This window comes from Callithrix jacchus, chromosome 13 (genome assembly GCF_049354715.1).
Source record: "Callithrix jacchus isolate 240 chromosome 13, calJac240_pri, whole genome shotgun sequence".
Lineage (NCBI taxonomy): Eukaryota > Metazoa > Chordata > Mammalia > Primates > Cebidae > Callithrix > Callithrix jacchus.
Window position 1 is genome coordinate 121,272,593 of NC_133514.1, and position 70,695 is coordinate 121,343,287.

The 70,695-nt window shown below is 49.8% G+C and overlaps 2 protein-coding genes and 1 long non-coding RNA gene across 5 annotated transcripts; 1 reads left to right on the plus strand and 2 right to left on the minus strand.

The window, feature by feature from the left end:
- Positions 1 to 6,253: 6,253 nt before the first annotated feature.
- On the minus strand, positions 6,254 to 9,508 carry LOC118146941 (uncharacterized). Of its 2 annotated transcripts, none has more exons than XR_004733117.3 (2): positions 8,954 to 9,508; positions 6,254 to 8,079 (listed from the first exon to the last, which is right to left on the minus strand). It is a non-coding gene; the product is annotated as an uncharacterized LOC118146941 (long non-coding RNA). The 2 variants fall into 2 exon arrangements; XR_008476127.2 differs by having other exon boundaries at positions 8,438 to 9,508.
- Positions 9,509 to 10,476: 968 nt separating this feature from the next.
- SALL3 (spalt like transcription factor 3) lies at positions 10,477 to 32,527 on the plus strand. 2 transcript variants are annotated; one of them, XM_035271394.3, is made up of 4 exons: positions 10,923 to 11,016; positions 22,299 to 25,142; positions 25,359 to 25,699; positions 27,553 to 32,527. In XM_035271394.3, the coding sequence occupies exons 1-4, from the start codon at positions 10,935 to 10,937 to the stop codon at positions 27,982 to 27,984; spliced, it is 3,699 nt and encodes a 1,232-aa protein (XP_035127285.3). In that variant the 5' UTR covers positions 10,923 to 10,934; the 3' UTR covers positions 27,985 to 32,527. The 2 variants fall into 2 exon arrangements, with proteins under 2 accessions (XP_035127284.3, XP_035127285.3); XM_035271393.3 differs by having other exon boundaries at positions 10,477 to 11,016; positions 22,299 to 25,699.
- Positions 32,528 to 35,774: 3,247 nt separating this feature from the next.
- LOC144578848 (uncharacterized) lies at positions 35,775 to 42,815 on the minus strand. Its single transcript, XM_078346888.1, has 7 exons — positions 42,740 to 42,815; positions 41,981 to 42,130; positions 39,137 to 39,319; positions 38,942 to 39,048; positions 38,488 to 38,591; positions 37,092 to 37,302; positions 35,775 to 36,961 (listed from the first exon to the last, which is right to left on the minus strand). The coding sequence occupies exons 1-7, from the start codon at positions 42,813 to 42,815 to the stop codon at positions 36,173 to 36,175; spliced, it is 1,620 nt and encodes a 539-aa protein (XP_078203014.1). The 3' UTR covers positions 35,775 to 36,172.
- Positions 42,816 to 70,695: the final 27,880 nt, after the last annotated feature.

The following is a 70,695-nucleotide window of genomic DNA, read 5'->3' on the forward strand; positions in this document are numbered from 1 at the left end:
TGACACTGGAGTACATGCCAACCACGAAAAGGCTGGTATTTCTCCCCACTGTCTGGGGGAAAGCACTGTGTCTTCACTTCTCCGACAGAAAAGCAAGTGGTCACTCCGAGCGCTCCCTCCTGTCTTCCTCTGGACAAAGGGACCGCGGGCAGGCGCTGGGGAGGGGACCTGAAGCCGCAGCCTCAGCACTGGGCCACTGTCTGCAGTGCAGAGGCCATTCTGTACAACCGCACACTTAGCACTTTCAGAACACAAATGTACCTGACGGCATGGGGCGGCCACGCTCACCTTCCTGCAAATTCCTGCAGCACGCAGACCTCTGCACACTTCGGGCTGAGGTGCTGGTCCCCTCTGGGAGAACGGACCGACCTGATGGCCAGCCTGTGGGCCGGGCAGCAGAACTGCTCTGCTGTGCTGGTGCCAGGATTGAAGCCTTTCCTGAGAACAGGCCCCCTGTCCCCACACTTCTCCGTGGCGTGGTGGAACTGAGTCCTGTGTCCGGGGCTGCCCCAGCCCACACTGCACATTTGCGTCCCGCGGGGCAGGCCAGACCCAAACCCCACGCAAACCATTTCTGCGTCACCCCTCTCTCCAAACACTTACCTTCTCTGACTTAGCACAAACAGCTAGAAGGTTCTGAGGACCAGGCGGGGATTCCTGTTTAAGGGGAGGCACCATCCTCAGAACAGTCCCTAAAAGGCTGCAGACAGCAGAGCGAGCTCTGGGTGTGGAGAGGCCTGAGCATGGCCTGTGGGAGCCCAGAGACGCTACCTAACCTGGTTGCACCCTGGCTTCCAGCACAGAGATGTCTTCCCAACAGCCAAGTGGCCTTGGACAAGCTATTCCGGCTCTTGTGGCTTCAGTTTCCTCCTTACTAAGGGGACAATAAGTACCCAGGGGCCAGGTGTGGTGACTCACATTCGTAACCCCAGCACTTTGGGAGGCCAAGGCAGGAGGATCACTTGAGGCCAGAAATATAAGACCAGCCTGGCCAACACAGTAAGACCCCATCTCTGAAATAAAAACAAATAAGTAAGTACCTTGCAGTGTATTGTGCGGATTGAAAAGCCCTCAGCATAGGTAAATAATCTGACCTAGGAAGACCTGTGCCAATACCATATGACAAAGAGGAAAAGAGGCCAGCTCCTGAGCTGGGTTTTAGCGCCGCGGTGTACTGTGCCTCTAGCATCTGGAGCAGGAAGGAGCGCGGGCGGGTGGCCCGAGTGGGAGCACCATGGTGCTTGTAGGCAGCAGACGGGCACTGTGTTCTTTTTTCCTGCTTTGTAAGTTTTATTTGAGGTTCAGGGGTATGTGCAGGTTTGTTGTACAGATAAAACTGTGTCACAGGGGTCTGTTGTACAGATTACTTAGTTACCCAGGTACTAAGCCCAGTACCCAACAGTTGTTTTCCCTGCTCCTCCCCCTCCCTCCCTACTCTCTCTGAGCCCATCACACTCATCATTACATCCCACTTACAAGTGAGAGTGTGCCGCACTCGGTTGTCTGTTTCCGTGTTAGTCCACTAAGGATGACGGCCACCAGCTCCATCCATGTCCCTGCAAAGGACATGATCTCATTCTTTTTATGGCTGCACAGTATTCTGTGGTATATATGAACCACATGATATATATGTACATATGTACCACGTGCATGTGTGCACACATGCGTGCCCACACACGTGTGATCTCAAATCACTCCCATCCCAACCTGACACCCACCAAGCCCTGCACACAGTGGGTGCCGAAAGAATCATTTATGGCCACTCCCAGTGGCTCTGACATCTGCTTAGAAAACATGGGCCTGCACCTCCCGACCTGGGTCTTTAAAGGTTGCCTGTGAAACGCATATGAGAGGCACAGACCATGAAACCTGCCAGAGCAACAGCAATGCAGCAGGTGATGGGCTGCAACGGGGCTCTTCATGGTCCACAGAGGAGGTCCCGCTGAGGGCGGGAGGCGGCACTGGTGCGCTGAGTGTGTGAGCAATCATGACCCCTTCTGAAATTTGCCACAAGAAATAAACAGTGCCCCTTAGCAAGTCTGTTTCCCAAGCAGTCTCAGAGCGGCGGTGTTTTGGGAAACGCTGAGGCCTGGGAGGGACGGGTCCTGACCTGCTCCATGGACATATTTTTGTCCTATCGCATGTGTCTTATTGTCTGGATGTGTTGTGTTCAAGTCTCGGCTCTTCCTTAAGGCCTTCAGAACCTCTGAGAGGGGATTTTGAGTGGGCTGACCTGGAACCCCACACTCCCCTGGCAGCTCCACCAAGGTCCCCTCTTCCCCAAGCCTCCCATTGTCTGCAATGCCCAGAGCAAGCCCACTGCACAGGCCCCAAGCACTGGGGGTCCTGCCTTCTCCCACTCACCCTCCACATCCAAGCCGGTCTGGCACCTTCATTCCACCACCACTCTCTGTGGTCCCAAAGCCTCACAGGGCCCTCCACCCTACTTCAATCACAGGGGTCCCACAGGGCCACGTGACTGTCATGGGCACTTCCACTGCCATCTGCGTTCCTCACGTTGCCTGGGGCCCCCTCTTCCAGCCTATCATTTCCTCCCCAAACCTCTGAGGTCGCTTTCATTTGAGGGTGGGCAGTGCCACCACTGTCCAGCCCCTGTTTCCTGCCCAGATCACGAAGCAGGAGTGTCATGAAGACTTGTCCCTTCCTGGAGGAATCACCGTACTAAAACACGACAGCATTTCTGCTCCTCACTGACGGGCCCAGAACAGCAGTCCCAAGGTCCGGGCATGTGGGTGAGCAGGGCTGAGTGAGGTGCGACTGGCATCTCAGTGTACACTGCACTGCACGTGGCCAACCTCACAGCACGTGACACAACTGGCTACTTCAGAGCTGGAACGAGCACTCCTGGAAAGTGAAGAGTCCTTTGTCAAGCAGAGAAAAATCCCTTCAACTTTTCCATCTGATGAATTTTGACTTAGTAGGTTTTCTTAAAGCAGAGGGCACCTGCACAGCATCCAGTCATACCCAGACTTTAGGCAAATCCACCTTCCACCCGGGGGTGGACATTTTTATAAAGAATTCCTTTGTATAAGTTTCTGGTTCCAAGAATATCCGTTTCTTTGGGAGCCTGTGCGTCCGCATCAGCGAAGGCCTCAGCATTGTTTCCGTGACACTGTCCTTTCCTGGAGAAGATGTGCCTTGCATTCTTCCATTTCTGATTTCAAGCAGAAAAGTGCTGATGAGTCAGACATCCACAGTGGAAGGCAGAGAATGGTGTTACCAAGCAAAACTGCAGAGGCGGGACTGGGGTACAGGGAGACACAGGACCCCTCAGATCCTCACCTCACCAGGCCGCACAGGCTCTGCAGTTCTGGCTCTAGTTCTGCGAAGGTCTCGAGGAGGCCTCACACCTGGCACCTGCTCTATCCAGCCCAGGCATCCAGGCACCAGCACGTGGCCCCTGGACACACCTGCTGAGTATTTAGCTGAGGAAGCCACATGGCCCAGCTTGAGAATGAGACACTCACTCTGCTCTCTGACGCTAGCTTTCATCCTGGAGACTGTGCCTAAGCTGATTCTAATCTATTTTACTTTTGTGCCTCTTCTGTCCCTGACCTGCCCTGACAACCCCAGTGGGATCAGTGGGCCAGCAGCTCAGCGCAATCGGTCACAGAGAAGACGCCCATCCTCAGCGAGAGCGCGAGCTACCCGGCCTGTACTGGGTCCTCTTTGTCCCCTGCTCAGCGGTCAAGGACCTTGTGGTGAAGGCCTCCACACAAACGCAGCATCCTGCGGAATTCAGTCCGGCACTTTTGCAGAGCTTGGAGCCAAGACAAACGGCATTTGTGATCATGAGAGGCCAAGAACCATGGAAAAGGTTCCATCAGAGTTGTGCCCGCTTCTGAAGCTTCTCTGAACGTGTCCTACAGAGCAGCTCCACAGCCAGGAAGTGCGGAGGGGGCGTCCCCGCATCCGGCGCGCACACAGCCAGCCCGCGGGGCTCCCATGCGGGCTTGTCCGGGACACAGAGGGGCCGAGAGCCGAGACGCGGACACGGCATTTCTCACGCCAGGAGCTTCCAGCGCGCGCTCCCCTCCCAGCCTCTGCCCTGCAGGCCGAGGGAAGACCGCGGGGTCCCGCCGGGGACTGGGCGTCCAGAAGGCCTCAGGTCTACCCCCCCCGCTCCGCCCCTGCAGGACGCCATGGCCAGGGAAGCGGTTCTGAAATTCGTTGTGGGGTTTCGCCCAGGCCGGTCCTCCGGCTCCCACCATCCAGTGGCGACGCCGGGCCAGACCTGGTGACCGCCAAGGCGTTACAGCCCCGGGCGACGGCGGGGAAGCGGCCAGTCCTCCGACTGCGAGGGGGCCGCGGGAACACAGCCCACCCCCGGGAGCGAGCGGGACCCCGGCCTGGAGCCTGATGCCCAAAGCCCCCCCTCCCCGCCGGCGCCGCCCACCCGGGGGTGCCTGAGCCCCGCTGGGACCCGCGCCGAGCCCTGGGACCGCCCTGGGGCGGGACCGACACGGTGGGGGCAGCGAGGACCGGTCCTCCCAGCGGAGTGGAGCCCGGAGGCGGGGGGGCCCCCGTCCGCCCACGGACCCCGCCGCCGCGCTAATTAGGAAACTGCGGGGCGGGATCCCCGCGCTGCCGCCCCCCGCGCCTGTGGCCACATTCTTTTCACAGCCACCTCCCCGCCTCCATTTGGCGCTCGACCTCTGAGGTCGCGGAAACGCCGTGAGGACAGACTGGGCCGGGGCGTGTGAAATGAGGGTGCCCAGAGCCCCTGCATGTGGGGTCCCCCGGGCAGACGCGCCTCGAGGCCAGCATCGCAGCCGGTGGGTGCGGACGCAGAGAACGTGCCAGGACTCAGAAGTTGGGGTCCTCCCTGCGGTTCCACCCACCGCACCCCTAAGCCTCACTCGCCCCAAAACGCGCCCGAAACGGCCTCGACGGGGTCTCGGGGTCCAGCGATCCTCTTAGCCTCCACTGGGCGCCCCTCCCAGAGCGCCCCTGGGACTCCCCCGCACGCGCACGCGCGCACTCACACGGACGCGCGCGCGGGCAAAGGCTCGTCCCCAAGCTCAGGCAGCCCGGGCAGGCGCGGGGGGCGGGGCGGACGGAGGGAAGCGAGGGGACAGGAAACGCCGTTAATTGAGGGGAACGCACACGCACTGCACCGGCGGCCTTTGATGTGCGCCTCCCAGCCCGGCCCCTCCACGCCGGCGAGCCCACCCGGCGTGCGCCCCTCTCAGCCGGTGCTCCCGTGAGCGCAGGGCCGGCCTGAGCGCCGAGGACGCGTGGCATCGATTTCCAACGAGCAGGAGGCTGTGGGCTCACTCTGTCGCCAATATGGGACAGCGCGCATGGAGCCCTTTTTGTTTTTCCCCTAACCCCAGGGCCTCCCGGGGTGGGTCGGGAGACCGAGAGCTGCGGGGGATGACCACGCTGACCGCGGGTCCTCATGGGGAGAGGCCGCCTTGCCTTGACCTAATGTATGTACACATATAAATACAGTGCTCGTCCAAATGACATTCCACTCACTCTCCCTCCCCCTCTTTTTTTCTTTTCATCATCAGCAAATAAAGATTAGCCGGGAAGATTATAGAAAGCGTTTTCAGGCTGGCGCTGATCTTTATTCCAGGGGCTTTGTGATGATATTGATGATGATGATGGTCAAGTGGACAGTTTGATTTTTGTGTTTGGAGCTAGTTATAAAGAATCAATATTATATCAAGGGGTAACTTTCGTGATAAAGGACTTTAACCACTCTGGCTATTCATCATAAGTCTGTAGCAAGCAGATAGGTCAAAAGAAATTATATTGCACTAAAGAGTGAGTCTTCTTATCTCTCCCATACCAGGGGAATAAGGGACAAGCCGATCGATACAGTAGCTGCTGTATACTTCTTGCAATTATCAATAGCTGATTTCGCCTTTTGAGGCCTGCATGTATTAATGCAAGCTAATAATAATCGTTTGAGCCTCCCTGTAGGCAAGGAGTCAAAGTTTTAACTTGCTCGCATCATTTATGCAATCATACGTGCTGAAATGCCCGTCCTGGTCACACGCTGCCAGAGCCACGGTTCAGCCATCAGGGGAGAAGTCCTTCACCGCCGTTTGCATCCCTCCGTGCGAAGGCGACCGTGAGCTGATGTTTCTGTGTATGCCATAAAAAGCCAAGGAATGTTTGCCTCTGATGCCTAAGGTGAAGCTACGGTGTCCTGGAAAAAACATTCAGGAATGCTGCGGAGCACACAACCAAGATGAACTGACACACTCCACACCGGCTCGCATCTGTTAAAAATATTTAGGCGTATTTATTTATCTCCATAGCTCTGAAAGCAAAGGACTTCACAGCAGTTGTATCCAGTGCGGACAGGGCAGTTAGCAATGTGCTGGTTTATTTACGTAGAACATTTTATTTTTATGGGAAAAGTCATCTTCAAGTAGGCGAACACAGGATTGGAAAAAGCGTTTTTAAAAATCCATAAATATAATTTTTGGCTACATGTTTTCTAGCCCCCCACAATGTAATAGAAAAAGCAACGTCTTTATAATTGGCACTTGACATGCTGTTTGCGTTGGGCTGTGGCACACCAAGCACAGATTTCCTGTTGATGGAAACATTTATCATCCTGATTGCCCCAGAGTGGCAGGTGGTGTTATCAATTACCTCTTCTTACCAATAATAATATTAGTATGGTAATATCTTTGCTCAAGTGAGAACCAATTAGCAGTCACTTGTCACAGCATTAAAGGCACAAAATCATGCTGGATTTAACCCTAAGAACCTAAAACAAAACTTGGGGGTTGGGGAGGAACCAGAGAGGTGTCCAGAGAGCAGAAGAAAGGAACTTTGGGTGGGGGGAGGAGTGATAGAAGACAGAAAAGGAAAGGCCTCATATTTGAATACTTTTTTTCATTAAGTGGTTGGGGAAAATAAACACTTGTAAACAAAGCGTCAAATACACCGTAGGTACAGCTAGCTTCTGTGACTCTGAAGCCAGGTAGCTTCAATACACTGTGACTGCGATGGTGAATTAGAACCAACTATTCAACTTCCAATCAGTCTTGCAGATAGGCTTTGTTTTATTTGAATAAATGATACGGATTGAACCAAACGCCTAATTATATGTTTCACTAACGTAAAATATACAACATTAATTTGTAAATAATATTAGACAGACAAAATAATAATGTGTCACCTCTTAAGATGAAAAGAACATTGCAAGAGGAAAGACAATTAACAAATTAGATTTAATTACAGGGAAGAAAAGCAACTTTTGTTTTTTCGAGTGTTTAGGTATGACAGTATTAATAGACAGTGGTCATGTGGTGACGCGTGTGTGTGTCTCACTCCCTCCGAGTCTGCACCGCACAGGCACACTTCCCAGCGTCCCTTTAACATGGGCACGACCAGAGAGCACATCCTGCCTCATCTGTGAAAATATTCCATGGACACATTGTCACTTCGCAATGTATCTATGGTTGCAACTCAGGCTCACGATACAAGCGCTTTTATTAAAAGTTGCCGCACTGAATAAGAGCAATTAAAGAAAAGTTTCTGATCCGAGTGCAGGGAAGGAAAACAAGGAGGAACAAGCCAGTCAGGAAGTCGCATGCCTTTTGTCTTCTACCTTTGCTTTGAAATAAAAAATTGATCTTGTTCACTTAGGTCAATTTTTAAAAGGGTACGCCGCAGAAATTACTCGTGCGCACCATTTCAGCTGTGGGGACATTCGCACAGGTTTCCGCTGCACGCACAGCCTCCCAGGCCCTCTCCTCCAAGGTTCTGCCGGATCTTCCAACGAAATCCCAGAGCCCAGCCTGCGTTGGGGAGCCCGCAACTCTCCGGTTCTCTGCACCCCACGCCGCCCGGAACCCGGGACAGCGCCCACGCCGGACTGGGCCAAGGGCATAGCTCGCACCCTGCCTTCATGCCTGGTTCACTTGCGTCCACGGAAGCGCCGTGCCAGCCTCCTCCATCTCCCACTCGCGCATGACACGGCGACCCGCGCGACACTTCTGCAATCTGAAGGCTTGCTTCTTACAAATAAAGGGCCAGAGCCTCACGCTTGCCTTCGTTGAAGGGACTTAGGAGATCCTCCCACGTCCACACCTTGTAGGAAATGCAAAACATATCGATGACATTAAACAGTTGCGTTTGGAAGCCCCAGAAAGACCTCAGGAAACCCTGCCAGTTTGTTGGAGAGAGGGGTGCGGGACAGGGGGCGCGGGCCTTACGCCACAGAAAAGGTGGGCGCAGCGCGCTTAAAATGACCCACTGAGGAGTTGGTGCCGCCGGGCCCAGAGGCTGCGAGTCCAGCTGGCTCTGGACTTGCTCCACAGGCGTCAGACGCAGTGGGAACCTCAGTCTCCTGCTTCTCCCCAATGTGTGTCGGTTAAAAAAAAAAAAAAAATAGAATAACCAGTAGTAGTGGTAAGGAAGAAAAAAAGAGAAGAGTGACATGACTAACCAGGCCATGAAAGCTAGGACACCTTCAACCCCATCTCTGGCCCACCAGCGGTCTCGAAAGTAGTCTCAGATCCCTGCCTTTCCGCTGCAGCTCTGCGACTTCCCCAAACTCTTTAATCCTGTAAATTCTGCCAGAAACTCGCATTCTCCAAGCTGCTTTCCCGCCTCCCCGCTGCGTTCCTTTTTTCTCTCCCCACCCGCAACGTCTCTTTGCCCCTCTTTTCTCAGAAAAATTCGTGCTCCCCCCGCCCCCCGCCTCCGCACGCCCCAAAGCCCAGGCTGCAAACTTTTCCCCGCCTGGATGCCGGAGCATCCCCCCAAAGCCTGAGCATCTGCAAAAGTTCGCAGCCTAACCGCGAGATAGAAACATTTCCCCCGTAGCTTAACTGGAAAAGCGCCTTCGATGTGTATGTTAAACCGGATAACTCGAGATTTCAAACATCTTTTATTTGTCTGTCTTGAAAAAAAAATAACCCAAATGAATACGCCTGCCACCAAAAGGCAAAATGAAACCAACCTTAAGGGTGTTTTAGTTTTTCTTTTTTTCCAAAAGTGGCGATGGGGATGTTTGGAGATGACCCCAACCTGCGCCCTCTCTTCCTCTAAGACTCTCCAGCGCTTTTCCTGGAACCCAAAGCTCTGACTTCGTCAAACTTACACAATTAAAGGCGGGCGGGAGAACGCGGGCTGGGAAGCAAGCAAGCGGGAAGATTCTAGAATGGAAGGCAGCCCGCCGAGCGCGGCGAACCGCGCCAGGCCGGGGTCCGATGGAGCAGGCGGGGATTCCTCCCCCAGGCAGACCCCCCGCCACCAGCCCTGCCTGGAGCTGGCGGCCCTCGGAACACCCCGGGCCGGCCGCTCGCCGCTGGCTTCCCCCAGCGAACGACTCGGGAAGCTCCAGGAGGCCATCTGTGCTGACGCTTCGCACCAGTCAGGGCCACTTGCAAGGGCAAAAATCAGAAATTTAGGAAATGAAAAAAGGCGCACTAGGGCGACGGGCACTGTCGCGGGAGCGGCGGCTACCGGGCCTGGGACACATTCTGGCTGCCGCTCGGGTAGGGAGGACACGGGCGGGAGAGCGCGCGGCGGGTGCACGGCCACGGGTGGGAGTGCGCGCCTGTGCACGCGGGGCGAGAGCGCGTGCGTGCGACCGCGGGCGAGGGGGCGAGCGCCGGTGCAGGGAGCGCGCCGCGCCAGCTGCCCTGGGGGCGTGGGGCCGATCCGAAAGTGCGCAACCCCTCACCTGGCCCCCAGGTCATCCCCGAAATCCCGGGGACACGGTGGGCCACGCGCGGGACTTTGGTGGAGTTGGAACTTTCTATCGCGATCGCTGCCCACTCCGCGGGCGCCTGGGCCACCGCGCTCGTGGGGAACAGGGACTGGGTGGGGATACCGGGGCCTTGCGGTCCCCTCCCTCTCCTGCATTTAAGAGGCCGCCGCCGGAGGAGAGAAGAGGCCCCGGCGGACTGGCGCGGGCGCGAGGCGGCCCCGGTGGCTGCGGCGGGCGGGGCGGGCGCTCAGGAGTCGGTGGGGTCCGCGGGTTGGGGGGCGGGGAGAGGGGGGAGCGGAGGGGAGGGGGCACGCAGGGGAGGGAGGGAGAGGGAGGAGGAGCCGCGCGGCCAGCGCCGCTTCCGAACCGGAAAGTTGGTCTTGCCGAAGTCCTGCCACCCCGGCGTGCGCACTCCGCTCCGCTCCGGCCGCGAGACTCCGAGCCGGGCCGGCCGCCGTGGGAGCCCGCGGAGGGGACGCGGGGCCGTGCGAGAAGGTCCGGAGAGCGGGGGGCACCTGAGCCCGAGCGGGGCCGCTGCGCGGAGCGGCGCCGTGAACCGCGGCGGAGCAGCGGAGGCGGCCGGCGGACCCCGCGCTCCCGTAGCGGGAGGCGCCCGAGCGGCCGGGCAGAGACAAAGGCGCCGGGCCGGAGCCCTGCCCGCGGCCGCTCGCTCCGGGAGGGGCTGCCCGGCGGCGGCGGCGGGGGGGCGCGGCGCGGGGCGCGGGCGGCGGCGCAGACACTCTATAAAGGGGCGAGCCCGGCGCGCCGGCGGAGACGGCGCCGCGCGGACGCCGCCAAAGTTTGCTGCTTGCGCCCTGCGGAGCGGCGGCCACCGCGGCCCGCGCCGTACCCGGGCCCGCCGGAGCCGCAGCGGGGGCAGCCGAGGAGCGCGGCGCCGGAGCCCGCGATGTGAGGCGGCGCCGGGCAGCGCGCGCCCCGGTCGGTCCCGAGGCGCCGCGGCCCCTCCTCGCCGGCGCGGCCGCTAATTGCGAGCGCGGCCTCATTTGCATAGGCCGCCGGAGTCCGCTGGAGGCCGGCCAATCCGCGCGGCCCTCGGCTAATGGCCATGCATTATTCACCATCCTAATTGCTCAGCCCCATGCGCGGCCCGCGCAGCCGCCGCCGCCCCGCGCCCCACGCCCCGCGCCCCGCGCCCTCCCCGCGCCGTCTCCGCCGGCCGCCCCGCTGATGTCGCTGCCCCGCGCGGGGCCCGAGCGCCACTAGCAGCATGTCCCGGCGCAAGCAGGCCAAGCCTCAGCACCTCAAGTCGGACGAGGAGCTGCCGCCGCCGGACGGGGCTCCCGAGCACGGTGAGGGCCGGGGCTCCGGGGTGGCCGGGGGTCTGGGGCTGCCTGCCCGGGCTGGGGAAGCGCGTGCGGCGGGAGCGGCCGCGCGCGTGCGTCCGGGAGCTGGAGAAAGTTCCCCGGTTCCCGCGAGCGAAGTGCCCGCCCCGCGCCAGGTCGGCCGCGGGGACCCGGGTGCTTCGGCGGAGCGCGCGCGGCCGCGGATGGAGTTGTGGGCGAAGTAAACTTGCGTACTCTCCTCGGAGTTGGGGAGCTGCGCGCGGAGGGAGCCGAGGCCGCGGCCGGCTCGAGGACGGCACGGAGCCCGCGCGGCCCCGGGCGGAGGCCGGGGCGGGAGGGAGTCCACGGCGCCTCAGGCCTCGCGCCGTCCTCCAGGGTCTCTGCACCCGGACGCTGGGGCCGGCTTCAGCGACCCCGAGGCGAGCGCGGCGGCGGGGAAGGCGACCGGAGCCCACCTACCGCTGGACGCGGGCCGGGGACCCCGCCGCCTTCCCAGCCAGCTTTGTTCGGCGCCGCAGGTCCCGGGGGCCCCACGCCACCTCCCCAGCCCCGCCTGCGCCCCCGGCCCCCTGCACCGCCGGCCTCGGGTGACCCGCGCGTCCCAGCGCGTGGACGCGTCCTGAGATCGCGTTGCGAGGCGAGGGGAAGGTCGGGGTCTCGGCCCTGCCTAATGGCCGCCTGGGGAATTAGGCTGGGGTGAGCGCGGCGGCGGCCTGGGGCCTGCCCTGTGCACGCGGCAGAATCCCCGTGTTTCCGGGGCTTTGCAGGGTCTGCGCGGGCCTTCTCCCGTCTTTCTGGATCCACCGAGGCCGGGCGCTGGAGACGCCTTTGCAGTCGTTTCGCTGCTGGGAGCTTCCTTCTTGGAACCTCCAAAAGCGAACGGCAGGCGCCGCGCAAGTTAGAGTCCGGCGGAGGGCTGGGCTTCCCAGAGTGGCACTTTAGCCCCGCCGAGTTTGGGGTGCTCCGGGCCCCATGGTCGAGTTAAAACCTCAGGCCGCAGCCCCAGGCTTCGGTGCGCCCCGCGGAGCCCCCAGGGCGGCAGGAAGGAGGGCCCCGGAGGGCGGCGCCGCGACCCCGAGTCTGCAGCACAGCTCGAACGTAAAATAATTTGTTCCTTAGGAAAATAGGCAGGCCAACTTTTATGATTGACCTGTTACAAGTTGCTGGAGGCAGATGGTGATCTTTTTACTGTGAGAATGAGACTGTCTGCGAAAAGGAAACGGGGCGGAAGAGTTTCCCACACAGTGGAGGAAAGTTTGACAAAGCAGGTAGACACCCATGTCGGATGAGAACGCGAGAGCAGGCTTGTGACGCGGCTGCAGAATTAATGAATTAAATAAAATGAGTGAGCTTGCTGGGGGCTTTTTGTTGCAGTGGAGGTAAGGGAGTCTTATCTGCGTAGCCAAGTCAGCCAAGATTAGAACAGGCGATATGCTAAAAAGAAACGCTTGCATATGGTGGGTAGATTAAGGACAAAGAATCTTTTTGTCATGGAAATGGATTTTTTTTGTTTTGTTTACTTCATCACATAGAATTTCTCACACTTGGCTTGTTTTGTATCGCCCTCAATGACTACATGATCAAATGAATGGATTTATTTCTGCCGAATGAGAAAGACAGTCTTTCCTTCAAAAGAACTACATTGCATCCCAGTGAGGAATTTTAAAGCTTTATTATTGTGGCTCCTGAATAGCTTAAAATCGGCTTTCACAGCCGCCCCAAAATGCAACAATGTAAATACTTCTCAGCTTTGTAGGGTCGTTATCAAAATGTGCAGTGTCTCCTTTTATTAAAGCATATTTTAATTAATAGAGTAAAACCCCTTGTTTTTAACAATTAACAAGCTGAGGCGCTGCTATTCATTTTTAATTTCACTTCAGAAATGTGAGCATGGTGAACTTAATAGTGTAAACATGTAGAGGGCTATATCGCCTATATTTGAAAGCCTAAGATGGGATAAATTATTCACAAGTTCTATTTTGAATTCCTCTTGTTGCTGCTCGAATTTATTTAGAGATGCAGAATATTCCGGTATTTTACCCATGGTAGAATTAAAGTTCTTCTCAAGCCTGTATTTTTCACAGTTCCTGGTCACATTTTGCAACAGGCCCAAAATACACTGGGGCTGAGTCTTGGCCGAGCTGTTTCCATGCTTGTTTGAGGATAGTTTAGGCAAACTATTTTTTTTAAGTTCTCTCTCATTTAATTATTTCCAAGCAGATTGTCCATGGAGCATAGCAGACACTCTGTTCCCTGTGAAGTCGAGGAATGCCCCATTAGTGTGCTACCCAGTCACACTCAGCATCGTTCCTAAGATAACTAAGTAAAAATGTTTTTAAAATAAATAGGTGTGGAAACCAAATTATTCCAACCTGAATCAGATCGTCTCAAAATTGTAATTTTGTTAAATGCGATGGAAATAAACAGACCATGCCGGAAGTTACCACTTAGCTCCGTCAGTTTACAATGTTTTAGAAACGAAGTAAATCATCCCTTTGTATCACTCTGGGAATGACATATTAATTCAAGCAGTAGGTCCATCTACAAGCAGTAAAATGGAAAGCTATTGATAATATCATGCAGAACAAATATTATATGCAAAAATGTTTAGTCTAACGGGGGACAGAGATGCCCAGAGAATTATGATTTATTTTTGAAGCAGTGAAAAGATTCTAAACAAAAATAACTTTGGTGCTACCCAAAGCTTATCACTGCAGGAATGAAACATGATGACGTGTCTAGAATCAGAAAAAGTAAGGATAATTTATGTAAAGTTCCAAAGTCATCCTTTTGTAAAAAATATACACATACATATATTAAGAGTCATTGAGACGTTCCTAACAGAAGATGTCTTTCAGAATTACTTACTTGCAAATTATCTCATTCCTATTTTAGAACAAAAGGTGCTGCAGCCTGGGGGTCCAGTTAACTTTGCACCACTAGTAATCTTTTGAGGCAGCTGACTATTTTTGTTCTAAAAAAATTAATTAAAACTTCTAATCACAGTTAAAGCTTTAAAAGATACAATATTGCTATTTCTTGTATAAAACACAATTTAAGAAAGATGTGTTTTATTGTTGTTAGAAAATACGTATTTAAGAAGGAACCAAAGGATTTGTAATTTAAAACCATTTACCATCCTGTATTTTGTTTGTTAGCACTCATTGCTTCAAAATGTGTTTTTATTTTCTGCCAACTTAGAAGTATACGGCTGTCTGAAAAATCCTTTTCAATGTGGTGAGTATGTGATTTAAGAATTTACCAGTGGTATTCACAGACTGTGCCTGAATGAAGGGAAAGAGGCTCGGCCACCAGTGCTTGGCGCAGGATCTGTTTCTTTTATCTGTATATGCATGGTTTGCCCTCGGTGCTCCCCTGCACACTACACACATTTACAATTCAGCATACCAAAAGGAACAATGCAGGAGCCACTTTCTAACATTCACAGGCAGATTGCTTTCTCTGAAACATGAAAGGTAAAAAGTAAGTAACCGGGTTGGGTGGGGGAAGAGGAAAAGAAGATTTTGCAAACATTTCTTTTAAAAACAACGTTAAAAAACTTAAACTATTTAAAAAATGCACATTTCTGTGATCAACAAAAAAGCTTGCCAATTAATTCCCACCTTACAGAGAGAGAGAGCTGATTATGTAACAGAGTTAGGGAATTTTATGGGCAATCCATTTGAAACTTCCATGGCATATGCATTATCCGGTATTTTTAGATCTGTTGTTCAAAGCCAGAGAAAGAAAAAGGTGTGGAGTAGCAGCAGGAATTACTTAGCAGGCTGGTTCTTTTTTGTATACAAAATGATGGCAAAAGTGGGTCCCATTTCATTCTGCAATCTCTAAAAAGCTATACCATTCATCTCCAGGTAGCCCTAAGAAGATTTTCTTTTGGGGGTAATTCAGCAAAAGTACAACCAGGGTTTCTACTCTGTGTGCTGACCATTAGTTGGAATTCAGCATTCTTAAAAAGATTGGCACCAGCGTTTATTTAGGTACAATAAAAATCGTTTTTACTTCTGATGAGGTTATGCACCATCTTTGAATGCTACAGAGAGTTTCTAGAAGCTTGATTTTTAAATATGATAACAGGAAGGATTTTTGTTCTTGTTAGTTTTTATTTTCCTGCATGATTCATGGATTAGTTGCCAGAAGAAGCCCAACATGTTTTAGTCTCGTGGCGGCGTGAGCTGAAGTGCTGCTGCAGGGAGGTGTTCGTGGTCACAGCACCTCGGTCGCTGCGTGTCTCACACATGATCAAACGTGAAATGCAGGTAAAAATTGGGCAGTCTAATATTCCAAGCAAAGTTTTATCTTAAAAAAACCTGAATCGGGTTATCTCTCATGTAATTTCAACACATTTATGACTTAAAATGCAGCTAAGTGATTTCAAAGCAAACCAGGCCAGTCATGTTCCAGAAAGTATAAAATATTAATTGTAGGATAATAATGGAATGGTCTCTATGTTAAAGATGAAGATTGATTTGTTTCTTAATTAAAGGGAAGAGTTCTTGAGACAGAGACACTGTCCACCGAGGGGACCCGATAATGCCAGTGTGCTGTCTGAATATTTTCCTCTGCGGGCCTGTCTTTTTCAATCACCTTCAGATTAGTTATGCTTACTATCTAAAACCCCTACCCCCTTTGCATTCTCCGAGAGCATTAGCAGCCAGCTCAGCGCAGAAAGCCTTTTTGTCTGAAGTCTGAAAAGGTGGGGTTGCAGAGTGCTGGCCAGCTTCCGACCGTCTCTCCCTGAAGGTGGGTAGTTAGAAGTGCTTTGACAAGCCTTGCTGATTTAACCTTTGCCTGCTTTGCCCTGCCAGGGGTGGCCGCTAGATGTCAAGCTCATAATACAATTAGTGCATCTGTGCTGTTGACCTTGGCAACAGGGCTCACCACTGTTCTGTTAAGTGTTAACACTGAATCTGAGTGTTAACTAGAGCTCCCGCGAGCTTGCGCCGTGCTGCACAGCTTCTCAGACGCCATCTAGTTCAGCACAAGTGTTTATAGTTCTTAAAGAAGAGGAGAAAATGGCTTGCTTTTGTGTAGCTATTGCATCTTGAACTGTTTAATTAACCCTGCAGGTGCCGCGGCACTCTGTCGAAATTCGTGGGCATCACTGGTCCTCTTTTCCAGGGTGACCTTCGAGGCACTGTTTGGTAATTGTACTGTAGGATCTGAGTACGTGCAGTCACTGGTTTCCACGACCTGGGGCAGTGGCTTTTCTGGGATGACTTTTTTCATATGTGCAGAACCTTTGCCTGTAGAAATGAAACTGTGCCATACAGTGCTGACAAATGATGGCTGTGATTCCATCACCTGACCCCAGGTGTGAGCGGGCTGACGGTGGTTACAGCCGACCGGAGCTGTGTTTCTGGATGCAGCGTGGCCCTTGTCCCTCTAGAGCTATTTAGATGTAGGCATTTATACGTGTAAGTGGTCTTGCATATTTACTTTTACGCATAGCGGGTTTGAAAAATGGCCAGTGTTCAGGTGCTTTCAAGTAGGCATGTCATGGACTAGCACGTTTAATTTCATGTGTCAAATCAGTGAGACCACAGCCTTGGAATTTAAACCATCTGCATAATCTTCACCAAAAGTGACTTAGCAAAACCTTCTTCTCACTCCCTCCTCAAATTTGGATTGAAATTGTTTGCCTCAGCTGACAGATTTCAGGTCTGCATGTTTCTCATTAGGCATAGATAGCGATGCATGTGCGTTCATTGTAAGTGTGGTTCCCGCATAACGTCTAAATGAAAGAACTACTGTGCAACCTTGAGTGTAACAAACGTCTTATTATTTGAAGCAGCGTCCAGGGCAGATAGTTAAAGCAGGTGCCAGTGCTGCCCTGCTCCATCCGCGTGGGCCCATGAAGGCAACAGTGTCTCCTCCCTGCTGCTTCAGCGCACAGATTAAAAACTGCAAATGTTTAAAGCAGAAGACAGTTGGTGGCTGTGCCACAGGTGGTCGTCACTTAACAAATGCGAGGTGTGGGCCACTGCGTTGACGCGGAGTGCGCGGTCAGAGCCGCGTTGAGCATGGCAGGAGCGCCCTCCACTGTTCAGCGCGGTGCGCACACGCTCTTAGGTCTCGGGGAAAGGACAGAAAATTTTTCTATTGCGTCTGGAATTTCTTCTACATTGTTAAACACAGTAGGCGTCTCTATTTGTCTCCTCCTGTTTCACAGCTTGGGCTCCGTATGTGATAATTCATCTTTCTTTATGGGATTCAAAGCGATCATAAGGAGTTAAAAAGAATTAATTTGCAAGAAAATTAAGTGTCTCCTAACAATTTAGGAAAACTGGAACAATGCACTCTGGATCTGTAAGAGATGGAAACGCAAAGGGAAAAGTCCGTTTTCCTTTCTTGAAGATCCATGTGGCATTTTAAAGTTACTAACTGAAGTGGAGAAGGTAACATCCCTTTCCCTGCACTAAACAAATTCCGCTTCTCCTTTCGTTAATTGTAACGAGTAAAAAATATGCAGCAGAAGTGTATTAAAGATGAGCTTTTGAGATGGATAAAGAAAATTATAGAACACCTATTTTAATGCTACTTTGTAATTGGTTATTTACAAGTCACTGTGCTTGAAATGTTAGGACTGTAGCTTGAAATTTTGGAAGAAAGTTTTATGTCTTAAATATCCTGTGTGTGTTACAGCGTATCTTACTACACATTTCATATACAAGCAAACACAAAATGTATGTAAAAATCGAGCATTGTAATATTAGTCCAAGTAAACTTTTATTTTTTAAAAAAGAAGAAAAAAACTTGTCTTAGGTTATTTCTCATGTAATTTCTCACATAAAACCAAATCAAAGGATTGGTTTGCTTGGAGATCACACAGCTGCATTTTACACACACACACACACACACACACACACACACTACAGCGATGTTTTTCACGTGTGGCTTTAAAAAGATAAAGGCTAAGAATTCTGCTTGTCATTCTGATACCTCATTCCTTAGAAGATAGATAGATTCTATAGCAGATCAGAATTAAAACTGAGCGAGGAGCAGAAACAGTCTGAGGGGCTCCTTTCACTCCGAGAGTCACCGCTAAGAACACAAACATTTTTGTTAAACATGAGAAGGGAAAAATACATGTATTTTTTAAACTATCATCTTTGAAGCTACCCTTTTGTTAGAGGTTTCCTCTGAAAGGCACGTGGGACCTTCCTCCCCTCTTCTGTACAACTGAGAAACACAAGACAGATAGGAATATGCCCACAGTGATGGCGACCCTGAACGTCTTAGGTGTAAACAACACGTTAGGGCAGCTGTAAATTAAATGGAAAAATAACTGCATTTTTATCCCGTGTAGTGCACCATGGGGGTGTGCGATCAGCTAAGCGGGGGTTGTGGCAGAGCAGTCCTGACGCCTTCATGTTCTCACAGGAGCAGTGCAGCAAATAGGTTGGTACTTCCTGAAAGTAGCCCTGGTCAAATACACTCACCAAGAAGGGAAGAGTGTTGGCTAAGTTCTGTTAGTGAACGGGTTGGCATTTTTCTTAACTTGTTCTAATATAATCACATTCCTGGCCATCCGTGCTGTTGAACAGTATGCAAAAAATAAGTTCCTTTCACATGAATGATAATGTTTGCAATGCTTGCTTTTCAATTCACCCCCTTAAACAAAGAGGGAGAACGAACATTGCATTGGAAATAAATTTCTCAAACTTGTCACTGTGGCACTATTGTTACAGTGCCTCACTGACATGGTTTTGCTTTGACATAAAAAGTTTAGGCCATATTAATTAATGAATGTAATCACTTCTATTTTGGGGGCATACAGGCCAGTTTCATATATGTTTAATTTTAAAAGATGGTTAAATACATTTGAATCCGACATAATATTGGCTTTAAATGCTGGTAGGATTAAAGGGCATTAGAAGTTTATGTGATAAAATTGTGGACTAAATTCAGATTTTCGCCATATGGGTTTGCTTGTTATAAGATAGCACTTCAACATAAGTAAATAATGTCAGATTAGCACATAAACACTTTTATATATGCATTTAATCATCATCATGAGGAGAGCCACAGAGGCAGTTTATAAGAACTTATTTTAATTCTTCAGAGTGCATCAGAAGCCAGCACTAACTGTGCAAGTCGGCACTTGCCGCTTCTGAAGAACTGTCCTTAGTAAAATATATTCAGTTTGGTTATTTCCTACAACCAGTTCAGTCAAGTGTTTACTATGGTTGTTTAATAACGTTCTTAAAGTATGCAGACAAAATTTTAATTCCGTGTGTGATATGTTAGGTCGTTCTTTTTTTAACCTGTATTTCTTTTATTCGGGGCTACGTTATGAAATCTGATCTACAACTTATGGAATGCTAATCACATTCAAATGATGATAGTGAGGCAGCCACAGCTTGAGCACGTGAGAACAATTGAGGTGATCACATTATTGGTATTTTATACAAACCTCAATAGAAAGTATAGATGATGATCCTGATTCGTTTGCCTGAAATAATAAATCTGAATTATATTGAAATTTTTTTTCCTTCATTAGGAATAACCTTTAAGGTCTGTTTTAGTCAAAAGTCAAATTTATTATGGAGCGTTGCTTATACAATCCAGCATAGTCTGCTTCCTTGGGCTTATTAACAGAATGAACTGTTAACGGGTCCAGATGATCACAATACCATTTTTAACACAATTTCCTTTTTCAGTTTTGAAGGAGTAAGTGGGAGCTTATTTTACTTTGAAAAGAATATTTTCATTGTACTGCTAATTGTCACTTATAGTTGCTTTAAACGGAATGACTTACTGTTTGGCAGAAAGTGCTTAAACATTCTTTGCACAGTTTCCACAGTTGAGAAACAGTTGCAATTCAGCAAACTTACCAGTGGGAAAAGTGAAGTTACTGCGTGTGGGAACACTTCCCAACATCTCTGAATTAGGAAGTGAACCCTAAAATACTTAGCATATTTTAAAAGAAACAAAAACTATTGGGAATGTAAAATGCAGGTGGCTAAGGTAAATAGAGACTCGTTTGGGTCAGGACCTTTGCGAAAAAAACCACAAGATCTGTTGTGCCGTAATCTGGGAGATGTTCATTTTCCAAGATAAAATTCATTTGTGGTTACGTAAGTTGATTTTTTCAACACTCAACTCACTTTTAATGATCCAGGAATCAACCTAATTTTAAAGCATTTTCTCGAAGAACTATCTCTAATACATATTCCATAGAAAGCAAAAGCATTCTTTTAGTAAGATACACGCTTTGTAATGTATATACCGCCTGAATGTTTCTGTATAGCAATAAGTTATAGATTTTATCAGGCCTTTTTGTTTTTTGCCCTGCTCCATAACCTTTGGGGGTTTAAAATTAGATTTTGCATACATTGAGCAAAGTTGAGTACCCGGAGTATTTGTTTTGCTAATGCGCCTATCTGCAGTATAAATCAGCTGTGTCTTTGCTTCCAGCTACAGTCAACCTCATTACAGATACCTATTACATTCCTGCCTCCTACAGTAATGAGACTTCTTGGTGCAGTCTGATCTTCGGTGCTGAATTTAGTTTAAAAGTCTAGCAGGTTTTATGGGCTGCAAGCTCTACTTCTTTCCCCTTCAGATGGTTTAGCCAGTTAAGAAAATGCTAATTGAACACTGCTAATAATTTTTTAAAGGCATGTATAAATTACCTAGGAATAATGCCCTCATAGTCGCAAACTAGCCTCCAGAAAATATGTTTCTTTTCCAGTAGAGTATGTTGTTACAGGACATTTTTAATATCAGAATTCCCCGTTGAACTCAGTGCTAAATTATTCTTTTTCCAAAACCCTAAACAACGTCAGCAACAAATGTGGAGCTTTTTAGCAAATGCGTTTGTTGATGCCTTAACATTAAATTATTTCCGGGGACACGGTCTTGAAGATGTTTCGTTCTCACACTCAACGGTGCGCGTTTAACAAAGAGCTGATGTGCAGCTGTCGTTGTGTCTGTTGGAGCTGATTTGTTGCTGTCAGTCCATCTGCGAGTTGACAAAAAGCAGGTACAAGTCAGTAATATCCAGGCAAGCACAGAGAACCTGAGTAATTATTGGAAATTAGTTTTTACCCCAACCACCCAAAAAAATGGAAGGTAGCAACCTTGCTATATGTTGATTTCTCGTTCCTGTATAGCTATTTATTTGATCAGGTGTGAATTAGAGTTGTTCATTAAACTTGGTTGTTATTCGGCACAAGAGGGTAAGGGGAGACAGAGGAGGAAGTGGCTGCCTACAACAGTAATTAAACATGTGTAACCAATTAGAGGGTTTCCACTGTGGCACAAGTGTGTAATTTGCTAAGTCTTCTGTGAGAATAGATGAAAGTAGGTACAAAAAGTGTCTGACTACATCCTTATGTTAAACATGTCAACAGAAATGAACTTTAAATATATAATTTCTAGTTTGTTAACAAACCACTGAATTCTATTGGCTGATAACAGTAACATGTAATTTTAGTTCATTTTGCCAAGAAATATTGCATGTGACAGAGCCAATTAATTGTGTTAAACATGATGTGTTTTATGCCTAGACTGTACTGATACGCATTTGGCAAATCCTAAAATGCAGACGTGTACCCTATCTGGAAGAAAGGACAAGGGCAGAGAGAGAGGGACTGCTCTGTTGCTCTGAGCCGGGGGAGATTGTTTTTCTGAGCTGATGTAAGAAACGCTCATGTTTTCTTTGTTATGTTCACAAATGAAAGTATTTAGGCAAAATTGCCTACATAAAGTAAACGTCCATTGACCTGAAAGGTCTGTACATAACGTTACCTTAAATCTGGACTGTCCGTGTTGCATGAAGATGAGAAATACGCGTGGTGGGGACCACACCGGCCACAGCGCGGCCCTGTCAGGTGCTGATGTGAGTTTGAGAGGTTACAGATTAGTTTAGCAATGTTAAGTGAACTGGCAAAGGCATCTCTAATTTTGCTGGAAATGAGGAAGCCGGACGGTAAAGGGGAATCCTAATGAGCCCGTCGAAAGCCGGCTTTGTACCCAACAGACAGGGTAGCCGCAGATTGTATGAAAATATTGGAAATCAATGACTTCTATGGAATTTCATTAGGAAGCAGTATCCACAATTGATAGGGCCTCATAATTTGATGGATTGGGCTAAGAAAATGATTAGCTAGCTAGAAAGAGTCATAGCATGCGCTCGCTGGGACGTCAGACATGTTGAAGTGGGGTAATTTGTACAAAATAAAAAATATTGATTTTACTCGTGCAAAATTTTGAGACCGAGGCGGGCGCCCGGCCCTGGCTGACGCAATCTCTTGGTCTTGCAGCCGCCCCGGGGGAAGGCGCGGACGACGCAGACAGCGGGCCTGAGAGCCGCAGCGGGGGCGAGGAGACCAGCGTGTGCGAGAAATGCTGCGCCGAGTTCTTCAAGTGGGCGGACCTCCTGGAGCACCAGCGGAGCTGCCCCAAGCTCCCGCCCGTGCTCATCGTGCACGAGGACGCGCCAGCGCCACCCGCCGAGGACTTCCCCGAACCTTCGCCCGCCAGCTCCCCCAGCGAGCGCGCCGAGAGCGAGGCAGCCGAGGAGGCCGGGGGCGGGGAGGGCGCGGAGGGCGCGGAGGGCGAGGCCCGGCCGGTGGAGAAGGAGGCCGAGCCCATGGACGTGGAGCCCGCAGGGGACACGCACCCGCCCCGGCCCCCACCCGCGGCCCCCGCGCCCCCCGCACCCGCCTACGGCGCGCCGAGCACCAACGTGACCCTGGAGGCGCTGCTGAGCACCAAGGTGGCCGTGGCGCAGTTCTCACAGGGCGCGCGCGCGGCGGGCGGCTCAGGCGCAGGTGGTGGCGTGGCGGCAGCGGCCGTGCCCCTGATCCTGGAGCAGCTCATGGCCCTGCAGCAACAGCAGATTCACCAGCTGCAGCTCATCGAGCAGATCCGCAGCCAAGTGGCCCTGATACAACGCCCGCCCCCGCGGCCCTCCCTCAGCCCCGCGGCCGCCCCAAGCGCACCGGGCCCGGCCCCCACGCAGCTGCCCGGGTTGGCCGCGCTCCCGCTCTCGGCCGGGGCCCCCGCCCCCAACCCCGCAGGCTCAGGCCCTGTCGCCCCGGCTGCCTTTGAGGGCGCGCAGCCCCTGTCACGGCCTGCGTCCGGCGCCAGCACCCCCGGCGGCCCCACCGAGCCCAGCGCCCCTGTGGCCCCCAGCGCCACCCCTGCTGCCCCGACCCCGGTGCCGCAGAGTAGCGCGGCCTCCTCACAGCCCCAGAGCGCGTCCACGCCGCCCGCGCTGGGCCCCGGGTCTCTGCTGGGCGCAGCGCCTGGCCTGCCAAGCCCACTTCTACCTCAGACCTCCACAAGCGGAGTCATCTTCCCCAACCCGCTGGTCAGCATCGCGGCCACGGCCAATGCCCTGGACCCACTGTCCGCGCTCATGAAGCACCGCAAGGGCAAGCCGCCCAACGTGTCGGTGTTCGAGCCCAAGGCCAGCGCCGAGGACCCGTTCTTCAAGCACAAATGCCGCTTCTGCGCCAAGGTCTTCGGCAGCGACAGTGCGCTCCAGATCCACCTGCGCTCGCACACGGGCGAGCGGCCCTTCAAGTGCAACATCTGCGGAAACCGCTTCTCCACCAAAGGCAACCTGAAGGTGCATTTCCAGAGGCACAAGGAGAAGTACCCGCACATCCAGATGAACCCATACCCAGTCCCCGAGTACCTGGACAACGTGCCCACCTGCTCGGGCATCCCCTACGGCATGTCTCTACCCCCTGAAAAGCCCGTGACCACCTGGCTGGACAGCAAGCCCGTGCTGCCCACGGTGCCCACGTCCGTGGGGCTGCAGTTGCCGCCCACCGTCCCCGGCACGCACGGCTACACCGACTCCCCCAGCGCCACCCCCGCCAGCCGCTCCCCACAGAGGCCCTCGCCCGCCTCCAGCGAGTGCGCTTCCTTGTCCCCTGGCCTCAACAACCCCGAGTCCGGCGTGGCGGCCACCGCCGAGTCCCCACAACCGCTCCTGGGCGGGCCGCCCCTGACTAAAGCCGAGCCGGTTAGCCTGCCTTGCACCAACGCCAGGGCCGGGGACGCTCCTGCGGGAGTACAGGCCAGCGCCGGGCCCACAGCCACTGCTGCCACAGACAGCGCGACCACAAGCCTCGGGAGCCCCGGGCTCCCCGCCGTCTCTGAGCAGTTCAAGGCCCAGTTTCCCTTCGGTGGGCTGCTGGACTCCATGCAAACGTCAGAAACCTCGAAGCTGCAGCAGCTGGTGGAGAACATCGACAAGAAGATGACGGACCCAAACCAGTGCGTCATCTGCCACCGCGTGCTGAGCTGCCAGAGTGCGCTGAAGATGCACTACCGGACGCACACGGGCGAGCGGCCCTTCAAATGCAAGATCTGCGGCCGCGCCTTCACCACCAAGGGCAACCTCAAGACGCACTTCGGCGTGCACCGCGCCAAGCCACCCCTGCGCGTGCAGCACTCATGCCCCATCTGCCAGAAGAAGTTCACCAATGCCGTAGTCCTGCAGCAGCACATCCGCATGCACATGGGCGGCCAGATCCCCAACACGCCGCTGCCCGAGGGCTTCCAGGACGCCATGGACTCGGAGCTGGCCTACGACGACAAGAATGCCGAGACGCTGAGCAGCTTCGACGACGACATGGACGAGAACTCCATGGAGGACGACGCGGAGCTCAAGGACGCGGCCGGCGACCCGTCCAAGCCGCTCCTGTCCTACGCGGGGTCCTGCCCACCGTCGCCGCCCTCGGTCATCTCCAGCATCGCCGCCCTGGAGAACCAGATGAAGATGATGGACTCGGTCATGAGCTGCCCGCAGCTGGCCGGCCTCAAGTCCGTGGAGAACGGGTCCGGGGACAGCGACCGCCTGAGCAACGACTCGTCGTCGGCTGTGGGCGATCTGGAGAGCCGCAGCGCGGGCAGCCCCGCCCTGTCCGAGTCCTCATCCTCGCAGGCCCTGTCGCCGGCCCCCAGCAATGGCGAGAGCTTCCGTTCCAAGTCCCCAGGCCCCAGCACCCAGGAGGAGCCCCAGGAAATCACACTCAAGACCGAAAGGCCCGATAGCCCGCCCCCCGCCCCGGGCCTTGGAGGCGCCCCTGGCCGCGCGGGCATCAAGGAGGAGGCGCCCTTCAGCCTGCTGTTCCTGAGCCGAGAGCGGGGTAAGTGTCCCAGCGCTGTGTGTGGTGTCTGTGGCAAGCCTTTTGCTTGCAAGAGCGCGTTGGAAATCCACCACCGCAGCCATACTAAGGAGCGGCCGTTCGTCTGCGCGCTCTGCAGGCGGGGCTGCTCCACTATGGGTAATTTAAAACAGCACTTACTGACGCACAGATTGAAAGAGCTGCCTTCTCCGTTATTTGACCCCAACTTTGCTCTAGGTCCCAGCCAAAGCACTCCTAGCCCGGTCTCCGGCGCCGCGCCCACTCTGATCAAAATGGAGGTGAACGGCCACGGCAAGGCCATGGCGCTGGGCGAGGGGCCCCCGCTGCCCGCGGGCATCCAGGTCCCTGCTGGGCCTCAGACACTGATGGGCCCGGGCCTGGCACCCATGCTGGCTCCCCCGCCGCGCCGGACGCCCAAGCAGCACAACTGCCAGTCGTGCGGGAAGACCTTCTCCTCAGCCAGCGCCCTGCAGATCCACGAGCGCACACACACCGGGGAGAAGCCGTTCGGCTGCACCATATGCGGCCGGGCCTTCACCACCAAGGGCAACCTGAAGGTAAGAGCGCGACGGCCTCCAGCCCCGGCTGCGGTACGGCCGAGCCTCGGCACCTTCCTCTGTCCCAGCGGCAGAGGTCCTGCTCCCGTCCCGGCCAGGGGACCAGAAGCCACGCATCTGGGGGGCGGTGTGGGTGTGCAGTAGGGTGTGCGTGTGGGTGAGTAGCATGGCGTATATGTATATGTGTGGGTGTGTAGTAGGATGTGTGCGTGTGGGGGAAGTGTGCGTGTACATGCATGTGTGTGGTGTGGGTGTGTAGGGTGTGCATGGGTGAGTATGTCGCAGGGTGTGATGGTGTGTAGGGTGTGCGTGTGGGTGAGTGGTGTGTATGTGTAGGGTGTGCATGTGTGGTATGGGTGTGTATGGTATGCATGTGGGTGAGTAGCGTGGTGTGGGTGTATGGTAGGGTGTGATGTGTGTAGGGTGTGTGTGGGTGAGTGGGTGTGTCGCAGGGTGTGATGTGTAGGGTGTGCATGTGGGTGAGTAGCGTGGTGTGGGTGTATGGTAGGGTGTGATGTGTGCAGGGTGTGCGTGGGTGTACATGCATGTGTGTGGTGTGGTTGTATAGTAGGGTGTACATGTGGGTGAGTAGCGTGTATGTGTGTAGTAGGGTGTGATGTGGGTGCGTACAGTGCATGTGAGTAGCGTGTAGCCATGCGTGTCCATGTGTGTAGGATCGTGTATGAATGTGCCTGTGTGGGTGCCCCACGTGGGGTGTGGTATCCATACATGTATAACATGCACATGAAAATGTGCAGGTAGTGTGTGGTGTCTGGCACGCCTGTGTGTCCCTGTGCACACACACACAGACTGCATCCTGTTAAGCGGCCCTGGGAGGAACAGGAGCCTGGGCCTCTCCTGGGGACACATGCAGCTGGGCCTCTGATGGCTTCAGCGGGAGTTAGGCATTAGTTAGGGATGAGAACGCTCATTTTGCAACTTGGTAGGCAGGCCCAGGGCCCAGAGCCCTCTTGAATCTGATAGAAAGTAAACTTAGCTTTGAATCTCACACATCATACAAGCAGTTCCAAGGCAAGGCCACTCAGCGGGCCCTGTGGTTCCATCCTTGTGGCTGCCAAGATGGCCCACGGGAGGGTGCTGGGTGAGAAGCTCCTGGGGTGGGGCTGGGGAGCCAGCACTGTGCTGTGTTCCTGGGTGAGACCCCAGCAGCAGCGTTAGAGAGGGGGTGTGGCAAGTGCTGGGTGGCTCTGGGCAGTGCCTTGTACTGTTGGCTGATGGCTGGTTTCTGTCGTCTGTGAAGTGCACATTTGCAAAGCCAGCCTGTCTGGGCCCTGGCAGCCTCTTCATACAGCCCAAAGACTGGTGCCTGTGGTTTCTCCAGGGCATGTATGGGCCATATAAGAACCGCCCGAGGACCTGCTGGCCGAAGGTGGCCCTGGGATGTTCTAGTATTATTGTTCCCTTGTTTGAGAGAAAGCAAGATGAGAGAGGCACAAAGAGTCCCAGCACAGAAGCTGCAGGGTGGGGGCCGGGAGGCCAGAGGGGAGCCAGGGCTCAGGCGAGTGAAGGCGCCAGACCTGGACCATTTGAGCTCCAGAACATTCTCTGGGTGGCCATGTGTATTTTACACCTTAAGGGAAGATTACTCTCACGTTTGTCAACTGAAAGGCCACATTCATTAATTTATATTTATTGGTTTTGCTTATTGTATTCAATAAAATGAGATGTTGCATGTAGAAATATAAAGTGCCCAGAAACGTCCACCTGTGTTTTGTTGACCCTGAGTCGTGCTTGGGAGTGGGGTGGCCCTCTTGTCTGCCACCGTGGAAGCGGAGCAGCTCCGCCTCCGTGGCTGGGCGCTTACTCGTGGGCTGTCTCCGTGTCTCGCGCAGGTGCACATGGGGACGCACATGTGGAATAACGCCCCCGCGAGGCGTGGCCGCCGCCTGTCTGTGGAGAACCCCATGGCTCTCCTGGGGGGCGATGCCCTGAAGTTCTCTGAAATGTTCCAGAAGGACCTGGCAGCTCGGGCAATGAACGTTGACCCCAATTTTTGGAACCAGTATGCTGCAGCCATCACGAATGGGCTGGCCATGAAGAACAATGAGATCTCCGTCATCCAGAATGGAGGCATCCCCCAGCTCCCTGTGAGTCTCGGGGGCAGTGCCCTGCCCCCGCTGGGCACCATGGCCAGTGGGATGGACAAAGCGCGTACCGGCAGCAGCCCACCCATCGTCAGCTTGGACAAAGCAGGCTCGGAAACAGCAGCCAGCCGCCCGTTCACGCGGTTTATTGAGGACAACAAGGAGATTGGTATCAACTAGCCAGTGACTGGCTCATCTGCCCTGCCCGGGCCCGGGTTTGGTGCAACAGGCATCTGACCTCTCTTGCCTCGGTTGTCCTTAGTTCCACGCTTTCACTGTGTGGCTGCTGAGAGGCGGTCTTGGCAGCGCTGCACGGTGCTCTCAGTGGCAAGCCTGACTGTCCTTGAGAACTCTGCAACCTTTTAAATAAGTTTCCGTCAAAAAACGTGCTTGGAAAACCGTCTTAGAAACAGAAAGAGCTCACACCATGTCCCCTTCCTTTCCCCTAAAACCGACTAATCTCTAGAGGGAGAAACGGTCCCCTGCGGTATTCCAGTGAAACTCGTTCGGTGGTTTCGTTTGACTTAGACACTTGAACTATGTTTTTTAGAACTCTCCATCGCAAAGGCGTGGTTTCGTTCTCCCAATGCTGTGTATCATGACAGTATCTTCGTCTGTAGTATTTATAATGTTAAGATTATGCGGGTAACAGACAATATCATAGCCCGACCTTAAACGAAGCTTTTGTACTGCAGAATACATCTGGCTATGTGATTTTGTTTCTAAAGCAAGGTTTGTTTTACTAAAGATAAGTGGATTATTTCAATGCAGGCAAAATTGTGAAGTTCCGTTGGGAAAGATAGCATGCTTTTCGTGCACAAGTAGCTGTCAGTAACAAGCCTTTTTTTTTTAATTTAAATGTTTGTAGCTGCTACATGGACGGTTGTTTCCTAGTGTGGTCTGTAGCCCAGTGACTGGGGAGCAAGTTACAGACAGACGTCACCGTAAATCACTCACAGCACTATAAACAGTTGTGAGAAAATACTTCACATTATCCACACTGTACAATAAAAAGTAATGTTTGTATAATGTGGTTGCAAACTCTTAATTTATACTATTGCACTTTTAGTATTTTGTATTAGGGAGGTTTGTCTATAATTTGAAAATTTAAAAAGATGTAAAGTATTTTATAAATAGTACTTTGGTTTAAGGAAAATGGGGGAAAATACTGTTAATTTCTTGCTTTGTCTTACAGTCAAACAATATTAAGAATCTATGCCACTTACACAGGAAAGCCACCAATCTTGTCAGCGCCTCAGTAAAACGGGGCCTGCCATTTCTTAAATTAAAATGATTTATTTAACTTTTCTACAAGGCCCATTTAAAAACTATGACCGCCCCCACCAAGGAAACCTTGGCGCGTCCGTCCTAGGACGGTGACATCAGTGCAAGCCAGGAAGGCACCTGGAGGACATTGTGCAGGTCTGAGTTTCATGTAAGCGGGTCTCTGACACCCACAGACAAGATTGTGGCTGCCTGGTGGCACTGGTCACGTGGACAGGAAACCCAAGAGAAACAGCAAGCATCAGGCAGGACGGTCAGTTGTGACTTTTAAATTTTCCCAGCTCCTGATTTATTTATTATCTTCTCAGATGAAAGCGAAGCACAGTGTCCTCATGATTCAGAACGCAGCCTGGCGCTGATGGCTGAGCCTCCAGCCGGGAGGGCCCGGGCAGCGGGGGCAGCTGAGGCGGCGTGAAGGCAGCGTTGTGTGAACTACCTCATTTTCGTGTGTTGCACGTGTGCTGGCGTCTGACACGGTGAGCCTCCGACAGCAGCAGTGTTACGGGCTGCTCTGGGTAACGGTGCCAGGAGTGGCGTGCCTGAAGAAAGAATCAGACGGCAAAGCCTTTGCGGTTGAGGCAGAAAAATAGAACAGTCTTCTCCTAACACAACTACGGCAGCAACAAAAGTCACTGTAAGAGGATGGGCGACTTCTGCCAGCGTGTCGCTGAACAAAGAGGATCAAAGACTCATGAGCTGTTTATTTCTACTGGAAGTGAACTTGGAACTCTGCAGCTCTGTTTTCCATGGCGATGAGATGCGACTTTGCCCCACCGTGCCATCTCTTCTCGTGGGATGAGGGCTTGGGGTGTCGCAAGCGTTAGGCAAAGAAAACGGTGGCTTAGGGTGGCTGTGTTTCAGCAGCTGAATATTTCCATTATTTATCTGTGTCCTTTTTGGTGTGTGTGGTTTTTTTTTTGTTTCTCGGATAGTGTTTGGTACTTCTCCCAGAAGAACGTGTATATAACTGTAGAGAAATGTAAGTGTTGTAAATAAGAGTGCGCGTGCAGGGCCAGCGTGCAGGAGGCCGTCCCTCTGCGTGGCGAAGAGAGACACTATTTTTATACTGTAATGCCATGCAGGGCTGGGCCTCCGAGCTGTGGGGGATTGTTACCGAGACCCAGTATTTTTTATTATTAAATCTCGTGGCTTGACACATCTACTGATTGAAATGGATGTCTTAGTCTAGGTACTATTTTTGTCATATGGAATTGAATAAAATGCAGGATGTCATATTATTTCTGAATTGCGTTCCTTGGTTCTTCCAGTGGAGGAGGTAGTTTGGGGCGATGGTCACGTGGTGGGTGTGTGTCCACGGTTTTTCCACCAACGCAGGTGGACAGCTTAGACTTAAGCAGTGTCTCAGTGCATCTTCATTGGTTTTGAAATTTTTAATTTTTGCTTTTTTCCAAAATAAAGATTCAGCCTCCTAGTTGTGGATTGTTTTTATATCTGTGGTGAAAGAAGGTGTGGTAGGAAATACGTGCATATCAGAGACTGCATTGCCCAGAAACGACCACTCAGAATTGCCTTCCTGTCATTAGCATGAAGTGAAAATCCCAGCTTCTCAGGTCACTTGAACAAACGGTCGCGCATCAAATCGCGTCGCGGGACAGGAGCGGGTGGGGTGGTGCTCGGTGCTCGTGGTGTGGCGGCAGCAGCAGCTTTGTGAGGTCACCGATGGCGGGTCCATGCAGCGGAGTTCCAGACCGGGAATGTCCGTAACTTGAAATAAGCTTTGCCTCACTGATGACATTCGATGAGACTTAAAACATTGAATGATTTTATAGCTCCTGGATTTCAAGATATATAATCAATTTTTTTTAATTTTGAAATAACTACTGATATTCAAGAAGCTACAGTAGTTTTTACCTGGGAAGTGCCAGGTGGCTTTTAAGGAGCGGTAAAGCTACTAACCGGGAACCTGACCAGTCCAGCCAAGCTTCCGGCAGATATTGTAAGCCTTAGAGATCAAACCATGCCGATTTCAATGCTGGAATAGAAATTACAACATGTAAACTGACTAAATCAGAGTAAATTCAGTTTTTTTAAGTAAGGAATTCGCAATTAATTGCTAATAATTAACATAATTAATATAAATAAAATGCAGGAGAAAGGGACTTCTTGTATTTCAAAAATCCTTCCAGAGGTAAGATCAGAGGTGTCTGGCCTCGCGAACCTGGGTGTCTGCAGCTTTCTGATGCCAACTGTGGTGACATAGACTGAGGATCAAAGAGTGATAAATGCCAACAGTCCCTAGAAATCATCTAAATACATGTCAAGTTCATTACAGGAAACAGTAACGTTTAAGCTAATTAGGAAATACTGCTAAAGGGCTTCCGCGCTCCGCTGTTTAATGTCGGCCCCGTGGAGGCCGGGAGGTGCGGGCCCCACCTGCTTTCCTCTGCGGTTGGCAGGCAGGGCCCGGCCGTGTCTTAGTCTAGATACTATTTTTGTCATATGTCTCCATTCTGTGTCGTAAGAGCCGCATGAACCCCGGGGGTATTTCTGTATTACTAGGGCTGCAGGTACGTTTCCAGCCCAACTAGCTTCAGATCACTGGATTCACAGTGGCTGTTTGTCTAACATCCGGACCTCCCCTTCCTCGGGCTGCACGTGGGTCATTCTGCCCTTCCTGTCCCCTGCGAGCACCGCCGACCTGAGGGCCCTGCATTCAGGCCTTTGTGTCACAACCCCGTGCTCATCTGCTGATTACCAGCACTGAAACAGGGAGCGAGGACTTGTTTATCCCTTTGAAAAGTTTCTTAGACACAGGGCTGCGTTTAAAAAGAGGACGTGAAACATTCAGACCGGCAGATCTGCTGGCTGCTTTTTAAGCCATGTTAGAATTCCATCTACAAAATATTGTATATAAAACAAGGAAGAAAGTGGCATTCCCCCTTTTCATTTAGAAGGAAATGGTGGGTATTAATTCTCAGTATTCTTTATGAAGGGAAAACTTTAAATCACAATAGAGGTGTTTGTTGTTTTGCTGTTCTCCTGTCAGCATTTGTGTACCGTGAGGCTTCGGGGTGAGGCTTGGGCGTGACCCTGTCCTGGGCACCGTCCAGGCGGGCACCTGCGGAGGGAGCCTGGCGTGGAAAGCGCGCTCACTCTGCCGCTGCCCTGTCAAAGCTGCTTTCCTATCTCCAGGAAGAGGGTGGAATTTGGTGGTATTCCAATCCTTTCCAGTTCTGAAATTCCATGGTTTTTTTTAAAAAAGAACAACCACTAATGTACATCTTTCTCTGTACCCAAAAATCATATGAAATAAATTGATGGTATTTACACATAGAAAATAAATTTGCTAAAGAAACTACATGGAATCATTGTTGGATCATCAAAAATGTGTATCTTTGATTTTTTTTAAAACCATTGAACTTATTGCTGTTAAAAAATTCACCTATACTTGGTAAAATAAAATCAAGCTGTGAACTGATGCTTAGTGCACATTCTGTTAGATAAGAGACATTAGAAACATTTGATTTTCCCCTGGGTACCACACACAGGTACACAGACATCCCCTCATCACAGTGATACATATTCACAAGGAAGCCATTAAAAGCAGTGTGGGTTTTCCGTGTTCCTCAGTAAAATATCAGAGGGCCTAACGCTTAACACTGGTGCCACTGTCCGATTTCTGCCACTGTCTGCATTGCTGGTCTGTTTTCCATGGAAGTATCAAAGATTGTCATTTGGAGAGGCCATTTCTAGCAAATACTGGCCTTTTGGGAGCTTTGAAAACCCTTCAGGAAAATGGGAAAGCTGGGAGACGAGAGGAAGAAGAGGTCGCTGTTTGGGACGATGATGTGTTCCGTTCTGTCCAAAGTTCTTTACGTCGGGAAATGAAAACCAAGTGGGCCCAGGTCACACCCTGCAGTGAAAGGTGCAGAGCCTGTTCACACCGGTGTGAGTCGCTCCCTGCATCTGATTCCAACGTGGAAATAAATGTTTGATTACAGTCTTTCCAAATGTGATTATTGGTGGACATGGGAGTTTTGTAACCCTCCCCCCTGCTTTCTAAGTTGCTATGATGCACATATTTTAAATTAGAATGATCTATAAACTAGCTTTTTACAGAAAAGTGTGAATCATTCCTTTCCCGCCTCACGGTTATTTTGGCTATGCACTAATTCCTTTTCGTTCTTTCTCGCTTAACAGGACATCTGAACTTTAGTACCAACACCGTTTTACGATTAGGTATAAAGATAACTAAATGGCCAAATCACCATTTTTATAACTGACAGGATCTTCTAATTATATGCATAACACAAACTGTTGGGTTTTTTCTCTTTGCCATGTCAAGGGCGGCTTAAGAACAGCTCCCGTGGTGACCTTAATTCACCCAGAAGAAACATGCCCTCCCACCCTCGAGGTGCTGCTTAGCAGAACGAGCAGACTTAGAAAAACACTGTCCTGTCAAATGGTGAAACGCTTATGAATACATAGTCAAGAAGTGCGGAAAGGCTTCCCCGCACGTGGAGATCATTTAAGGAAGATTTGGCACATAAGCCTCTCACCCTTTTTTGTTTTTCTTTGTGATTTTCAGTAACAGAGCAGCACATCCACCGTGAAACACAGCTGGCAGGTCTGTGGAACTGCACAGCTTAAGCCTACTTAAAATGTTAGCTTTGGAACCACCAAGAAACACTGCGACCCAGACACTTTATATCTGAGATTCTTAAAAATTGTACTGGTCATTTGAGAGGTAGGTACTGGTAAAGCATTTTCTCTTAAAGATAGCAGTGCAATTGTTATTAAACATTGTAGAGCATGCTGAGGAGGAAGTTGCATCAGCCTATAATTTCACCCAAGAAACTATTAAATCTTTATTTATTATTGAAATATAGAGTGCATAACCCTCATAGACTTCAGTTAGGGGCTACGGGTAATTTGGGAAAATGAACTTTGTTAATGTTTGTAACTAATTAGTTTTTCCCAAGCAGAGCTCTACGCATATTCTCATCATCTCAGAGCCTATTACAGGATCTGAAAACCCTAACCTGTGGTTGAAGTTAGTTAATCCCTCACCTCATTCATTCGGAGCGAATTCCTTGCCTAAAGACCCTGCATATTGGTTAGTCTGTTTTCTCAATTTATGTTTTAACCTTGACACTGCCGCCTCCATCACCGTTTGCTGCAGAGAAGCTGTAGACCAAGTTTTAAATTACAACAATAATGTGGTTACCTTCAAAGATGGTCCCCGAGACCAAGCGCTGAACCCAATGACCTTTGCCTTCCACTGGCTTGAATTCGTCTCAGTTTTAGAAGCGCATACTCAGTGGTCTTTGAAAAACCGAAAATCATGGCTACACTTAGTGTTTAACTGAAGGCAAATTTAAGATTTTCCCAAAAGCCCTGGAAAGGGGACCTGAGAGAGGAGTTCATGTCTTGACGCCCTCCCTGGACTCGGGTTTCCATCTGGCACAAACCTACCATCAGCAGTGGCCTCAGCCCACATCCTGGTGGGTGCACAGCAAATCCACGGTGCACGTGGTGCCCTTTGTACGAAGGCCTTGGTACAGCAGCTGAGAAGTGTGTGTGAGGCCACACGTGTTCGCCACCTGCCTTAGGAATCCGTGCCTACTGCTCCACGGATCGCAACCGCAGATAGTGAAGGATTGGCCACGTGGAATCTCAGTTTGCCCACAGAGTGTGGCTGATGGAATCTAACTGGATTGGCTGTGGGAGTGTTAAATGAATAATTAGAGGCCACGTAACAGTAATAAATGCATGGAAGCATCTCTGTGAGTGCAGGGAGGAAGCATCGCACAGCCGGATAGCTCATCTTCGAGAGAGCTGCAGAGAGCATGGGCATCAGAAAGGGCATTGCCTGCCTTTTGGTGAAAGCTCGCTGCAGCAAACCTCAAACTCCCAATCTTTATCCTGCTAAATTAGGTCTATCAGAACTAATGTTAATTATTTTCATCTTCGTTACAATGTTCAGTAGAAATTTCTACTTCAGTATAAGCTGTGTGGACAAGCAAGAGTGACTATTGAAAGTAAGAATCAACTTTCTAAGAAGAGGTGCACTTGTTCAGCTCAGCAAATGTCCACTTGCCCACAATAGCAAGTTAAACTTTTAAGCAGAAAATCATGCACAGCTTAATTATCTTATTAATGTACACGCCCTGACATCAGAAAATGCTGGCTTTTCTAAACTTCATAGACACAGATGAAACATTGACATATGTTTGCAAGGCTGCCTTAATATTAGAAAATATTCAATACAAAAATTAGCCAGGTGTGGTGGCGGGTGCCTTGTGATCCCAGCTACTCGGGAGGCTGAGGCAGGAGAATCGCTGGAATTTGGGAGGCAGAGGTTACAGTGAGCCAAGATCACACCACTGCACCCCAGCCTGGGTGACGGGGTGAGACTGTCTCAAAAAAAAAAGTTGATATTTCATAAGCATTTAAATAATTGTATGTCGATATGACTGACATTTTCTATGCTCTTCTAATTAGAGAGATGGTGCTTTTCTCTCGATGTGATGGAATTCCATCAACGGAAGGCTCACGTGTGGCACAGGTGCTTCTGGAATACGCAGTGCACTGACGTGAATAGCACCAGTTATGTGGTCTTTCGGAATGAGGAGCCAGCCACAGATCCCCTACCCAGTGGAACCACTTCCTCCCTGGCTTCTTCCTAAGAGCTACTGGTGGTACCTTTCAGGCCCTTTATGTTTTTATTTTAGAGATGGGTTTTCACTATGTTGCTCAGGCTGGTCTCAAACTCCTGGCCTCAAGGGATCCTCCTGACTCCACCCCCCAGAGTGCTGGGATTATAGGTGTGAGCCCTTCGGTTTTTAAGCTAATGTTAGCATCTTTTAGAAACATGAAGCCAAACAAAACATTCCAGCCTTTGTAAATGTTTAAAATATTTTCCAAAATTTAAGATGTGAGGAAAGGAGCCCTCTGGCCACACAAACCCAGGATGCCTGTAAGCAGATTCCTGAAGCCACAGGTGAGAGGAAGGCGCCTCCGGCCTGGCCTGGTGTCTGGCTGTGCTGAGGCCTTCCCCGGGCCTGGCTTCCAGGCCGAGTTCTGATCCTGTGGCGAGCTAGCAGATGTGCGCTTTTGACAGTCACTTCTTGGATAATTCCCTGAATCTTATACTGACCGGCCTGGCTTCTTTAAAGGTGCTCCTGTGTGTCTCTGCACGTAACCACGGGCCCCCCGCCGGCTGCACCCAAGGCCCGCGGAGCAGAGGGAAGTCACGCAGACATTCCTGAGTCCCCTCCTGGGGCTTTCGGGGCACCAGGACCCTGGAGCAGAGCTCTGAGCTGAGCCGGGGGCGCTTGGCAGGTGCTGTCATGGCTCCGGGGGCCCAGGCCACACGCAGATGGCCCTGCAGCCGCCATGCAGCCCCCCGACCCCAGGGCTCTTGTGGGGTGGAGGGTGTGTGGGCTCCAGCGGCGTCCAGCACCCGGACAGGTGGGAGGGCAGCACCTCCGCTCCCAGGCCTGCACCACCGCTCCCAGGCCTGCACCACCGCTGTGGGCACCGGGATGGCTCCTGCGGGCGTGTCCGGGGTGAGCCCTCGCTCTCTCGCTGAGAGCCTGTCGCATCCAGGCCCTGCGCCGGGACACGGAATGGACTTCGAGGGACAGAGGCGCTGCCCTGGGAGGGAGGAGCCTGACCTGGGAGGGAAGACAGGGGCCCGGGAGCAGGGGCCGCGCTGGGGGCCCAGGGCAAGCGCGGCGCAGCGAAGGCCTCTGCCACCCGCAGGCTGTCCCCGACGGTAAAGGCGACGCTGCCTCCAAGCTGCAGGAATTTCTGCCGCAGCCACCCCCAGATGAGCCCCGCGTGGCTTCTCACCGGCCTGCGGGGCTGCAGGTCCCGGCTGGGGCCATTGCCAAGTCACACTCGGATCCTACAATAAAATGTGGAAATCCACGTGAGGCCGGAGCCCTGGCCGTGGTGCCCCACGCGGGGTGCGATCTCTCCGTGAGCTGCGGGGGATGAGGGACCCGCCGCCCTGTCCCTCCGCGGCCGCGGCTGACCTGGGCCCTCGCTTCTGTCCTCATGGGCCGCCCGCCTCCTCGGGGTGCAGTTAGGACGTGAGATCCAACATCTTCTCGCGTTCGGTCCCACGCGGCGCCAGGCGAGACTCGTTGCGCTTTAAACGACTTCTCTGTGTTCCACTTCCACCGGCTTGCAAGGCTGTCAGGCCGCGGGCAGCCACACTGGGCCCGGGCCACGGCTGAGCGTGGCCTTTGGGGGACGCAGAATGACAGCAACTGCCCCGTGGCACCGCCACCCCCGCAGGTCCAAGGGGGGTTGCGTCTGAAGGCTCAGCCCCCTAAGCGCTAGTCAGCTGCGATCACCGCACGGGACTGCGGAATTTGGTCCAGAATTCACCCAGAAGTTAATGGCAGACTTCAGAGCTTAGAGGGAGACCCGGGCCGGCCTCTCTGCGGGGCCACGGGATCAGAACGGCCAAGGGCAGAGCCCACTGTTGCCCCCGGCCCGGATTTAAAGCTGCCGGTCTGCGCTGGGCTTCACGCTGACATGGCACAGGGCCCTGGCCATGTCCTTACACGCAGATTCCAGCTCTCCGGGTCTGGGTGTGGCGGAGACTCCGTGAGTCTCAGAGGATCCCAGGTGCTGCTGCCGCTGCTGTTCTCAGGACCCTTTGAGGGAGCTGAACAGCTTAGAGAGGGGCTGCACTGGCGTGAAGTAGGAGTTTGTCTCCAGCGCTACCCAAGGCACGGGGTCCTTCTGTCCTTCTCCGAAGACCCTTGTTCTGTCAGCTACCTTTGCATTTCACTACAAATAGCTTAAGTTGAAGTTTGTCTTTCCAGAGCTAGGGAGTTGCTGGGGATGACTCAGCACCTCATGGACACCCCCACAGGCATTAGTATGTCAGTTATTCTCCACTGTTCCCCTGTGACCACAGAATGGCTGCTGCAGACCCAGCCATTGCATTCACACTCCCTCAGAAAAAGGAACAAAAACCAAAGAACATCAGGCCTGGAAGCCAACCCCATCCTTCATCACAAGAGTGATGCTTTTCTGGAAACCCCACTGAGCTGACTTCTGCATAGGTTTCTCGAACCCACACTGTGTCCCAGGGCTACTCCCCGCTGGGAAGTGAGTCAGGAAGGCTCACTATCAAAAGAAAAAGAGGAGAGGTAGAAGAGGTGAACGTTTCTGGCAGATTGGCTTCCCAGAAGCCAAACTTCTGTAAAATTCAAAGAACAGTTCCGCATTTATAATTTCCGCATATATCAGTTCATCAACAAATATTTATTGGTCACTTGTTATGAGCAAGGCTTTGGGGCTGGCTCCATTAAGGTGAGAACCTCCATATTTCCCCTGGGAAACACACAGGCCGTTGAATAGAACGTGTGATTCTTTCCATGGAGGAGAAGAGGAGCCAGCCAAGCAGTGGCTCACCCGTGGCCTTCTGGCTTGCTGCCCCCAGCCACGGTGCCGCCAGCCTCACGAATGCCTGGCCCACAGGACTGCTCAGCTGTCTCCATGCTGCCTGAGGCTGCTCCCTGCCAACCCCAGGAACTGAATGGGTTAGTGGGCATCACGCTCATCCTAGACATCCTGGGCTCTGTGGTCCAAGAGACCTCTGTTTGGATTCCAGCTTTGATTGCGCAGCTGCTAACCACAGGCTGTTGCCTGTGCTCTGAATCTCAAATGCAGGGTTTGTGAAATGGGACCAGGGGCCGTCTTGCTGGGCTTCTGAAAGGGGGACACGGTCATGCCATCCGCTCCTGAGGAGCTCCCAGGCCCAGAATGCCTCCCCCAGCTCTTCCCAGGCACCCATCCCTCCTGAAGGGAGCCACTGGCCATGCATAAGCAGAGCAATGAGGAGACCAGACCTGCAGTCCAGAGGTACTGCCCCAGCAGCCTCGCCAACGTGTGAGTGGGAGGCGGGCGGGGGGTTCTGCACCATCCATGACCGGCTCCGGGTGACTTCCAGCAGAGCCAGCTGAGTGGGGCAGCCTGAGGAACAGGGCCAGGGCATAGCACCCCACAGACCCCAGGACCCTGACCCCAAAGTTAGGGCTGAGGCTCAGCCTTGCGAGGAGACCTGTGGATGCTGGAGTCCTTGGGGAGTTAAATTTGATCATGTGGGGGTAGAGTAAAGCCATCACACTCTGAGCTCTGACGCAGATCACCACAGGCAGGCCCAAGACTGGAGTCGGGACCAGCAGGACACAGCACTCCAGTGGCCTGTCCACAGGATCAAGGGGCCGCTGGGACACCTTTGTTTCTGGAAAGCACCATGCAAGGTGGCCGTGAACAGTGCCACTTCTGGATGACGTTCCCGCCTCTCCCCGGCCTGTGTCTGCACGCTGTCCTCGGATTCCAGCTTCCTCAGCAGAGGAGCCCGCGTGGCCCACTGCGGGTGACTTGCCCTGCCAACTACCAAGGGCCAGGGTTGTGCTAAGACCCAAGAGATGCTTGGACGCAGGCTGCATGTTAGGTGAATGATTCTACGCATGGTCATGTGACTTGTGTATCACAGAGGAAACATCTGGAGGTTCTCATCTTATTGGAGCCAGCCCCAAAGCCTTGCACATAACACGTGTCCAATAAATATTTGTCGATCAACTGATATTTGTGTTATAAATGCAGGAATATTCTTGGAATTTTACAGAAATGTGGCTGAACTAGGGGAAGCCAGACCACCAGCGAACTTTCATCTCATCTCCCTTCCCTCTTTCTTTAATAGTGATTATTGACAGGGAATGCTGGATGAGCTTTCTGCGGTCACACCCTTGTGTTCAGTTTAATGATGTGGAGAACTGCAGATGGAGGTGAGGATAACTTGAAAAGAAAGGGTATTATTGGTAAATGCGCTGGAAGTCTTGCAAATTTGAGAGGATAAATTGAAATTTTACAGGACTAATGAGTTTTTGAAAACTGTTAGCCAGGCTTGTCCAAACCTTTCTCTCCCTATTTAAGATTTTCTAAATTAGAAACTCAGGAATTTCAGTAGCTGTTTTGGTCCTGGAATGAATAAACAGCTAAAGTAGAAGGCGTGTTTCCATTTGTGAAATGGACACTGTATCTTGCTTCTGTTGTAATCAGTGCGTTATTCTCATTGCAGTTGATAGTCCGTTCAGAGATGTGCCTTGTTGAGCCAAGATCTAGATATTTTGTAACCACCACTGGACTTCTGCAATCAAAAAGGATTGAAGTCTGTGCATTTATGTTCAATTTTCGTATGCACCATGGTATCCATATAACCCTAAAATTAAAATGTGAAGCAAATGCAGTATGTTTCTGAAATCATTTGTGGTTCAAGGAGTTATAACCCGTGGCTATAAGAATCGTGGCTTTGGTCATTGGGCTGAAGTCTTAGAGTCAGATTTGACTCTAAGGCTTGCTTGTAATCGTGAACCTATTTTTATTTTATTTCTCTTTCTTTTTTTTTTCTTTTTTTTTTTTTAAGACAGAGTCTCACTCTATTGCCCAGACTGGAGTGCAGTAGCATGATCTCAGCTCACTACAACCTCCATCTCCCGGGTTCAAGTGATTCTCCTGCCTCAGCCTCCTGAGTAGCTGGGATTACAGGCACCCACCACCACACCTGGCTAATGTTTGTATTTTTGTAGAGATGGGGTTTCACCATGTTGGTCAGGCTGGTCTCAAACTCCTGACCTCATGATCTGCCCGGCTCAGCCTCCCAAGGTGCTGGGATTACAGGCATGGGCCGGCACACCTGGCCATGGTGAGCGTTTATACTCCTTGAGTGGTGAAAGTAACCTTGATTTTTATTACTACCGTCAGCCATTTCATCTGCTGCCACTGTCAACTGGCTTAAATATTCTTTGCTGCAGTGTAATTTGTTGCCCCAGGGAACTGTTACCCCATTCATCAGCTGAGATTGTATTTTACTTTGCATTTATATTCTTCCATTATGTAACATTATGTAGCTGAATGTGAGGAATATGCTAACTATCCTTAAATATAATTTTCCTCCTAAGCAGATCATGTGAGATTATTTTGCCTCTTGCAAAAAATCCTCTGTGAAATATTTTATCTCCATTGCCTAGAAATATTCTTAAATGTGAGACAGATAAATCAAAAATATCAAATTGCTCACAGTTTTATTGGCAATATTGTGATAAATAATCATGAATTCTAAGTCGTGGGGCTTTTTTCTTGTTGACTGATTTGTTTCCCACATCAGAATTTACAGCTGTGTTTTGTTAACATGTTGGGAATCTTCAGACCCCCATGAAACTTTCCTCCATATCATTGTTTCATATTGACTTTAAAGCAAGCATAATTTATCCTGAAATTTTTCTCTGTCGTCTTCAGAGTGAGTGCTTTATGAAGATGTCTCTCTCTCTTACACTGAAACTGCACACTCATTCTGTTAACTTCGTGGTGAGAGAGTGAAGGATTTCCAGCTAAGTCGCCGTTTTCAAAACGGGGGTCATAACTCATCTGGGGGTCATGAGGTCAACCTAGCGACTCTAATCCAGTTTTGGGTTGTTTCGTTTTGTTTTTTTAATGAAAGAAAATAGGGTAGAAAGCTTCGGGCTTTGTGGCAGATGGAAAGCTGAGTCCGGGTTATGCTCGTGCGTGGTGTGGCTGGCTGCCCAGTGAAGTGGGTCATGACCAGATCGTTCTGAAAAGCATCACTGCAGGGACGCGTCCTTCCCTTGTTCTCTTTCTTTTCTTTTCTCTCTTCTCTCACTTTGTTTTCTTTGAGTCATCACCTTGCTTAGGAAGCATTCCAGGCTCGGGTATGACTCTGAAGTCAGATTGCCAGGACTCAGAGTTGTGCTCTGTCATTTCCCTCCTCTGTGGAATGGGCACACAGACAGCGCCAGCTTCACCGGCTCCTTGCACAGGTGACACGCACGGAAGCGAGTTGCGCACCGTGTGACAGCAGCACAGGCAACAGCAGATAACACACTCTCCGTGGGGCCCATCGGGTCACGGCGAGGCTGGAAGACCCCGTTGCCTGGCGGCGCTGTGACCGCCGCATGTAGCACAAAGCGTGACACGTGTGTGGCAACGCTGCGGTGAACGAGTGGCTGGACTGTGAAAGTCCAGACATACAGCCCTGCCAGGACACGATGGCCAACGGTCATCATCAAAGGGTTCGTTCTGCTTTGTGTATTTACTGTACTTTTCACTGCGATTTAGAGTGTTCCTTCCGCATATATGTGTCTATATGAAAAGGTAACCAGGAATGGTCCCGGGGCAGGTCCGCCCACAGGTGTCCAGCAGAAGGCGTTGTTACCGCAGAAGGCGGCAGCTCAAGCGTGTTATCGCCCAGGAGACCTCCCCGCGGGACAAGATGTGGAGGCAGAGACCGTCACACTGACAATCCTGACCCTGTGTAGGCTACTATGTGTTTGTGTCTTCGTTTTTAACAAAAAGTTTGAAAACTTTACATTTTCACTGGAAAAAAGCCCACAGAATAAGGATGTGAGGAAGGTGTTTTGCACGGCTGTGCCACGTGTTTATATTTTAAGCTGTGTTATCACACGATCCAAAAAGGCTTTTTAGATTAAAAAGATTATAAAGTAAAGAAGTTACAGTAAGCCCAGGTTTATTTATTTCTACAGAAAGAGAACAACTTTAATGAGCTGAGTGTCGCCTAAGCGTGCAATGTGTCTAAAGTCTCCAGCAGTGTCCACAGATGGCCGAGGGCTGCACATTCACTCACCCTCACTCACAACTCGCCCAGGGCAGCCCCAGTCCTGCAGGCTGCGTTCGGGGTCCGTGCCCGTGCGGTGTACCATTCTTGTCCCGTCTGCACCTTTGCCAGGTTTCGTGTGTTCAGGGGCACAGTGTTCACGCTGTGTCACAATTCCTGCAAAGCTCCGCACGGGCCGTGCATGTCTGCAGCCCTGAACCGTGGGCCGCACGTGCAGCGGAGGTGTGTGTAAGCTGCACCGCCAGGTTTGTGTGAGGACACTGTGTGATGATCCCACAATGGCAAATCGCCTGAGGACCCACTTGTCAGAATGCATCGGCCTTATTAAGTGATACGTGCCTATTTATAAAGTGCTCAGACCAGTGGTCAATGCATAGTATTATATACGTGTTAGCTATCACCATTACTCAACTCTGCAATATCTACTGCTCCAGTATTTTCTACGTTTCTTTTTTCATTGTTTCTCAATTATTTTTTACCATTTGCTGCATCCCTTCATTATGTGTCATTCTTTCAATATTTTATGTTTTGGGTTTGGTTTCTAGACAAGCATTTATAACCCTTCATATTAAAGTTGTTTATGTAGAAATAAAAATATTTGCAGCTCTGATAAGAAGCTTTACAAGGTATTATATAGTAAGTAATTCTCAATTAAATTTAAATCTATTGGAGTAACTTAACGAGGTTTTCAATTATGGAAAAATTCCCTGAATATATGCATTACTTGTACAACGGTGAAGAGTTTTAATAACACTGGTTTTGAATCATGAATGTACGTGGGGAAGGGTCATGAAATGCAACAATGTTTAAGGTGAGACACATGTAAGAATGAACATTAGGATTTTTTCCTTGAGGTTTCTGGAGGGTTATTTATAATTCATACAGGAAGCGAAGGAGGGTAGGGGTAGCTGTTCCGAAGACATAGAAAAGCCCGAGGTAACACCCAACCAGAGATGGCACAGATTCCGACAAGTCACTGATTTGAAGAAAGCTGAGCAAAGGGGAGGATTTTATTTTCAGTAGTTCTGTCTTGCAAAAATGCTTCAGCTTTCAGTAGACGAACACAATAACTTTGCACCCTTAACCGAGCCAGGAAGCTGGGAGGACTGCACTGAACACTCGCAGGTGAGTGTCCTATCCTCATAAATGACCCTTCGGCTTCCGACACACTGTGTCTTTTTAGACTTGGAGAAGGGAAGGCATCACAATCTGGAGGCCAAAGAATTCGAAATGGAACAATGAACCGGGAGGCACAAAGTTGAGGAACCGCCATCGCTGTACACAGCACAGTGCCCAGCTAAACGACTATCTGGGCTAACATGGACTTTTTATATTTCTGAAAACCCAGAAGAAGCACTTTCTGTCACTTGTGAAAGAATGTGTGTGCTGGTTGCCTATACACACAGCATTTCCCACCCAAGGCTTTCTTTCTTTTTGTGCTGTAAATCCAGCTCAGTGCTGAAAAATTCACCTACACAGCTGTGATGAAATATTTATCTTCAGCAAAAAGAGCATAAACCGGCCAGACGCAGTGGCTCATGCCTGTAATCCCAGCACTTTGGGAGGCCGAGGTGGGCAGATCATCTGAGGTCAGCAGTTGAAGACCAGCCTGGCCAACATGGTGAAACCCTGCCTCTACTAAAAATACAAAAATTAGCCAGGTGTGGTGGTGGGTGCCTGTAATCCCAGCTACTCGGGAGGCTGAGGCACGAGAATCACTTGAACTGGGAGGCGGAGGCTGCAGTGAGCCGAGATCACACCACTGCCCTCCAGCCTGGGCAACAAAGAGCAAAACTCCGACTCAAAAAAAAAAAAAAGAAAAAAAAAAGGCATAAACAGTTGTTGAAGAAAAATACACAATGAGTTCTGAATTGTCTGCATAACCGAAGCACTTAGGTGTGTTCTGGCAGACATAATAGCAGAACCAAAACTCTCTTCATAAAGTTAAAATTTTTCTTAAATCCTGAAACCGAGCTCCCAAAGTCCCATCAGCCCAGCGACATTGAATCTCCCTGGGCTCCAGGAGCCCATGCAGGAATGTGAAACCGTGCCAGCGCGAAGGAGTTTCAACAGAAAGAAACACATTTCTGAGGCAGCTGAAACACAATTTTTACACTGGAAATGGCAACTCCAAGAAGCAGCAGCACAGCCATGTGCCAGACCCTGAGCTATGCCCAAGCATCTCCCGTGGAATGGGGCAGGGTAGACCCGCCACCTGCCCCCAGGGCTATCTTGTTCAAAGGCTGCGTGGGAAATGCACATCTAATTCACTGGATTTGGGAAAACCTGTGAAATCAAGCACACTGCATGATTGGGTATGTGATCAATTTCCCCCCTTACTCCTTTTCAAATGAGTTATCAGATCTTTGGTCACTCAAGAAATTTTAAAAAGCCTCGTACTCTCTTGGTTATTAAAAATGTCTGCTTTCGGCTGGGCACAGTGGCTCACACCTGTAATCCCAGCACTCTGGGAGGCCGAGACAGGAGGATCACCTGAAGTCGGGAGTTCAAGACCAGCCTGGCCAACATGGTGAAACCCTGTCTCTACTGAAACTACAAAAACTAGCCAGACTTGGTGGTGTGCACCTATAGTCCCAGCTACTTGGGAGGCTGAGATAGGAGAATTGCTTGAGCCCACGAGGCAGAGATTGTAGTGAGCCAAGATGGCACTTCTGTATTCCAGCTTGGGCAACAGAGCAAGAGTCTGTCTAAAAAAAAAGCATGCTTTCAAAATGCCAGCAATGCTCTCAATGCCGGCATTGCTATGAGGGGAATCTTCTAAGAGCTTTTATTTTAATGCCAAATCTCCCAGCTTTTGTCTGATTTGAGTATAAACTGTAATGTAGACAATGTTGTATTTGACATTCCTTTAATTCTAGGGCAAAATCAACAGAATGGCATTTTCCAAAGCAATCTTTGACTCACTTTGAAAGCCCTGGAGCCAAATGCATCACCCCACTTGCTCCCACATATGTCACAGTGATGCCTATTTTTAAATGTGGTGGCAAAGCAGAAAGTCCAGTGAGGGGCAAGATGCTGGCCTGGGAATCAAAGAATTTGGGAAAACACTGAATAACAGCGGTTAAGCTGCTTTTCTTTGCTGAAAGACTTCTCAGAGCCTTAAATACGCGAATGGACTTATAGCCAAGCAGTTTTGGCTCTCCAAGAGCGGAATGCAGTGAACACAGTTCCCAAACCTAGCAGACCCTGAGCTGGTCTTAGGAACCCCTGGGCTTGGTGGCTTTGGCTACAGCTAGTATTGTTCAGGTGCCAACACCCAGCCATTCCTCATGATTCCCATGGTGACACTTAGACACTTGGAGCCACTGTGGCCACTCCTCCCTTTATCAGCTGAGGTCCTGCCTTTCCAGTCCCTCGTCTGTGGGCGCACCGTGTCCCCCCCAGAGTGGCATGGCGAGTGTCCTGGGGCCGCTGTAACAAATGACCACAAACTGGGGTCTTTCAACACAGAAATTCATCCTCTCACAGTTCTGGGATGAGAGTCCAAGATCAAGGTGTTTGCATCTGTGGTCCCTCTGGAGACGGAGGTGACACACACAGTGACCACAGACCACACTGCAAGGAAAGCCGGAGGGCACTGCAGCCCCTGTTCTCCCCCACGGGCCCCCTGCTTCCCCCGTCTCTGGGTCCACTTGGCCCTCAGAGGCCAGGGTGCCTCCGCAGTCAGCTTCCCCGGCGTAGTGCACACAGAGGCAGACAATGCATCTGCAGGGACAAGGACAACAACCAGCGCGTCTCATGTTTCTCTGGCTCAGGCTGTCTCCCTGGAAGTGCACAGAATTCAGGCTGTAACGCAGAGCTTGTAGCATGGTGGACAGGCGGACCTCAGCGTACCAGCCTGGATGATCCTGCCCACCACCCTCTGCTGTTCTTTTTCATCAGCTGGGTTGTGAAATCAGACCCCATTGTACACCAGATTTCTAGCTTCTGCATAAAGATTCGATCTGGAGGTGCTGGGCCTGCATTCCTGCACTGCCGCCCTCCCTCGGAGCTGCGTCTCTGCTGTCCTACGCACAAGCACAGCGTCCCATTTGCCAGTTCTCGCCACTTCCAGTGCACGCTGAGGCCATCTGATGTGGTCTAGATGTCTGTGTCCCTCCAAAATTCATGTGCTGAAATCCAGTCCCTAAGGTGATGGTGCCAGGAGGCGGGGAGGGGCTAGATCACAGGGCGGAGCCTCGTAAAAATGGGATGGGGGCCTTATAAAAGGGCCCGAAGGAGCTCACTGATCCCTTCCCCTTCGTGAGGCCACCGACAGAAGGCCCTGGCCACGGGGGATGGGCTCTCGCCAAACACCAGATCTTGCCACACTTTGATCTTGGACTTCCAGCCTCCCGAACCGAGTGGGAATTTCTGCTGCTTACAAATCACACAGTGCTGGGTGTTCTGTTACAGCCTTCTGCAAAGACGAAGGCGGTGTGTGCCGACTGTCTCATCTTTACGCTTGGCCTGTTGCTTTCCTTTAAGTCAGGTATCCTCACGCCTGGCTGCTTACAACCCGCTGCTCTGTGGACGTCTGTACGAGTCCCGCTGTCCGGCACAGTGTTAATGTTTTCAGTGTCAGCAGCTTTGGCTCCTTCAGTTCCTATTTCCTGCACAAACACAAGCAAGTATGATTCTCAGGTTGCATAGCAATGCCTGCTACGTGCGCTCTGCACCTGCCGGTGAGGGGAGTCTGTGGACACCTGGGTGTCGTCAGGGTGACCTCCAGTTAGCACCCACCTCTAAGAGTCCCCTGTACTGCAGCTGCCATTCCATCCTGTAATTACTCCAAATCGCTCAGCACCAACCTCTCTCCTAGCAGGAGCTGGGCTTTATTTTTTATAATTATGTGCCGTTACCCAGGCTAGAGTGCAATGGCGCAATCTCGGCTCACTGCAACCTCCACCTCCTGAGTTCAAGCGATTCTCCTGCCTCAGCCTCCCGAGTGGTTGGGACTATAGCACCTGCCACCAAACCCAGCTAATTTTTGTATTTTTAATAGAGACGGCGTTTCGCCATGTTGGCCAATCTGGTCTCAAATTCCTGACCTCAGGTGATCCACCTGCCTTGGCCTCCCAAAGTTCTAGGATTATAGGTGTGAGCCACTGTGCCCCGCCCCAGAGCTAGGCTTTAAAATCAAACAAAATATTCATCTCGGGCTTGAATTTCATTGTTCAACTTTCATGCTTATTTTATAGTCACCAAAGTATTTGACATTTGGCAAACCAAACTGGGTCGTGAAGAGCTGAGCACCCAAGCTGAAGCCTTGAGCTCGCCTCCACATCGGAGCTTCCACCCAGAGCACACGCTGCAATTGGACAGTGGGAACGACAGTCTAATCGGTAAGGAGGCAGCGATCTGGTGACTGTGCAGACTGCGCTGAGGGACCTGGGCCTTCCTGGCTCAGAAACAGCAGACACAGCTGACCCCGCTTAAAGGAACTTCTCTTACCCACACTCCCACGGACGACCAGGCTCAACATGGCTGCCCCAGGTGGAACGTGGGGCAGGCCAGCCTGGGCTGCTGCACAGGTTTCTCGGTGATGTAGTCTGAGACCAGACCTTTCCTCGTCCCCCTCTGTTCTGGGGTCACGCAGCAGTTGTCCCCTCCACAGCCACAACATCTCTCAATACCCGTCCAGTGCAACTGAAGCCTGCATGTTTCTTCTTCTTTTATTTGCACTTATATTTCCTCCAAATCCTTTGAGAAACGGACCCTGCTGCTTGCCATATTACAACGTGAATAGGTTGGCGATTCAGCTCTCTGCTGTAGGGAAGTGGCTACAAAAATCCACGCCCCCCCTCCCCCAGCCCGTGGCCTTCAGAAAGTTACGTGGTCTTTCTGAATCTGTTCTCCTGTCTGGTCAAGGGGGAATAATAACTAGTGCACACTATTATAAACAACTTCAGAGTATCCTGAAGATTAGATTGTTATTATTTATACCCAAAACATGTTAGGTGCGTCCAAGAACTGGGAAGGAGCTGGGATTTTACCCATTACAAGCTAAGGTTGGCCTGCACATGTTCAGGGATGCTAGCAGAAGACAGAAGACTCCTGGGTCAGAGAAAAAGGACAGTTTGTTACTCACCAACAGCAGGAGCCAGCACCCCAGCACCTTGCAGCAGCTCCCACCGGTCATGCAAAGAGGGCAGGGCCAGGTAGGGTCCACACACTGCTGCAGGGCATGGGAGGAGCCTAGGCTCAGAGCACCCAAGTCTGTTATAACAGGCACTGAGCCAGCTCTCCGATCCCCGAAGGAAGCATGATTTCTGTGTTCCAAGGCTGTGAGCAAGACTGCCCATGGCTCCTGAGAAGAAAGTCTTCACCTTCCAAGGCTGTGAGCAAGACTGCCCATGGCTCCTGAGAAGAAACAGTCTTCACCTTCCAAGGCTGTGAGCAAGACTGCCCATGGCTCCTGAGAAGAAAGTCTTCACCTTCCAAGGCTGCCTGCTACATAAACACCCTTAAAAAGATCATCTAGAACAAAGGGTATTCCGTGATGGCTCAATGTGGGAAATCCCTTCAGAATCGTCTCCCAGTGGGAACTCAACCTGATTCCAAAAATGCCTTCGTCTCATGGAGAGATGCCACTCATTTAACAAAATGGGTATTTAAACAAGCATCTCTAATACTGCCAGATCTTTAGTTAAATAAACCCTGACTTTCATTAGCTGGAAAGATATAGGGCCTTATATCTAAAAATCTGAATCAATACACAGATTTATGACTCTTCTCCAGTGCGTAACCCAAATGTGATCTTAAGATCTGTTTTCTCCTTTCCATTTTCTGTCCCAAAACGTAACATGGAAAACTAAAGAAAGCAAAAACGATTCAGCCACCTTGATGTTGAGGCTGGATTGGCTAAAACTGATATAAAAGCAGCATTAAAGCATCTCTCGCGAGTGTCATTGCCTAATTCACCTTCTCCCAGTGACATTGATGAGAAATTCGTTTCAAATGGATGACTTTTTATGTTGAGTCAATTTGATTTGTAAGAAAACGAAATGGAATCTGACAAACAGCTGAATCAGGGGAGCATTTTCAACAAGGTCTCTCTCTAGAAACCATTGCTCTCCTTTCTATTGTGAAGAAACATTTCTGCCCGCGGACGAGTGTCCTGTGAACCGTGGCAACAGCGGACCCAAGAGAAAGCCAGCTTGGCTGGGTAGCCAGTACCGCTCCCCTTGCCCCGGGGCCAGGCAGGTACGCAGGGATCCAGTCCTGCCCGCCGCCCTGCCCCACCCCACTCAAGCCCCGCCCTGCCCTGCCCCAGCCCCGCCCCGCTCCAGCCACGCCCTGCCCTGCCCCAGCTCCGCCCCAGCCTGCCCAGCTCCAGCCCCGCCCCGCCCCGCTCCAGCCACGCCCTGCCCTGCCCCAGCGCCACCCTGCCCTGCCCCATCCCCACCCCAGCCTGCCCAGCTCCAGCCCCGCCCCGCCCCACTCCAGCCACGCCCCGCCCTGCCCCATCCCCGCCCCAGCCCTGCCCTGCCCTGCCCCATTCCCGCCCCGCCCTGCCCCAGCCCCGCCCCAGCCCCACCCTGCCCCGCCCCAGCCCCGCCCCAGCCTGCCCAGCTCCAGCCCCGCCCCGCCCCGCTCCAGCCACGCCCCTCTCCAGCCTCACCCCAATCTGCCCAGCTCTAGCCTCGCCCACTCCAGCCGCCCACTCCAGCCCCTCCCTGCCCCACCCAGTCCAGCCCCGCCCCACCCTGCCCGGCTCCAGCCCGTTGCACTCCAGCCCACCCCACCCCGCCCCACCTCACTCCAGCCCCACCCGCTCCAGCCCCATCACCACCATAGCCTCAAGGGTCCTGCAGCCTCTCCCCGAGCTGCGGGGAGAGTCAGGGTGTGGGGTCCGGGCCGAGCCGTGGCTCCTCCACCTGCAGAGATTTCTTGTAATTACCATGTAGCCATTGTATTCCTCACAGTCCCACCACATGGAATTAATCAATTAATCCTGGCATTATTTTTGCTGATAAATACACGTTTCTGTAATTACACGTGCGCAGGTTAACCCAGGCCTCAGAACCGCTCTGCATCCCCGGCGTGCAGGGCACGCGGTCCAGGCTGACCCCGGGACCCTCGTCCGACCAAGCCGGTGGCGGGGAGATGGACAGGTGAGGCCGGAGCAGCAGGGTGTCATGTCAGGCCCAGGACGCACGGGCGCTTCTCTGATTGGCAAACAGGGGAGGACTCTGTAGAGTGAAATGCATCTCTGAGGCCGCCACGCGGAAGGCTGAGCTGCATCGTACCTGCGAGGCCACCAGGGCTCCGAGGGAGGCGTGGGCGCCGCCGCCGGGGAGAGTTTCCGGGAGCGCCCAGCACCACTGCCCCAACCCGCCGCCTCGTCCCCGCATCCAATTTTTCTCCTCTCCCACACGTCTGGGATTCTTCCTGGAAAACGCAGGCATGATCCTCACTGAACTGCTCCTACTCCGAACAAGGGAACGAAGGGAAGAGCTTCACCCACCGACGAACACGTGTCACCTGGCGTCCCCAGCGGAGTCTGGGGATGGAAGAGGGCCACGATGGAAATGGAGGAAGCATAGGCTTTGGTGTGGATGCTGTATCAACATCACTTCATCAACTGTGGCAAAGGCAGGACACGACAGCAGGCGTGGGAACCAGGGAAGTGGGGAGTGGGGCACGTGGGAACTGTGTGTAATCATCGCTTTTTCCCATAAATCTAAAACTTGTAAAATAATCTTTTATTTTAAAATAAATTAATTTTTAAAACCAAACTGAGCAGGCCCACGTTCTACATTGTGGGTTGTGATGAAAGCTTATGAATCTCCAGAAACTCAGAAACCTCACCCGCACTATAAACGTAGGAATATGTTTTGGGGGCCACTGAGCCAGGTCACAAACCCTTTCCTGTATGAACAGGAACCACGAGGCCGTGGATGGACCCAGTGACCATCCCACAGCTGACAGCAAGACAGAACCCGGATCCGCCCTGCTCTCCTTTCCATCACCTGTTCGATTGGCTTATTTTTTTTTTTTTGAGATAGAGTCTCCCTCTGTCACCCAGGCTAGAGTGCAGTGGTGCAATCTCGACTCACTGCAACCTCCGCCTCCCAGGTTCAAGTGATTCTCCTGGGATTAGAGGTGCCCACCACAATACCCAGCTGATTTTTGTAATTTTAGTCCAGATAGGGTTTCACCAAGTCGATCAGGCTGGTCTCAAACTCCTGACCTCAGGTGATCCGTCCACCTCGACCTCCCAAAGTGCTGGGATTACAGGCATGAGACATCACACCTGGCCCATTTGGTTGGTTTTTCTAGAATTCGGTCACTTGGGGATGGCACCAAGGGTGTGTCTATGTAAATCACACCGATCAGGCAGGTCAACCTGAAAATCACCCAAACTGGCTCCTCAGAACGGCCTGACCAAAATGCACTGGTTGCTTTCATTTCTGTCACTCGCTGAGTACTCGAACGTCTCACGACTGCAGGCCCTGGCGTGGCAGGTGCCTTCCATGAGAGGCTCAGACCTGTGCACTCACTGAGTACACTAACATCTCACTAACAGCTACCAGGGTTATTGGTACAAATCAAATTAACCAGCACAATTTTGATATGTTCCCAGAAAAGTTTTGCTAAAAACGACTCAGCTGCCTATCTCTCCCTTGGCAGGAGGTGGCTGCTTTTTGGAATTGTCACTATGAAAAATAAAATACGTAAGGCCTCAAGAGCTGTTTTTAATTAAATTGCCAAGTTTCCCATTGGGGGTTATCTGCAAATTACACTGCTTTCTTCTTGATGTGAAAAGAGCTTTGTTCCACAGGCAGTGCTGTGAAACCCAGCCCTGCAGAGGAGCCGGCGGCCGGGCAGGACGTGGACATGCAAATCCCTTTCGTGTCTCTGCAGTGACCCCGCAGTGTGAACAGCAGTCCAGCGGAGGCCGGGGCTCTGGGCTTGCGTGGCTGCGCTGGAGACGCTGGAGGCTGGAACTCTGTCACCCTCAGTCAGAGGTAGAGGCACAGAGCCTTTGAGAATGCAGGTGACAATCTATTATCTTTGAGAAACTTGAAACACTTAGAAAACCAGAAATGGTTCTAGAATTTATTGGATGGTAAGCCTGACCAGAAGTAGTGGGGTTATTTATAGGATACATGTCTGTCCTGTATATTTGCTGTATATGTACACACAGGCACACACATATATATGCACATACACATAACATTCTATATATACACACATATGTAGTGTATAAATACACATATACACACATAGGTATACACAAACGATGTGTATACATGCATATAACACCTATACGTGTACATAAACGTAGACACATATACATACCGCAAACATCAGGATATAATCGATAAACCCATCAAAAGTGGAAGCAGTCATTAGTTGGAAATGATCTGAATGCACCAAGGGTGTGTCTATGTAAATCACACCGATCAGGCAGGTCAACCTGAAAATCGCCCAAACGGGCTCCTCAGAACGGCCTGACCAAAATGCACTGGTTCCTTCCGTTTCCGTCACTCGCTGAGTACAGGAACGTCTCACGACTGCAGGCCCTAACCTACTGAACATTCCACCTCAGCCTCGCCTGCCTTTGACGTGCTCAGAACTCCGACCTTGGCCACAGCTGGGCAAATCACCAGGCAGCATGGTCGGTGCTCACAGAGAGCCGTGGATCCTGGCACTGGTGTGGCTGACTGGGCACTTCAGCTTGCTGCTGCAGAGAGAAGCCTGGGAAAAGGCCAAAATCCAAAACCCAAGCCCCTCCCCACCCTGCCCAGCTCCAGCCCCACCCCACACTTGCTTCTACTGAATATGTGTTACTTTCACACCATGGTAAAGAGAAAAATTATAAGTTGAGGCCAGGCACCATGGCTGAAGCCTGTAGACAGGAGGATCACTTGAGCCCAGGAGCTCAAGACCAGCCCAGGCAACCTAGCAAGACACAGTCTCTACAAAAAATATAGAAATTAGCTGGATGTGGTGGCTCACACCTGTAGCCCCAGCTGCACTGAAGCTAAAGTGGCAGGATCAATTGAACCGGGGAGGTCGTAACTGCAGTGAACTGCGACTGCGATCGTGCCACTGCACTCCAGCCTGGGCGACAGAGCAGGACCCTGTCTCAAAAACAAAACTCTAAGTTGAACCATTGTAAGTCGGGCCATCTGTTTACACATGTGTACATATACACACACATACATATATGCACATACACATACACACACGTATATACACACATATTGCATACACATATACACACATACATACACATGTACATGCACGTACATGTACATACATGTATATACACATATACACGTGTGCACATACACATACATTACATATACATATAAACATGCATATACGCGTGTACATTTATGCACATTCATATACATACACATATAAACACATACACATACATGTACGCACACATATATACACATACATATTACATATACACACATACACATATATACACAGGTACACATACGCACACATATGTACACACATACATATACATGCACACATATATGTATATCCATACATAGGTATACATATACACACATATACATATATACATACATATACACACATATACATATATACACATGCATATACATGCATACACATACACATATATGTATACACATATACGTATGTACACAATATATGTATATATACACATATGCATATATATGCATGTACGTATACACACATATTCATATGCACACACACATATACATATACATATATGTATATTTGCACATGCATATACACGTACACATACATGTACATAAACATATGCATATATGTATATACACAAATATGTGTATATACCCACTTACATCAACCTAATGAATATGAGTATTTCTTGATGGTGAATATTCATGTTTCCCTGCAGAGGTATATGACTGACTGTAGGACAGACCTGAGAGCTTCTGAACATCTTATGTAGTACATGAGATTTTGCACTGCCTTACCTTTCTTATATTCAAAGTGTACTGGATTTCAGAGTGAAAGATTTCAGACTGGGCATGGTGGCTCTCACCTGTAATCCCAGCATTTCGGGAGGCCAAGTTGGGAGGAGGCTAAGAGTTCAAGATCATCCTGGGCAGCATGGCAAAACCTCACGCTTGCAAATAAAGTAAAATAAAAATTAGCCAGACACGGTGGTGCACGCCTGTGGTCCCAGTTACTCAGGATCGCCCAAGCCCAGGAGGTCGAGGCTGCAGTGAACTGCGATTGCACCACTGCAATCCAGCCTAGGTAATAGAGTGAGACTCTGTCTCAAAACAAAAACAAAACCTCAAAAACCAAAACAGTGAAAGATTTCAATAAACAGAGGATTATTCTATGCTTATGAATTGTAAGGGTTAGGCCTATAGACGGATTCAGTGAAATCCGATGGGTATCCAGTTTGCTATTTTGTAAGTTGACAGCAGGTTCTAAAATGTATATGGAAATGCAAAGAAGAGCCAAGGCAATCCTGGAGACCAAGCGTGGTGCTCGCATTGCTGAACACCAAGACAGGCTGCATGTGCCACCGCGCAGGACAGCGTGGTCTCAGTGAGGCAGACCGACGGGGCAGACCCAGGAGAATCCTTGACTTAGGACACAAGTGGCCTCGCAGAGCAGCAAGGGAAGGAGGGGGTTTTGATCCACAGTGCTGGCCGTTTGGATAGCCACAGGACAAAACTGTAAATGTGGCCCTTGAGCCACCCATACCAAAAAACTTCAACCCCAGGTGAACTGTAGACCTAGATGTGAAAAGTAAACACTAAAGCTTCTAGAAAATCACACAGGACAAAGTACCTTTATGGGCTCAGAGAAGATTCTTCAAACAGATTATAAAAAATATTCACTAAAGAAAACCAAAAAAAATGATCAAAATTGAGATCTTCTGTGAATCAAAAACACAGGAGAGTGAAAGGGCAAGCGGCAGGGAGAATGGCGCTCCGAGCAGACACCACAGACTTCTGCTTTCAGGAAGGCGACTGAACGCACGTTTTCTTCCCCCTCTCACTAAATACAGCTCAAATCCCTGCATATCACATGGAAAACTAAACCCAAGAAGACTCTGAAAGGTTGGGAGCCAAGAGCAAACAGGTTGGGAGGTGAGGACCTGAGGAGTGTGGCAGAGCCTTCCCTGGGTTTTCCCTGACGAGAAGCTGGTAACCCAGAAGAGCCCCGGAGCAGACAAAGAACGGAGCAGCAGAGAAGCCTGCGCTCTCCAGCCTAACGGCAGGGAAAGGGGCTACCCAGCAAGAGAGAAAATTGTCAAGACAGTAACCAGCTATTTCAATGCCATTCTGTCCCTACCCTAACCACACCTGCAGCCTCCCTCACAAGGCTGCAGCAACGATCCCGGCATCCCACCAGTGTGGTCTCAAACAAGGACCTTCCTTCCTGCCAGCCAAAGATGAGGACCCCACCCTGCAGTGGCAGCAGAGAGCTTGCGGGGAGCCGGGCGTCCACCCACAGTGGCAGCAGAGAGCTTGCGGGGAGCCGGGCGTCCACCCCCAATGGCAGCAACAGAGGCCCCTCGTACTCCATATGAGGAGAGTCAGGACTTTCTCCAGCCCCTAGTGGCGATATGGACAGACACCACCATCACCTCTCGCCTCCCACCCCCAATTCCAGCCTCCCACCGCCACCATAATGATAGCAGGGACCGTGTTAGGAGCCAGGACTGCCACAGCCGTCCAGCAGTAGCAGTGTCACCCCCATACCCCAGTTTCAGGCTTCAACAGAGGCTGTGTGGGGAGCTGGACTCCGGCTCCCACCTGGCAGGAACTAGGGAGCACCTCCACTCCTGCTGCTGGAGCACTGTGAGAAAAAAATCAGTTACAGCAGAAGGTTTAAATAAGATCCAGGGTCTCCTAACATGATGTGAAAGCGTCCAGGTTTCGATCTAAAGTCACTTGTGGCTGGCCATAGTGGCTCATGCCTGTAATCCCTGCACTTTGGGAGGCCAAAGTGGGTGGGTCAACTGAGGTCAGGACTTCAAGACCAGCCTGGCCAACATGGTGAAACCCTGTCTCTATAAAAAAAAAAAAAAAAAATTACAAAGATGGCTGGGCATGGTGGCACACGCCTGTAGTTCCACCTACTTGGTAGGCCAAGGCAGGAGAATCAGTTCAACCTGGGAAGTGGAGGCTGCAATGAGCCAAGACTGTGCCACTGCACTCCAGACTAAGCAAAAGAGTGAGACTCCATCTCAAAAACTAAAGTCACTTGTCACAGCAAGAACCAGGAAGATCTCAAACTATGAGAAAAGGGCAATTAACAGAGCCCACACTGAGACAGCAGAGAGGTCAAAATTCTGACAATGATTTTACAGCATCCAAGATAAAATGCTTCAACAGGCAATTGCAAATATGCTTGAAACAAATGAAAAAAAAAAAACAGTCTTGGCAAAGAAATAGAAGACATAAAGAAAAACTAAACAGAAATTTTAGAACTGAAAAATATAAAAACCAAATAAAAAGCTCAGTCAATGGTCTCAACAGCAGAATGGAGGGCGAAGAAGAAAGAATTAGTAAAATGGAAGATTGAATAAGAGAAATTACCCAATCTGAACAATAAAGATAAAATAGACTTAAAGAGAAAACCTGGGACACTTGTGTGACTATAAGAAAAGATCTGACATCCCCATCAAGAGCAAAAGCAAGAATGGGACTGAAAAATACTGAAATGGCTGAAAATTTTCCAAATTTGATGAGACAACCCTACAGATTCAAGAAGCTGGATAAACCTCAAACAGGATAAGCCCAAATTCATACTAAACCACATCATAATTAAACTTTTGGAAACTAAAGACAAAAACAACGTTTTGAAAGCAGCCAGAAAAAAAAAAACCAGCATTTTACTTATAGGACGAAACAATTTAAATGATAGCAGATTTCTCATCAAAAAACATGGAGGTCTGAAGAAAGCAGCACAATATTTTTCAGGTGCTGAGACAAAAGAACCATCAACTCAGAATCCTATTCCCAGAATGAAACAATGACCCAAATCAGGACAATGAATAGAATCATGGCCACAAGAGTTGTTTAACAACCCTTTGTAATCACGCCATCCTCCTCCCTCCTCACCCAGTTCTCAATTGCTGATCTTCTCTCTGTCACTATAGATTCATCTGTGTTTACTTGAATTTTATATAAATGAAATACAGTCTTTTTTAAAAGAATCCTGTACCCAGAAAAAACATGTTTTTCAGGAACCAAGGGGAAGTCAGCACTCTCAGATGAAGACAAACGCAGAAAGTTGGTTACAAGTAGGCTTACTCTAAAAGAATGGCTAAATGAAGTTTTATAAATAGAAAGGAAATTGGATAAGAAATAATCTTGAATCACTGGGAAGGAAGAACATGGTAAGCAAAAATATGAGGAAATACAGGCTTTCGTTCTCCTCTTGAGTTAAGTAAATTATATTTGACAGTTGAAGTAAGTACAACATTCTGAAATGGCTATAAACATGTAGAGAAGAAATATTTAAGAAAATTACATTATTAATGGTGGTTAAAGAGTTATACTGGCCAGACGTGGTGGCTCACTTGTGCAATCCCAGCACTTTGGGAGGCCCAGGTGGGAAATCACTTGAGGTCAGAAGTTCAAGACCAGCCTGGCTAACATGGTGAAACCCCATCTCTACTAAAAATATAAAAATTAGCTGGGTGTTGGTGGGTGCCTGTAATCCCAGCTACTCAGGAGTCTGAGGCAGGAGAATTCCTTGAATGTGGCAGGCAGAGGTTGCCGTGAGTCAAGATCATGCCACTGCACTCCAGCCTGGGTGACAGAGCAAGACTGTGTCTCAAAAATAAAATAAAATAAAGGAATGGCTGGGTGTGGTGGCTTATGCCTGTAATCCCAGCGTGTTGGGAAGCCAAAGTGGGTGGATCGCAAGGTCAGGAGTTCAAGACCAGCCTGGCCAAGATGGTGAAACCCTGTCTCTACTAAAAATACAAAAAGTAGTGGAGTGTGGTGGTGGAAACCTAAAATCCCAGCTACTCAGGAGGCTGAGGCAGAGAATTGCTTGAACCCGGGAGGCAAAGGTTGCAGTAAGCCTAGATTGCACCACTGCACTCCAGCCTGGGCGACAGAGTGAGACTGTCTCAAAAAATAAAAAATAAGTAAAAATTAAAAAGTAAAGTAATGTACTACTGGGAGATAAGATTTCTATACTCCAACTGAACTGGTAAAATGGTAACAGCAATAGAGTGTCATCACTAGGCATACATAATACCTAGAGCCATCACCAAACAAGCTATCCAAAGAGATGTACTCAAAAGTCTACAATACATCCAAATGGAATATTATAAAATCCCCCACACCTAAGCAACCGCTAACCTGCTCTTTGCCTGTTTGGATTTGCCTGTTCTGGAAATATCACACAAGTAAATCCATACACTGCATGGCTTCTTTTACTTAGCACAGTTTCCTCTGTGCTGCAGCACGTACCAGCACTTCACTCCTTCTGATGGTAGTATTCCACTACGTGGATGTACCACAGCTTGTATATCCATGCATCAGTTGATGAACATTTGGGTTGTTCTCACCTCTTGGTTATTATTATTAATGCTTCTATTTTTTATTTTTTATTTTTATTTTTGAGACAGAGTCTCACTCCGTCACCAGGTGCCAGGCTGGAGTGCAGTGGTGCGACCTCAGTTCACTGCAACCTCCGCCTCCTGGGTTCAAGCAATTCTCCTGCCTCAGCCTCCTGAGTAGCTGGGATTATAGGCACACGCCACCACGCCCAGCTAATTTTTGTATTTTTAGTAGAGATGGGGTTTCACCATGTTGGCCACGATGGTCTCAATCTCTTGACCTCGTGATCCACCCGCCTCAGCCTCCTAAAGTGCTGGGATTACAGGCGTGAGCCACTGCACCCAGCCAGTTATTATTATTAGTGCTTCTATACATATTCATGTACAAGTTTTTATGTGGACATATTTCTTTTCTCATGCGTATATCCCAAGGTGTGAAACAGGTGTGTTAAATGATGTGTACATTTCACCCTTCGAGGAACTGCCAGACTGCTTTCCAAATCAACTGCACCATTTTGCATTCCCATCAGTGGTATATGTGAGTTCCAATTTCTCTCCATGGTTTCTGACCCTCACTATTGTCTGTCTTTCTCGTTGCAGTCATCCCAATGAGTGTAAACTGTGCCTGTGTCACTTTGACTGACATTGTCCTAATGGCCAATGTGGAGCACCCTCTCATGAGCATGCTGACCATTTACACATCTTCTTTGGACAAATGTCTATTCCCGTCTTTTGCCCATTTTTTATTTGACCTGTCTTCTTATTAGTGAGTTTCAGAGTTCTTTATATATTCTAGATACAAATCCCATGTTAGATAAATGATTTTCAGTTTTTTTCCCATTCATTGGGTTGTTGTCTTTTTTTTTTTTTTTTTTTGAGATGGAGTTTCGCTCTTGTTACCCAGGCTGGAGTGCAATGGCACAATCTCGGCTCACCGCAACCTCCGCCTCCTGGGTTCAGGCAATTCTCCTGCCTCAGCCTCCTGAGTAGCTGGAATTACAGGCACGCACCACCGTTCCCAGCTAATTTTTTGTATTTTTAGTAGAGACGAGGTTTCACCATGTTGTCCAGAATGGTCTCGATCTCTTGACCTCGTGATCCACCCGCCTTGGCCTCCCAAAGTGCTGGGATTACAGGTGTGTCTTTTTGCTTTCTCAATAGTGACCTTTAAAACTGAGGCAGGTGGATCACGAGGTCAAGAGATCGAGACCATCCTGGTCAACATGGTGAAACCCCGTCTCTACTAAAAATACAAAAAATTGGCTGGGCATGGTGGCACCTGCCTGTAATTCCAGCAACTCAGGAGGCTGAGGCAGGAGAATTGCCTGAATTCAGGGGGTGGAGGTTGCGGTGAGCCAAGATCGTGCCATTGCACTCCAGCGTGGGTACCGAGAGTGAAACTTCGTCTCAAAAAAAAAAAAAACACAAAAGTCATAAATTTTGCCATAATTCAGTTTTTCTATGGAAATCATAGACTTGAATTTCTTTCATATTCTTTCTTTCCAATCCTATAATTCAACCACATAAATCAGTAAAGGCCCACAGGAGAACTGACCTGAAAGAAAGTGAACTGGGGCTTGGAATTCAGAAAAACAAGCTAGGATGTGAAAAGAATGTGCAGCGGGGCTGATCGGATGCTCCCTGGACTACTGACACTTGTCTCTGAGTGCTGAGGAAGCATCACTGGCGAGTGCATGCAGAGAGGCAGCAAGGCTGCAGCCAAGTCCCCAGGTGCCGCGCCTGACAGTGCTGTCCTGGAATGCGCATGGTGAGCACGTGGAGACCCGTAGGCTATGATCTCCTACTCGCTGGGTCTGACGGATCTTCAGCAAATGCTTCTCACTCAAGTGATGGTGCCCCCTCCCGTCATGCCTCAGCCTACACAAAATTATAAAATGAGATGGGTGAGAATGTGATGAGCTTCTCAACTTCCAAATCCCATGGCTGTGTCTGTGACCTTCTGAAGGAAACACAAGTCATCTGCCCTTTAGTCATTGCGACAGCCACACCCCCACATTTCTGGGGGGCTGAGAGCCGGTATGAAAAGAACGCGTGCGTGGCAGCCCACATTGCCCATTCCTGAACAATCATTTATTGACATCATAGGAAGAGTTGAATTTTCATACTTTAATCAAATCAGCATAAGCAGGTTTCATGATGCTTCTTAAATGAGTCTTTATTAACTAGGCACAGGTAACCAAGTATTAGGCTGGTGCACAAGTTAACTTTCGCCAACCTAATAAAATATGATGCATGGACAGAGGACAGATCCAGGGATTCCCACATGGTCTGAAATTTCCATTTTGGCCACAGGTCTGACAAAGGTCAGCATTTCTGTTTCAAGGCAAAGACTATTGTCTGTGAATGCACACCCCAGCTCCAGGCCTGGGCCAGAGGGTTGGGTAGACAACTGTATTTGTCCGTCCTTGCATTGTTATAAAGAACCCCTGAAACCAGGTAATTTATAAAGAAAAGAGGTTTAATTGACTCATGGCTCCCCAGGCTGTCCAGGAAGCATGGCTGGGGAGGCCTCAGGAAACTTGCAGTCATGTAGAAGGCAAAGGGGGAGCTGGCATGTCTTCACACCTCTGGAGAAAGGAAGAGAGTGAAGGGGGAGCTGGCATGTCTTCACACCCCAGTGAAGGAGGAAGAGAGTGAAGGGGGAGCTGGCATGTCTTCACACCCCAGTGAAGGAGGAAGAGAGTGAAGGGGGAGCTGGCATGTCTTCACACCCCAGTGAAGGAGGAAGAGAGTGAAGGGGGAGCTGGCATGTCTTCACACTCCGGGGAAGGAGGAAGAAAGTGAAGGGGGAGCTGGCATGTCTTCACACCCCAGTGAAGGAGGAAGAGAGTGAAGGGGGAGCTGGCATGTCTTCACACCCCGGAGAAGGAGGAAGAGAGCGAAGAGGAAGGTGCTGCACACTTGAAACAACCAGATCTCATGAGAACACACTCACCGTCATGAGAACACACTCACCGTCATGAGAACACACTCACTGTCATGAGAACACACTCACCGTCATGAGAACACACTCACCGTCATGAGAACAGCAAGGGGAAATCCATCTCCACGATCCAGTCACCTCCTGCCAGGCCCTCCTCCAACACTGGGGATTACAATCCACATGAGATTTGGGGGGCTTGGGAGGATGGGGACACTGACGCAAACTGTATCAACAGTGCTGAGCCCTGCCTCCTACCTGGCAGAGGACCACGCCTTCTTCACTCCATGTTCCCAGAAGAGAACCCAGTGTCACCTTCATTTACGGGGTTTTTACCCCAAATTAAATGTTTTGCTGCAAGGGTTTCTGAATTTCACTTTATTTTTTTACTTGGAAATTAAAAAGAAAACTTTCTCCTTAAAGAAATCTCATTTTTAAGTTTCTGTTTGGTACTATTCATGTTTGTTCTAGAACACCTGGCAAATGCAAATTAAAATAAAAAGGAGTAGAATCACCGCAAGTCCCACGACTGTTACATCTTTTGCTAACACTTGTGTGTGTTTCCTTCTGGCCTTTCCTGCTACATACGTTACTTCTATGTACACAGACCCACACATGACATAATCGGGCAATATCACACGGGGCCTGTGGCTTTGCTTCTTGCTTTAGGGCTCTAGTTTTAAAAACATGCGCCCCTGCCCGGCCTGTGCTGCTCGCTTCTGTGGTGCTTCTGGGGCGTGTGCTCCCCACGGTCGCCATGATCACCCCAGAAAGGTTGTTGTGTTGGTTTGAGGTTCCGTGACGTTGTGACCCTATTAAGAGAAGTTAAAATGTGCTCATGCAGCTCCCACGGGGCTGGCCAAAAGACACAAATACAACAGTGTACTCATTTCATGGTTTTCCCTGTTTTTTTTTAAAAATATCTGGATTTTTTAAAAATCTGGATTCCATAAACACTTACAGAGTTTACCTTGTGCAATTCTTCATAGAGTATTCACACTGTCCTAAGAACTTCAGAAATCATGTCATTTATTCCTTCTAACAACCCAGTAAAACTGGGACTATGATTATTATCCTCATCTTATAGATGAAGAAGGCAAGTGATAAAGAAGGAAATACTCTGGCTGGAGTCACCCAGCAAGGAAGTGGAGACGAAATTCAAACCCAGGCATCCTGGTGCCAGAAGCAGTCCTCGTGGCCGCCACGTCTCAGAGCCTTTCTCTGTCACCGTCCACGCAGGCACCCTGGTTCCAGATTCAGTCCTCGTGGCCGCCACGTCTCAGAGCCTTTCTCTGTCACCGTCCACGCAGGCATCCTGGTTCCAGATTCAGTCCTCGTGGCCGCCACGTCTCAGAGCCTTTCTCTGTCACCGTCCACGCAGGCACCCTGGTTCCAGATTCAGTCCTCGTGGCCGCCACGTCTCAGAGCCTTTCTCTGTCACCGTCCACGCAGGCATCCTGGTTCCAGATTCAATCCTCGTGGCTGCCACGTCTCAGAGCCTTTCGCTGTCACCCTCCATGCAGGCATCCTGGTTCCAGAGTCAGTCCTCATGGCCGCCACGTCTCAAAGCCTCCCAGGGATGTCACTCTCTGCGTTCTTACCTGTGGTGACTGAGAGGACTTGCTCCCTGGGATGGGTTTCTTTGAATGGCCTTGCCATTTTCCCACTGTGAGGACAAAATACTGACGCATTTATTTAATATGCATATTTCACATAGATTCAAGTAGATGGCATCTATAGCCATCGGTGTTTGAGTGAGTGCTGGCAAACAGAAGTTTAAATGTTCATGTGTTACGTTTTAATTTTATGAAAAGACATTTTGAAATAGCATGGCTTCTTGCAACACAAGCCATGAGTCTGGCTGACCCGTGTCTGGAGTTTTATTCTGTTTGTCTGATCTTTTGACACCACCCTTTCTTTTCTCTAGGGAGGGAAACAGTTGTCAACATATGATTTTACGTTTTTGTATTACATTGAAAAATAACTTTGGTGCCCATTATCCGGCTGTTGGCCGAGAACAGGTGAGCGTCGCATTTGAGGCTGGCTGGGCAGCTCATCAGGCAGGGAGCCCAGGCTGTGAGCTGCAGACTCCATTCTGGTCCGTGCTGCCTCTGTTTAATGGAGCACTCACGTATTCATCTCAGTGGACAGAATCAAAGGGTGATCTGAATTTATTCCAGGCAATTTCCCCTTTTGTTTTTCTTAATTCATGAGTATTAATATTCTTTAATGAGGATTTTTTTTATTTTGAGTTTTTTTTTTTTGGTCTTCAGGAGGGCACTCTCCTCCCCTCCTTCCTGGGAGTGCTGAGTCTTGGTGAACAGCTCCCTCTACGGAATGAAATACCTACAAAGCACATCTGCAACTTTTCATAAAGGGTGGGTGAGGAGGCAGCGGCTGGTGCATACTCTGCTAATAGCAGATGGTACCATATGCTAAGGTTCTCATGGTGCATCAGTATAGTCCAGGGACTGTGACGTCAGGTCGATGCCCTGCCTTCCACTCTGCTGTCTCCTGTGAGGCAGACCTGATATGTGACACAATGCTCCGCCATATAAATATCTAAACTGAAGAGATGATGGAGAGGAGACGCCTTGGAGGAGACAAAGCCGTAGGTTGAGACAATAGGTTGTGACTGTCCCAGCGGTTATTATGCATTTGCTAATGAGTCAGCACTCTGCTAAATGCTTTATTTGCATTCTGTTATTTAATTCACACGTAAATCTTCTGAAGTTGGTACTATTATCATCCCCACTCTTTGGAAAAGGAAACCGATACTCCAAATTTAAAACTTGCTCAAGATCACATGGAAGGTAAGTGGAATGGAAGGGAGTGAAACCCAGAGGCCTCCCTGGGGGCGTTAACTCTTCACACTGAGTCATGATCGCTTTCCAACTGTGATCATGCTATCACTACTCCTTAAATACATCTGAACATAAACTTGTCGTGATCTTTGATGGTTATTAAGTTTCTAAAGTCAAAAATTTGCAGTAGAGTGAAGTGTTGTAATAAAAAATAAATGTGGTAAAAATAAAAATACTAGGCCAGGCGTGGTGGCTCACACCTGTAATCTTAGGACTTTGGAAGGCCAAGGCAGGTGGATCACTTGAGGTCAGGAGATCGAGACCAGCCAGGCGAACATCATGAAACTCTGTCTCTACTAAAAATATAAAAATTAACCAGCACAGAGGATCATGCCTGTAATCCCAGCAGTTTGGGAGGCCGAGGCAGGCAGATCACCTGAAGTCAGAAGTTCGAGACCAGCCTCACCAACATGGAGAAACCCTGTCTCTACTAAAAATACAAAATTAGCTGAGTGTACTGGGGCATGCCTGTAATCCCAGCTACTCGGAGGGCTGAGGCAGGAGAATCACTAGAACCCGGAAGGCAGAGGTTGCTGTGAGCTGAGATTGCGCCATTGCACTCCAGCATGGACAGCAAGAGTGAAAATCTGTCTCAAAAAAAAAAAAATTATCTGGGCCTGGTGGGCACCTGTAAACCCAGCTACCCAGGAGGCTGAGGCAGGAGAATCGCTTGAACCTGGGAGGCGGAGGTTTCAGTGAGCAGAGATCACACCACTGCCTTCCTGAGTAGGTGACAGAGCAAGACTCCTTCTCAAAGAAAAAGAAAGAGAGAGAGAGAGAGAGAGAGAGAGAGAGAGAGAGAGAGAGAAATATTCTTCACCCACATTTAAATGGATTTGTTTTTTTCTTGTAAATCTGTTTTAGTTCTTTGTAGATTCTTGATATTAGCCCTTTCTCAGATGGGTAGATTGCAAAATTTGTTTCCCATTCTGTTGGTTGCTGGTTCACTCTAATGACTGTTTCTTTTGCTGTGCAGAAGCTGTGGAGTTTAATTAGATCCCACTTGTTTATTTGGGCTTTGGTTGTCAATGCTTTTGGTGTTTTAGTGATGACGTCCTTGCCTATGCCTATGTCCTGAATGGTTTTGCCTAGATTTTCTTCTAGGGTTTTTATGGTGTTGGGTCTTATGTTTAAGTCTTTAATCCATCTGGAGTTAATTTTAGTGTAAGGTGTCAGGAAGGGGGTCCAGTTTCTGTTTTCTGCACATGGCTAGCCAGTTATCCCAATACCATTTATTAAATAGGAAATCCTTTTCCCATTGCTTGTTTTTGACAGGTTTGTCAAAGATCAGATGGTTGTAGATGTGCGGCATTGCCTCTGAGGCCTTTATTCTGTTCCATTGGTCTATATCTCTGTTTTGGTACCAGTACCATGGTGTTTTGATTACTGTAGCCTTATAGTCTAGTTTGAAGTCAGGTAGCATGATGCCTCCAGCTTTGTTCTTTTTGCTTAGGATTGTCTTGGCTATGCAGGCTCTCTTTTGGTTCCATATGAAGTTTAAGGTGGTTTTTTCCAGTTCTGTGAAGAGGGTCATAGGTAGCTTGATGGGGATAGTGTTGAATCTATAAATTACTTTGGGCAGTATGGCCATTTTCACGATATTGATTCTTCCTAACCATGAGCATGGAAGGTTTCTCCATCTGTTTGTGTCCTCTCTGATTTCGTTGAGCAGTGGTTTGTAGCTCTCCTTGAAGAGGTCCTTTACATACTTTGTTAGTTGTATTCCTAGGTATTTTATTCTCTTTGTAGCAATTGTGAATGGGAGTTCACTCTTGATTTGGCTCTCTGTTAGTCTGTTATTGGTGTATAGGAATGCTTGTGATTTCTGCACATTGATTTTGTATCCTGAGACTTTGCTGAAGTTGCTTAACAGTTTAAGGAGATTTTGAGCTGAGATGATGGGGTCTTCTAAATATGCAATCATGTCATGTGCAAATAGAGACAATTTGACTTCCTCCTTTCCTAATTGAATACCCTTTATTTATTTTTCTTGCCTGATATGAGGCCAACAACATATGAAAAAATGCTCATCATCACTGGTCATTAGAGAAATGCAAATCAAAACCACTTTGTGATACCATCTCACGCCAGTTAGAATGGCGATCATCAAAAAATCTGGAAACAACAGATGCTGGAGAGGATGTGGAGAAATACGGACACTTTTACACTGCTGGTGGGAGCGTAAATTAGTTCAACCATTGTGGAAGACAGTGTGGTGATTCCTCAAGGACCTAGAAATAGAAATTCCATTTGACCCAGCAATCCCATTACTGGGTATATCTCCAATGGATTATAAATTGTTCTATCATAAATACACATGCACACGTATGTTCATTGTGGCACTGTTTACAATAGCAAAGACCTGGAACCAACCCAAATGCACATCAAAGATAGACTGGACAAGGAAATATGGCACATATACACATGGAATATTATGCAGCCATAAAAAACAATGAGTTCTTGGCCTTTGTAGGGACAGGGATAAACCTGGAAACCATCATTCTCAGCAAACAGACACAAGAACAGAAAATCAAACACTGCATGTTCTCACTCATAGGTGGGTGTTGAACAATGAGAACACATGGACACAGGGAGGGGAGCATGACACACTGGGATCTTTTGAGGGGGAATAGGGGAGGGACAGTGGGGGTAGGGAGACTGGGGAGGGATAAGATGGGGAGAAATGCCAGACATAGCAAACCACATTGCCATGTACATATCTATGCAACAATCCTGCATGATCTGCACATGTACCGCAGAACCTAAAGTGCAATAAAAAATATATATGTATATATTAAAAAAGAAACTCACATAGGAATCCACAGGGGGAATACTGGCATTCAGCTGAACAGGGAGCCGGCACTGCAGCGTGGGAGGGAGCACCCACTGCTGCCCATGGCGCCCCCTGCCACGCCTCAACAAGAAGGAAGGGAGAAAAAGGCTTAACCATCCAACCCAGCAAATACTTCCTAAGCGTGTGGTGGTTGCTGGAGGGCACGAAGGAAAGGGAGACGCAATTCCTTTCTGTGAGGAATGAGTGCAGCACCTGCAAGATAACAAAACACAAATGTGAGAACCATCAAAATACCTGCAGGGGAAATTCAGAGAGAAGCAGACGTCTCACACAGAGGGTCCCCAGAGGTGACCGTGAAGGTAGTGACATCCAAGGGGATGGGAGTCGGGATTTCAGCTTCGACTGGGAAAGGAGGTGACCAAGAAACAGAACGTGGAGGCAGCAAACCCCGGAGCATCCAGGCCTGGCTCGGCTGAAGGTCAGGGGCGCAGAAGCTCACCAGGGGCAGAGGCCTCGAGAGCGGGGGTGCGTCCTCCCCATGCCGACGAGCAGCTCCCACTGCCCATCTACGTTCTGTCTCTCCTCTCTCGTTTTCCACTCTGGACATTTCATGTAAATGGAATCATACAATATGCGGTCTATAGAAGCACAAAGAGGGACTTTACCCAGAAATGCAGGAGTTCCCAGAAGGCTCCTGAAGGACAGGAGACCCAAGGGGCAGGGGCAGCTGGACAGAGGGGCAGCAGCTGTCAGGCAGGGGCCTGGCCTGTGCCAGCCAGGCTCCCTGGGATGCTGGGAGGTGTCGCAGGAGAACCCTCGGGCTGGTGGCTGAAGGAACGCGTCGGCCACACACCCAGAGCACAGCACGGCATCAGGAGGATCTAAGACAGCAAGTGGACCCCTCGTGTCTTCTGTTTAGATGGCCACCAGTCTGTAGGCCACATTGAAGGGCCACCAGGGTGGACAAGGAAGGGAATGGGTCCCGAGGCTCCTCTCCTCGCCCGTGACTCCCAGACGTGAGTGAATCCCGGCACTGGCACTGCCAGCTCGTCTTCCCCACCACAGTTGCCCCAAGGCTTTTCTGCTTCCCAGTTGCTTCAGCTCCACCTCCACTGAGAGCTGAAATATAACAGAAGAGCAGGCTCCAAAAGTACCGTGGAGACCACCTACAACCAGACGATGTAGCGACGCTGGCTCGACACACAGCACCAGAGGGCGGGACGGTAACCTTGCTTCTTCTGATCTACATTGATACTGCAGAAGCCGACAACATCTGCAATCAGTAATCGTTACATTTTCTGTCTTGAAATAGCTAAAAGCAACATACTAAACCTTTTAGTGTTTTAAAAAATGAAAGCCAGTAGAAACATCTTTGCATTCCGACATAAAGGAAACTTTGACTGCATCTGGGATTTTTTACAAAATTAATATAAAAATTTAATATAAAAACTTGCTCAGCTGTAAACAAACGAACCATCACAGAGACGAAGTGAAATACGAAGCTCACTGACTCCACACTAGAGTAAATGATGGCAGCAGAGTAAGTGCCAGCTCTGGGGATGTTAGATGAAGGGAAGGAGTTTTTACACATTTACTGAGACGTAAGTTACATTCCCTAGAAGTCACCTATCCAAAGTCCACAGCTGAATAGGTTTGCATATTCACACAGTTACGTAGCCATCACCATGATTTAATTTTAGATCATTTCCTCCACCCCAGAAAGAAAAGCCACAGCATTAGAGTCACACCCGAACCCCCACCCCAGCCCAGCCCCTGACAACCCCTCACCTCCTTTCTGTCTCTAGAGAATTCACTGACTCTGGGCATTTCACTTGAATGGAATCATACAAGACATGCTCTAAGCAAGATTATCTTTTCCTGTAATATTAATAGCTATAAACCCATAATGTGCTTTTCCTAATGAGAAACATGGGAAGAAGTCCCATTAGATGTTGTCACAACATCTAAACAAGGGTCTCCGAGAAACTTCCAGCTCCGCTGTGTCTAGCATGGGAGTTCCTGCATGCTGCTTAACGGAGGCCTCATCTACTTTGTCTAAACAAACCAGGAACAGTGTGGGTCCCAGTGAACCTCCCGGGTGACCTCAGCGTGTTAGGGTCTCCTTCAGCCTCTGGGCACTCAACAGCCAGGTGTCACTGGACACGTCCAAGTATGTACTTTCTAGTGGTTTGCACGTTACCGCCATGTAAAGTGTGGCGTGCGCGCACACACACACACACACACACACACACACACACACAGAGACACACACACAGCCATAAAGTCGCAGTTTCCATCTGCGGTGACCCTGCGTCTATTAAAGGGCTGCCAACACGGACTCAGTGCGTTGGTCTCTTTTCAAAGTCATTTTGTCTCTTATATTACGTAGATTTGACTTGATTTATTTTTTTGAGACCTAGTTTCGCTCTTGTGCAGGCTAGAGTGCAATGGTGCAATCTTGGCTCATGGCAACCTCTGCCTCTGGGTTCAAGTGATTCTCCTGCCTCAGCCTCCCAAGTAGCTGGAATTATAGGCACGCACCACCACGCCTGGCTAATTTTGCATTTTTAGTGGAGACAGGGTTTCTCCATGTTGGTCAGGCTGGTTTCAAATTCCCAACCTCAGGTGATCAGCCCGACTTGGCTTCCCAAAGTGCTGGGATTACAGGCATGAGCCACTGCGCCCAGCCAGATTTTAAAGTCTGACAAATTTTACCAATCTTAGAAACAAAATTCAAGAAAGTAGCTTGTGTCCTGACTAGCTTAAAATTTTTATTTGCTCTTAATTTTAATTAGTGTGGGAAGTTAAAATACAGAAGAGAGAGCTAAGAAAATTCAACATTGA

Coding starts and splice junctions, on each gene's coding strand:
- SALL3 (XM_035271393.3), top strand. CDS start 10,935: ATGTCCCGGCGCAAGCAGGCCAAGCCTCAGCACCTCAAGTCGGACGAG. Junction 11,017..22,298: donor GGACGGGGCTCCCGAGCACG/GTGAGGGCCGGG, acceptor TTGGTCTTGCAG/CCGCCCCGGGGGAAGGCGCG. Junction 25,700..27,552: donor CCACCAAGGGCAACCTGAAG/GTAAGAGCGCGA, acceptor TGTCTCGCGCAG/GTGCACATGGGGACGCACAT.
- LOC144578848 (XM_078346888.1), bottom strand. CDS start 42,815: ATGGTACACCGCACGGGCACGGACCCCGAACGCAGCCTGCAGGACTGG. Junction 39,049..39,136: donor AAGGACTCCAGCATCCACAG/GTCTCCTCGCAA, acceptor CCTGTTCCTCAG/GCTGCCCCACTCAGCTGGCT. Junction 36,962..37,091: donor GGACAGAAGCGAGGGCCCAG/GTCAGCCGCGGC, acceptor ATTTTATTGTAG/GATCCGAGTGTGACTTGGCA.